We start from the raw sequence: 72089 nt of genomic DNA, 5'->3' as shown, positions 1-72089 counted from the left end.
ATTCCAAGAAAGTATGTGATCATATGAAAAGGAAGGAATTGAAAGCGTTCCTCCCAACTGTTCTGTTCGCCAGGTCCCAACAATTACAAAAATGCTAGCACCTAAAGATATAGAGAGATTATCCCAGAGCCTGCCCTTAGCCCGCACACATTTTTTTTTTTTTTTTTTTTTTTTTTAATTTAGAGGAGCCTTAATTAATAGTTGATGATCCTGAAAGTGTGTTAGATGACAATATAATTCTAGCCCACATAACAATTCTAGTCAAAGGTAAATGTCCTAAGAGGGAGGGCAATTGTCATTACTGTGTGTAATCTGAACACTGGTTTAAAGAGTGCAGGAAAAGCAAAAAAATGTTAGGAGAAATTAACAGCTTTAGCTACTCTGAAGCAGACCCTCCTCACTTTACCCAACTGTTGGAGCAGCTTGCTGAGGTGTTAACTATTAGGGCTGTGAGTGCTTAACTTACCCAGTAATGTACAACAAAGATGAAAGATTCTTTGTAAATAAAATGACAGGAAAGTGTCTCCTTCCATTGAGAGAATGCTAGTTAACTGCACACAGCCTTTAAAGTTATGCTACAGAACACTCCAATGATTCACCCATCCTCTATGATTTATGATTTACCATAACTGGTGTTTCATTGGAAGATAAAGATGTTGCACGATAAAGTTTGCAAATCACCTACAGGGAAAGACAAGGACACACAGACCAGTAAGGAGCCCAAGGAAGAACTGAATACAACAGTGGTGAAGATTTCAGTCCAGTGATGTTCACCAGAATTAAAACCGCTATATGATCACCAGAAGAAATCTAAAAACATCTATGCATGAATACTGCTGGTCTGCTGTTTCTTTGTTTTCTTGTGTTTCAAGTATGTGTATATGCCATGTCATCTAATATGCAGCACCCTGGTGTGAAGCATCACCTCAGACATCCATAATCAAGCTTCATGAGGACAAAGAGTTATCCGAGTGAATCTACTTGTGAGACTGACAACAGAAACAGACTTCACAGCTATTCATACGCCATGGACTTCAGGACTTCCACTCTTATGCTACATAATTTTACTGTGTCATCATGTAGTTTTGTACAACATGTTACCATAATTTAATTTGTGTTATGTTAGAGTTATTAAAACATTGGGCTCCAGTATAGTGCTAATGATGCTGATGCATACCAACAGCAACAAACAGGCACTCCTTTCAGGATTTAGACCACAGTTGGCAGACTACATTAAAAAATATAATATAAACTGGTCCATAGACCCAGTAAGTAGCATTATGAATTATGCAAGACATGGACAGGGAGTGTTGAAAGATAAAAAAGAAAAAGCAGATAAAGCCCAAACTTTCGTCGCACTCACCGCCCTCTCCCAAGGCATGACCTTGCTTGGTACAAACACATTCTACCAATCTAATCAGAGAGGAAGGGGGAGGAGAGGACGTGGTCAAGGTAGAGGTGGAAAGTTTTCAAGGCAGACAAAGCAGCTAAACAAGCTGCACAAGGAAGGTTAGATATATGTGAAATACACAAAGTAACATCATTAGAAACTCCACTAGACGTGTCAGTGATATCAGACATGCAAAAACAAGCACCCGCATCTGAGAAGCAGATGTGGCTAACAAAAGGAGCACAATTGTCAGATGACACATACAGACTTGAAGGCAAACTGTGGTGTAAGGAGGTGAATCAAAACCTGTAAATGCAATAAGACTGATCTGAGAAGGGATATTCAAAGGAACAAAAGGACTTCAAAAAGAGAGAAAACACCTCACCCCCGTGTTGTGTTTATGACACCCTCTTCACCTCTGCTCTTCCTGCTTCCCCTCCTTCTGCCCAAAAGACTTGGTTTAAAGTTCATTAAGAATAAGGCATTATATGTCATTTGTCTTATGAACCTATTGTTCTTCACTTTCATGTTTGGTCTCATTTGAAAGGTCTCAGTGAGATTGGTAAATTGGTCTCAATTTCACAATAATCACTTATATTATGGAGAAGATTAAGAACTTGATAGAACTGTGTTCTGTCCTCCTATTGGGTCTCTGAACGTGTTCCAGCCAGGTGTGACCATGGAGCACGGGAACCTAAACACCAAAAGGTTTTTCTAACTACATTTGGTATCTCTTTGTCTGGTCTGAGTATATAAGGAAAGTGACAAAACACCACAAGGCGCGATTCTGTAGCCAGATCGGCCCGTAGTGTGGTGTGTGTACTCATACACTACACTATGTACTTTTTAAAGACCAGGTATACTGACCTTTTAAGTTTGTTTTATTTTGTTTTGTGTTATTTTTGTACTGCTGATCAGTTGTGCAAATGTTTATCAATTATACCAATTTGGAACCTATTCTTGCCTGGCAAAATAAATGTTAATCTTGGTTAACTTATAATATTGTCTGAAATAACTTTTCTAATAGGTTAGTGACTTCTGAGGTTTTCCGCATTGTTGGTGTGCTAGGGTGAGTTAGATCAACGATCGATGGATGGAGCCGTCTTGAGATCTTGACTTATGGCCACCAAACTGGCTTAGCATGCTATTACTTAGGAAACGCATAAAAAATTACTCTTTTTGAGTCCATCGAGGAGATGGCTGCATTAAGGTAAGCAATCTACGGGGTAGCCTCTGACTAAGACCTGGACTAGCCCAGATGTGTCGTGAGTCTGTTCTGGCCAAACAACGAACGATAAGTCAAAACTAGGAAATATTATAGTTAATTAATGATCCAAATTTAATCACATCTAGAGGGATCAGCAGTTACCTTTTAATAAATATAAATAAAATCACGAAGGATTGGAGTCAGATAAATTTATGCATAAGGTCAGTACTATAATTGGAAACCCAAAAGATTAATAAATATTAGTGATTGTTAACGAGATGCAAAGAAAAGACCGAACACGCATTGACCTTCGAGCAGGGCTTCTGGATTCCGTTCTGCAGGAAAAGGGGGATCCTTACAGTGCCTTCCATGAAGTTTGTACAAAACAGCAGCATGTTTGACACACGGACAAGCACATGTGTCAACAGGAGGGATGGTGCATAGGGTAGAACAATACTTTTATGCACCAGGCTTTAATAACTACTCTAAAATTTTTTGTAAATCTTGCTTGATTTGCTGTAAACATAACTCGCAGTGCAACTGTAGACATAAGAGAGGTCAATTTCCTAAGCCAGACTACCCTTTTTAATTCATCCACATGGATTTTATTGAACTGCCGACAGTATAAATACTGTTTGGTGCTGGTAGATCCATTTTCCAAATGGGTTGAAATAGTGCCAAGTAAACATGCTGATGCACTAACGGTGGCTAAAGCTTTGTGTAAGATAATCATACCAGAACATGGAGTACCTCAGAGACTGTACAGTGATAATGGACCACATTTTGTGAATGATGTAGTCACTCAGATGTCCATTAATTTAGGCATAAAGCTTAAAAACCATTGTTCTTATCACCCACAGAGTGCATGATGTGTGTGAGAAACCACAAGAAACTACTCTTGCTGAATGGATGAGTAAGATGCTGAAAACTAAAGAAGTCGTGAGTGCGAATGATCTGCCAGATATACCTCTGTCTCCATAGGCCTCAAGAGTGAAACCAGGTGACAGCATCCTGATCAAAGTTATCAAGAGAAAGAACTGGTCGTCGCCAAGGTGGGAAGGACCATTCACCGTTATCCTGACCACACCCACTGCAGTTAACATCGCTGAGAGATCTACATGGATCCACCAAAGCTATTGCAAACTGCTGACACCTTGGGAGGACGCTGATTAGGGGTGGAATTCGGCCGGTATCAAAACCCTTGGCTGCTGAACAAATCAACTAATCCCTTACTCCCAGCTATAGCGCCCCCAATGGGAGCACGTGAGGGCTGGAGAGTTGCTCTAAACCTGACTGCTGCAGTGACGGTCACACTGGTGGCTATATGGGAGACCAATCAACTCCCAGGGAGACAGAGAGGGACTGAGAATCTGCTCAGCCGGCATCGGCATCTGGAAGAACTAAGAAAACTGTAGATGGCCAGTGCTATTTTAAAGAATCAGATCCCTTTGGAGAGCGTTGGGATGACACCTATACAACAGCTTTTAACCAAGTCATTCACTGCCTCACAAATGCTCCTGTGCTCACTTTTGCAGACCCCACCAAGCCATACGTACTACACGTGGATGCCAGCATGAATGGTCTAGGCACTGTCCTAAATCAGGGACATCCTGAAGGGCTCAGGCCAGTAGCCTTTGCAAGCAGGAAGTTGAGCGACTCAAAGGAACATTACCCAGTTCATCAGCTGGAGTTCTTGGCATTAAGTTCCATGACTACCTATATGGAGCTCAGTTCACAATAATGAGAGACAACAACCCACTTACATATGCGTTGTCCAGTGCCAAGCTGAATGCCACAGGTCAAATACCCAATTCAGGGGTAAGCTATCTGTCGGTTAGCTGTTGCTTCTAAGACTGAGGAGTCATCAAGACTGTCAGATCAACTGGATCTTCCTCATCAGAGTATTCCTGAGGCCTGTGTCTGTCTGACTACACTGAGTCCAATGGAACAGCTGACTAGTTCAGAGCTAAAGACTGCCGAAGAGGAGGATCTTATAATTGGTGACATCAAGCGAGTGTTAGAGTCAGGGAGAGTCCCAATCATTATGTTGCACTGCTACAGAGACAGCGAATTATCCAGAGTTCCTCTGGAAGGGAAAAGATGCAGCTTGTCCTTCCCGAAAAGCACTGGACTCAGGTACTGCGATCCTTGCGCGACGAATCGGGACATTTGGGAGTGGAGAAAAAAGCTGAGCTCCTAAAAGATTGTTTCTATTGGCCACGGATGTTTCAGCATGTTGAGCAGTATATCAAGAATTGTGGACGTTGCATCGTGAGAAAGACTTTGTCAAAGAAGGTTGCTCCATTGAACCACATAACCAGCAGCGGGCCACTTGAACTTGTGTGCATAGATTTTCTGTCACTTGAGCCTGACTCCAGAGGATTTGGTAACATTCTTGTGTTAATAGACCATTTCACCCTTTACGCACAAGCATTCACATGTAAAGATCAAAAAGCTCTGACTGTGGCCAAGACCCTATGTGACAAGTTCTTATAATAATAATAATAAATGAATAATTATGGTTTACCTTCTTGTATACATTCAGACCAAGGGCGGGATCCGGCAGGAGAAAAGCCAATGGAGTCAACACATCAATTGCTTGGTACATGCTTATAATTGTACTAAAACTGAAGCAACCGGTTACTCACCATACTATCTTCTTTTTCATAAGAGAGGCTTGTTTGACATGTTTTGGAACAGTCCCCGATGAAAAGGGAGTCAACAACCATAATCAGTATGTAAACAGGATGAAAGTGGACTTGCAAAGAGCCTATCTGTCATGACTTCAGTCTAATCAGTTTGTTTTTGTTTTTGTCTAACAGTTTGCCATGTGCTTGTGTTTCCCCGCCCCATTGTCATCATTCAAGAAGAATGAAACCTAGCTAAAGCAGGGGATCCAAATCTAGAAGGGGGAGCGAGTCGGAAAGGGAGTGCCCGAAGAGATCCAGAAGAGCCAGTCCGGTTACACCCCAGAAGAGAAATAAGGCCTATGGTCAAACTGAGCTATGACAGATTAGGCCAGCCCACTAGCCGTTCTCTAATTTCAGTTCACAGAGGGATGGCAATAACTGGTAGGAGTAATATAGGGTTGAGGAAAGAATTCTGTAATACAGTTTGATGTCACCCATTAGCTCAGTGTTCCTGGTGTGCTCATTACATGATTCCCTAATACCGAGAGTAGTAGTTCCAGATTAGAAAATAATCTCAGTGGGCATGTTTTAGATGGGGGAGAGTGTAACCCTATAAAAAAATCCTTTTGAGTGATAGGGTTAAAGTATGTATTTTATTCAGTTTGTTTTTATTTGTATTGTGAACTCTTTTCTAATTTGGTAATTGTATATCCCGTAGCATAAACCCGCCCCAAAATAGGTCAGAGTAATCCGATTGGGTAATAATAAGGAAAAGAGAAAAAAAAGAGAGTCATGAGTAGAAAGAACTTGTGAGAGATGAGATTATTTTTATTATTATTATTATTATCAATTATTTGCAACAGTGTGTTTTTTTTCTTTTTGTATTACTTGTTAAGATACAGCTAGCCCACAATATGGGTTCACGTCGAGTTTATCAGAGTTGTTAAAGAACGCTTACGGACATTACCGCCTTGGACATAGACCACTTACTTAGTGCATCATCTGTACTAAAGTGTGTGTGTTGACACGGTCGCTGTTGTTGTGTCCTGCTGTGAGACTTTTCTTTGTTGGATCTCGAGATCGCTGAACAAGGTTTTTTTTTCTTTATTCCTCTGGATAACGCACCCAGCTACCGGAAACGTTGGGTGTTCCTCCGTCATCGGGGGACGATCATCACTTAAGCAGGGGACCAGGAATATTCAGGGATCGCGATCCGGGAACAGGAAGAAGGGGTACTGTGTGTGAAGCATTGCCAGCATTGCCTTACCAAGCGTTACTACTACTCTGTTCTGATATTTTTGTGTATATTTTTGTTTTGATTCTCATTGCCTGGATTCTGCCTCTCTGTATTGTTCGCCTGATTGGACTGTTTACCTGTTGCCAACTCTCTGCCTGCCGATTGACTCTGCTATACTACTGACCCTGAACCTGTTCGCTGCTTGGATTGCCTGCCTGGTATTGACCTAACACATTTTTTTACTGCTGATGTCTTTTGCCTCTTCCTCTAATAAACGCCCGTGATTCTACTCAGTCTCCTGAGTCTGCATTACAGTAATATATTAAAGGTATTGAGAGAAAAAGTTAAGGTATAGGCCTACAGTATTGTTTTGAAAAAAAAATTGTGCTGCGGCTCCTTCCCCCCGCTAGGACTGCTGTCTCCTCATTGCCCCCAGTATGAGGAGCTCTTGGAGGCGGTTACTCGTGCTGTAGCCAAATTAAATATTGAATGCCCAGCTGAGGTTGATGAATGTTTTCTGCGTGCTCGTCTGCCAACCATTCTTGGCCCACCTCTTTAACTGACTGATAGGAAAGTTGTGGGGATGAAAGAGTGCAGTTATAGGAAGATGCCGCGGGTTGAGCAGATGCTTGCAAGCTATCTCTTGCCAGCAGCAGCATCGTCCTTAAAGGCTCCATCCCTTACTTCCAAGCCATTGCGAACTACATCAGTGCTGGTGGGCAGGGGGTACTCAGCAGCAGGTCAGGCTGGTGCATGTCTGCTCACTATGGTGGTGTTGCAGGTGTGCCAAGCAGACCTGCTGAAAGACCTGGATAAAGGCGAGCAGGTGAGCTCTGATGACAAGAAGCCCTGATGGTCATGCCACAGGGCTTCAGAGGGCAGCCCCTTTCGTAGATCAGCAGTGCACACCACATTACACGTATCTGTGTGCCTCCGATGTCCTCAAGGGAACACCCCACAAACCCTGCCAGTGTTACAGTATATATATAGTGTATATATATATATGTTGTGACGAGCGTATCAAGAACTGATCAGCGTCGTCCTGGCAACCAACGCCGTGCACCTGGCTGCACTCATCAGGAGGCGATCAGTCACAACTGCAGCACATCAAGCCTGGGTTATAAAGCTACATGTGGCAGAACTGCAGTTGAGCCTTGACTCCATGCTGAAAGGAACTAACGCTCTGTCTCTTTCACTCTCCCAGATAGCAGCGTGTGACCGATTGCCCCACAGAACGAACACACTCACACTCACACTTCTTGATGATTTCTTTAGGTGTGAGCTGGAGGTTTTCCTCTGGTTTTTCTTGAAGGTAGGAAAGTCCACAGCGAGATGGAAAAGTTATTTGAAGGTAATTACCAGAAGTTTGGACTCAAGAGTTGAGTCTGTAAAGTATTCGTCTCAAAGAAAGGAAGATTTTGAGCATCAAATAGTCGGTGTTAGGGACTTTCGATAGTTCCCTGACACACCCCTCGTTTGGGTGGAATTGCCAATCAGAGGCATGGATTTTGAGTGGGAGAAAGTTTCTTTGTTTGCTTTTATGGCCCATTGGCATCTTTATTGCCCATAAAGCTACTTTATTCCAAAGTAAAAATGGTATAATGCACTTCATGATTCTATAAGGTAAATCATCAGTTGAGGGATAACGAGAGGATCATTTTGATACCAAGAAAACCTTCTAGAACAGTGGTTTTCAACCTGTGGGCCGTGGCCCCTCCAGTGGGCCGCAACGGTATTGCAGGGGGGCCGCCAGTTATTATCAATAGAAATAATAATATTGCTAATGTACGTAAAAATGTGTAGTAATAATTAAATATCATAATTAATTAAATAACAAAAAATAATAATAAACTGTTACTATCGTTCACTATTCCAGGTCGTTGATTGGTTTAAAAACAACCCGCCGATTTAGGCTATGTAACATATTTTTGCTGCATACATGCCAAAACAGATGTAAACATGGATAAATGGTTGACAACGGGATCGCTGAAAAGGGAAAATACTTAATCTACAAGTAAGCAGGACACAGAAAAGACTCAAAATAAACCTAAAAGAAGAAAATATAGCAGCGAGTACCTAGCGCTAGGTTTCACATGTGTGGGAGCTCAGTTACTAACCCGACACAAATAACAGGTTCATTTAAATTTTTTTGCAGTGGGCCGAGGAAACATATGTGTTTGGTTGTGTGGGCTGTGAGTTAAAAAAGGTTGGGAACCACTGTTCTAGAAGATATCAAAGTAGAGATACATAGACATGAATATAGGCATTCAGGGTCTAACAAAAGCAAATAAAGAGTTGTAATAAGAGACACACATACAACAAAAAACAAATATGGGATATATTCTTGACTGTTTAATCAAGGCTTAAAATAAAGAAAATGTCCTTATGTGTGTGCGAGATGGGTATTGCAATGTAGTGCTCTAGTGAATGCATAGGTGAATGGCACAGAGGTTTGTCACTCTTCATTGGAACGTTTTTGGAGCTTTGATGTAGGAACTAGAGAGCCAATCTGTTTAGCATCTCTGTGATAATGGGGGAACCATGGGAAATTTTACACCCACAAAGATGTAGATATGAGGTCCAGGTCTGTAATTTATCTGCAAATGTTAAAAGGCTGAACGGGTCCTTTAAGACAATGTTCAAATGAGCATCTAGATCTTAACCAGATGCTACATGCACTATATTGCCAAACGTATTCGCTCACCCATCCTAATAATCGGAATCAGGAAATCCAATCACTTCCATGGCCACAGATGTATAAAAATCAAGCACCTAGGCATGCAGACTGTTTTTACAAACATTTGTGAAAGAATGGGTCGCTCCCAGGAGCATAGTGAATTCTAGTGTTGAACTGTGATAGGATCCCACCTGGACAACAAATCCAGTCATAAAATGTCCTCGCTCCTAAATATTCCACAGTCAGCTGTCAGTTGTATTATAATAACATGGAAGCATTTGGGAATAACAGCAACTCGGCCACGATATGGTACACCACGTAAACTGACGGAGCAGGGTCAGAGGATGCTAAGGTATATAGTGCAAAGAGATCGCCAACTTTCAGCAGAGTCAATCACTACAGACCTGCAGTATGCAGAGATCTTAATAGAATAGGTTTCCATAGCTGATCAGCTGCATCCAAGCCATACATCAAGTGCAATGCAAAGTGTCGGATGCAGTGGTTCTCTGGAGTGACTAATCGCGCTTCTCCATCTGGCAGTCTGGAGTCTGGGTTTGGAGGTTACCAGTACCTGTCTGTCTGCATTGTGCCAAGTGTAAAATTTGGTGGAGGGGGGATTATGGTGTGTGGTTGTTTTTCATGAGCTGGTGAAAGGAACTCTGAATGCTTCAGCATACCAAAGCATTTTGGACAATTCCATGCTCCCATCTTTGTGGGAAAACATCCACCCATTGGCCCCATCCAAAGGGTGGACCGATGTCATATTGAACCCTATGAATTAGTAATGGAATTTCACTTATATATATATATATATATATATATATATATATATATATATATATATATATATATATATATATATATATATATATATATTTATATATTTATTTTTACAGTGTGTACATTAACACATTAAGATGGTTGTCATAAATGGCTCCAAAAATGACTTTAAGTGTTTCTTTTTACCATTTTTACGATTGTGTTTTGTTATTCAGTACATTAATGTATTTAATTTATTAAAATAATATACAAATCTGCATAAATAATGCAACATACAACATTTGTTTTTTACATTTAAAATATTGAAAAAATATACATTTATATCATACATATTGCACAGGTAAAAAAACAAACAAACAAACTTCTCACCTGTTCTACACTGTCATCCAGTGTCAAACGTCTTTTTGCTGATGACCTTGTGAGTAACTCAGATAATGTCTTCAAAGCAGCATGCAAAGTATTGTGTTCCGGGGGCTCAAAGATATTCTCGAAGGCATAACACAAGGCTTACAAGGTCCCCCCTATCTGTGGCAGAGATGCAGGCAGATGGTTGAGATAATTACTTAAAGCCTGAGGAAGATAGCCATGCAGTCCGCCGCATGAAGAAACATTATAATAGATTGAAAATGTCTTCAGGCAGCCCACAGGGGCAGCACATGAACAAGAAATGCACAACAAAAGAGTCTGACTGTCACAGCATAAAGGACAAAGTGTTTTTTTGACACGGTGAACACCTAATACAGAGAGAAAGAAAAAAAATGACTGAAGTGCTTTATGACTATTATCATCAAGCAAATTACACCAAGAGTTATGGTGAGAAATTAATGCAATTTCTTATAGAAAACAACAAGTGCCAGAATGGAGGGGCGACTCACTGGAACTGTGCTTATGGCATGAATTCTTCTCTTCATGAAGGGAATAAAGTAGGGAGTCATAAGCACATTAAGGAGTTCCTCCAATTTAATTTGAGAACTCTGATATATCCTCACTGAGGCATGTTAAGTCACTGAACATTCAACTAATTTAAACTTCTACATCAACAACAGCTGTACAACGCTCTTTCAGAGGTTTCAGAAAAGAACACTGCAATGTGATTACTTCTCTCATCTCCAAGGGTCATTAAAAATTACAAGTTTCAATGACTATTAAAACCACTCAATAAAAGAAAAACTAAATTAAACTTTTTTTCTATTATTATTCAAATCCACAACTACCACAGCACATGCTAAATGTAACATAGAGCAATGGAGCAATTGATAATTTCTTTTTTATAATGTCTAAATTAAATGTTTAAGTCACCCAAAAATATATAATATTTACCATTTGAGTCAAACCATATCATGTCAACAAATAGAAAAGTCAGGCATTATTAATTTAATTTCATTATAATTTCAATTACTGTGCCTTTAGCCCCAACAGTTGCATGCTTTTTTAGCACCATACGGTTACGTATTTTGTCATTTATAAGCTGTTGCTTTGTCTTAAAACTGAAAATCATTAAAGGAAGACCTTTGTCTCAGAAAATATTAAAATTTAGCAATTTTCATTTGCTACTTAAATTTAATTTAACATAAAGATAAATTAAGTACAGAATCATTTAATTCATGTGGTCTACCCTAGTAAAAAATTTATGTAGCCTACAGTCTACTATATGGACTAGTACAGTGGTTTTCAACCTGTGGGCCGCGGCCCCCCAGTGGGTACGGTATTGCAGGGGGGCCGCCAGTTATTATCAATAGAAATAATAATATTGCTAATGTACGTAAAAATGTGTAGTAATAATTAAATATCATAATTAATTAAATAACAAAAAATAATAATAAACTGTTACTATGCGTTCACTATTCCAGGTCGTTGATTGGTTTAAAAACAACCCGCCGATTTAGGCTATGTAACATATTTTTGCTGCATACATGCCAAAACAGATGTAAACATGGATAAATGGTTGACAACGGGATCGCTGAAAAGGGAAAATACTTAATCTACAAGTAAGCAGGACACAGAAAAGACTCAAAATAAACCTAAAAGAAGAAAATATAGCAGCGAGTACCTAGCGCTAGGTTTCACATGTGTGGGAGCTCAGTTACTAACCCGACACAAATAACAGGTTCATTTAAATTTTTTTGCAGTGGGCCGCGGAAACATATGTGTTTGGTTGTGTGGGCTGTGAGTTAAAAAAGGTTGGGAACCACTGGACTAGTATCTATGAATATTATTTATCTCAGTGAGGACATAAATACATCTCCAGGACTGCTCTGAAACGTGCATTTTACTGTTTCACTTGAATAAAAAAGGACTTCGAAAATTACAGTCTCTTTTCTCCCTTTTCTGTCAAAGATACTAGAAAAGGCAATATCTTCACAACTATATTTGTTCTTAAAGAAAAATAGTATCTGCAAGGATTTCCGGAAAAAATCAGGATAAAATCAGGATATAGATAATACCATAGTCATGAGATTGCTCTCATGAAAGTTACAAATAACCTGCTTCTATTATCTGATCGTGGTTGTATCTTGTTATTAGTGCTGTAAGGGTCCCCCTTTTTTCCTGAAGAACAAAATTCAGAGGCCAATGCGTGTTCGGTCTTTTCTTTGCGTCTCGTTAAAAATCACTAATATTTATTAATCTTTTGTGTTTCCAATTATAGTACTGACCTTGTACATAATTTTATCTGACTCCAATCTGTCGTGATTTTAGTTAGATTTATTTAAATGTAACTGCTGATCCCTCTAGTTGTGATTAAATTTGGATCATTAATTAACTATAATATTTCCTAGTTTCTACTTATCGTTCGTTAGGAGTCTGGGTCGCTTAGAGACCTTGTTTGGCCAGAACAGACTCATGACACATCTGGGCTAGTCCAGGTCTTAGTCAGAGGCTACCCTGTAGATCGCTTACCTTAATGCAGCCATTTCCTCAATAGACTCAAAAAGAGTAATTTTTATGCGTTCCCTAAGTAATAGCATGCTAAGCCAGTTTGGTGGCCAGAAGTCAAGATCTCAAAAACGTGCCCCCGGCTCCATCCATCAATCGTTGATCTGACTCACCCTAGCACGCCAACAATGCGGAAAACCTCAGAAGTCACTAACCTACTAGGAAAGTTATTTCAGACAATATCATAAGTTAACCAAGATTAACATTTATTTTGCCAGGCAAGAACAGTTTCCAAATTGGTATAATTCATAAACACACAACTGATCAGCAGTACAAAAATAACACAAAACAAAATAAAACAAACTTAAAAGGTCAGTATACCTGGTCTTTAAAAAGTACATAGTGTAGTGTATGAGGACACACACCACACTACGGGCCGATCTGGCTACAGAATCGCGCCTTGTTGTGTTTTGTCACTTTCCTTATATACTCAGACCAGACAAAGAGATACCAAATGTAGTTATAAAAACCTTTTGGTGTTTAGGTTCCCGTACTCACACCTGGCTGGAACACATTCAGAGACCCCAAAGGAGGACACACCTCCTTCCCAACAGAACACAGTTCTACCAAGTTCTTAATCTTCTCCATAATATAAGTGATTGCTGTGAAATTGAGACCAATTTACCAATCGCACTGAGACCTTTCAAATGAGACCAAACATGAGAGTGAAGAAGGTTCATAAGACACATGGCATATAATGCCTTATTCCTAATGAACTTTAAACCGTCCTTTGGGCAGAAGGAGGGGAAGCAGGAAGAGCAGAGGTGAAGAGGGTGTCATAAACACAACAGGGTGGTGGTGTTGTTTACTTTCTTTTTGAAGTCCTTTTGTTCCTTTGGATATCCCTTCTCAGATCAGTCTTAATGCATATAAAGGTTTTGATTCACTTCCTTACAGTCCTTCCCTGGTCCCTTGGGCCAAACTCTGAGTGGTGCCTAAGGGACCATGAGGAGGTGAACTCAGTCTGATGTCTACAGCCAAAGTCTTGTTAGAGCAGGCTGCGCTGGTTGAGGGTGTGTGAGGGCAGAGTGGTCAGCTGAAAGAACAACATTAAAGCAAGCACTGTAGAAATAACATCAGCGATATGTACAGTCTCTTTAAGTATCGGCGTCCTGTGCCGCTGCAGTCTCTGGTCAGGTGTGTCCATCTGCCCCGGCTGTGGTGATATTCAGCCTGCAGGATTACTTGATGTACTAGGTCTGTTGCGTTGATCACACATGGGTTGAAAGAATCTTTCTATTCTGGAGAGGTGTCTTCTCCATCGCATTCATTTGACCTGCTGCAAAGCTTGCAGTCACCTTCCCCTAGAAGGTGTGTCTCGCAGAAATTTTCAGGTCTCCATAAATGAAGGAATTATTCCGCTGACGACTCTCCAATGAACGCAAAGCATCTAAACAACTCCTGAGTAATCAAGCAATAACCGAACACTGACATGGGTGATGTTGTGGGATGAAAAGGGGTTAAGCAAAAGTTAACAAAACAGCAACCATCAAGTGCGAGTGGTAAACCAGGTTTCCATTTCTCTGGATCAACTTATCTAATGTCTCACAGGTCTCATGTGGTTTCCAGATGATTTAATACCACTAAATGTTACAATTTAGATTTAGGTTATTGGTCTGAGTGAATAAAAGGGAAGTAACAAAATCAATATAACCAGTATATTTACCAGTGGTATGCAAAATTTAAAAAAAACAAATAATTAAATGTAGAAATACACAATTTCACAATTCTCATCATAAAACTGCCTATATCAATTGTTTCATTTTAAAGCATTAATGCAAACCTAAGAATTTAACTAGGTCAAAATTTACAGAAAGATTTCAAATCTTTCTCTGTGTATTTGACGTGCAGGCCAGTCACACTTGATAATAATGTAAATTTGATTGCTCACTTGTTTAAATGAATTTGTATAGTCATTAGACATGTGCCGCAAACTAGTGGGCCCCCTAGCTCACAACAATGCTAATGATCGGACATAAGTTTTTTGTCCTAGGACATTAGCAGCATTGCTAAATAGGTCTCAGTTCAGAGTCATTGTAGTATGACTGTGGCCATGCAAGTCTTATGCACCTTAAGACCATAAGATTGCACAAACGTTTTGAAATGAAAAAAAAATATGATATGATGTGTGAAATTATGTGTGATGTAATAAATTTGAATAATTTAGACCTGGAGGTTTTATGTTTATTATCAGGTAAATGTGTCATGCGATTACAGTGATGAAGGTGTGTATGTTTGTGTGAAAATGTGTGCATAGGAGATGGGTGATGTTTAGCCTACCATAATTTGTGTCGTGTAATTTAGATCCAGTGCTACACTGGGGGGGTCATGGAATTATTTACTGTAATTATTTAGTGTTATGAGGTGTGAATGACCCCTTGTAGTGTCTTCACACTCATCTTCTTGGTGTAAGTTGGTGTAGGTTTGACAAAGCATCCCTGTGGAATTCATCTCCCAGGGTTGACAACAGTCAATCTGAAAAAGAAACAGACAAGAGAGAAACTGCAAAATTTTGAGCCTTTTTACAAATTGCTTAAAGACTGGTGGGCCTTGGTTTTCCTGTAATGGTCACGGCCCAACAGTTATTGCTGGTGGTTACAATCTAGGATTGCATACCATCAGAAGCAAATTTGTTTTAGTTTACAAAGACATATCACTGACATATCACATGCTTTGAAACTACAAGGCTAAAATTAACAAAGTGTTAATGGTCAGATTTGTATAAATTTGACCACTTCTATCCCTGCATTCTGTAAAGACTTGTGACTTTCTGCCTGACTTTTACATTACACACAACTTTAATAATATATCCAGTAAAATTAGCTTTCTGATCAGATTTCATGTCTGCTGTCCTTCCCAGGAAGGAATGGTTTAGTTTGCTAGTACTTGCACCATTGTTTTTGTGGTGTTGTTGCAAGAAGGAAGACAAAACTTATACCTTCCCTTGTTACTGGGTGGCAGATCAATCAACTTCAACTTAAAGCATCATTTTAGTTGTTAAAGTTTGGAAACATTATTCTTTCTCATTGGAGATTCTTGCACTAATAGAAGATAGAGAAGTTCTTTCTCATTAGCTTTATAATTCCTTTCATTTTGCTTTCTTACCAATGTCTTTGTAACACCTAGCCAGCAGAGGGAGCCCTCACCCGAGTACTAGCTGTGCTCCCTCTACTTCTACACTTATTTCTTGTTTAGGGCTTTATATCCAGAGGCCCTCCATGCGCTCAATGTGAAGTATTGCCAGTTTCACTGCCTTACTAAGCGTTTTGTTACCATTGCTCTTCTGACTGCCAAGTTTATGATCTCTGCCTGTTTGCCTGTCTACCAATTCTAAGACCTGCCCTTCTGATTTGTTTGCCTGTTTGGATTCACTGCCTGGTAAAGACCCATTGCCTGTTTCTTGAACACCGTCTCTTGGATTCTCCCCTTAACCTGCCATCTTGTCCGACAGCCTGCCTGTGTATGACCTTCTGCCTGAATTACGTTTATGCCTGTTGCTCAATCCTCTAATAAACTTCTGCACATGGATTCTACGTTGGTATCCACCTCCTCATTACAGAATACTTCACCTCCTTCGAATCCAGCGGAAGTTTCGAGCTTGCAGGCGGAGTTTGCTTACCAGATTGAAATTCTCATGAATTATCAAGAGCAACTCCTGAAATTGCAATCAGTCTATGAGCACATGACACAGTTCATCCGCTAACTTCCTCCCAACCCATCCACAACGGTAAGCTTTGCCCTTCCGTGTAAGTTTGATGGCTCGGCTGAGCAGTGCCGAGGATTTGTTCACCAAGTTAAGTTGTATATGCGCCATCAAGAAAATAAGTTTGATGAATTCGCCATCGAGTTTAGAACGCTAGCTGCTCAAAGTGGATGGAATGATGTTGACTTAAAAGCCGTGTTTTTTCAAAGCCTGACCTGTGAGCTACAGACTGAACTGGTCTACAGAGGGGAGGATTTATCTTTCACAGATAAATCACAGAATCTTTCACAGATTGTCACTCTCACTATTAAGATAGATAACCTGATGAAATAAGCACCTAAATCTAAGACAAGTTGAGCCACAAGTTTTAAACCAAGCTCACCCACGCCAAGTAACCAAGTCTTTCCGAGGATGAACAACAGATGCTGGGACAACAATCTGTGTTTCTACTGTGGAACGGCAGGCCATCAAAGTCATGGATGTCCACTCAAAGTTTCAACCCTCAGGGTGAATATAGAAAACTTTTCATTGCTTTGCAATAAAAACCTCACATTACCAGTAATTCTCAAGTTTAACTCACTCTCCTTTGATCTCACAGCGTTAATTGATTCGGGAGCTGCCCTAAACCTTATTGATCGAAGTCTACTATCAAAATTCAATTCAGATCAAGGCTATCAACAATATGCTAATTGGGAAGGGCATTATGAGTCAAACTCAACCCCTGACGCTACAAGTTGGACTCCTCCATCATGAATCTCCCTTTATGTTGTTGACTCACCTAAACATGAGGTAATCCTCGGTTCCCATGGTTGCACATGACCCTAATATTTTGTGGCACCACAGAGAATTACTTAACTGGTCCCCCATTTGATCAATGCATCCCCAAGCAACCTGTGTTCTGTTGCACCACCAATGTTGAAAGTCCGGACAACCAGAAAATATCCATTCCCCCTTGGTATCATGACCTCAAGGAAGTGTTCAGTAAGACCCAAGCAACCAAGCTACCATCTCACCGACCAGGTGATTGTTCCTTCGACCTCCTACCTATTTGCATGCTCCCAAAAAGCAAAGTATATCCCCTATCCAGGACAGAGAGTAAGGCCATGGATGAATATATTTCTGAAGCCCTCAAATCAGGTTTCATCCGTCCCCCTACCTTATCTGCCGCTGTAGGTTTTTTTCTTTGTCAAGAAGAAAGATGGAAGTTTGCGTCCTTGTATTGACTACCGAGGTCTGAACAACCTCACTGTGAAATTTCTTTATCCTCTTCCACTCGTTCCCACAGCATTAGAACAGTTAAGAGAAGCCACAATTTACACTAAACTGGATTTGAGAAGTGCTTACAATCTTATTCGGATCAAGGGAGGTGACGAGTGGAAGACGGCTTTTCTCCCCACCAGGGGGCACTATGAGTATCTCGTTATGCCATATGGACTTGCTAATGCATCTGCCAGTCATTTATTAATGAACTGTTCAGAGATATAATCAATCAATTTGTTGTAGCTTACATTGACGACATCTTAATCTATTCCAAGTCTGAAACTAAACACATCACTCATGTCCGCACAGTCCTCTCATGTCTGCAACAAAACCAACTCTATGTCAAGGCAGAGAAGTGTAAATTGAATGTCAGAAAAACCTCATTCTTGGGATATCAAATTAGCCATCACGGAGTTAAGATGGATGAACCAAAGGTCCAAGCAGTGACAGAATGGCCTCAACCTACAAGTGTCAAAGAATTACAGAGGTTTTTGGGATTCACACATTTTTACAGATGGTTTATCTGAAACTTCAGCCAGGTTGAGTCACCCCTGACATCTTTACTCAAGGGCAAACCAGCAAAACTCAAAAGGATGGTAGAAGCAAACCAAGTCTTCCAATCACTGAAGGAAAGATTCATGTCCGCCCCAATTTTGAAACACCCTGACCCTGAACAAGATCTTCAGAGACAGGCAAGCTCCATCTATGTGCATTTTCCCATAAACTCACGTCATCGGAACGTAATTACGATGTTAGGAACAAGGAATTGCTCTCCATGAAGGCCGCAATAGAGGAGTGGCATTACTGGCTGGAAGGTGCTGTCCATCCCTTCCAAGTAATCACAGACCATAAGAACCTAGAATATATTAAGAGTGCTAAAAGACTGAATTCATGCCAAGCTCAATGGTCCCTGTTTTTCACCTGGTTCCAGTTCACTGTCACCTTCCAGCCAGGGAGTAAGAACAGCAAGGCAGATGCACTCTCCAGACTTCATGACCTCCCCACTGAAAGCTCTGATCCAGAACCCATCCTTCCATCATCAGTCATCCTGGCTCCAGTATCTTGGGACATAATGGAGGAAATTCAACAAGCCCAACAACATGAACCGTCACCCCTGCAATGTCCACAAACAAACAGGACGTCAAATCTATGACAAAGACTCATGCAATGGGTGCATACATCTATCAGCGCTGGAAATCCAGGTATATCCCGAAGCACTGCCCTCATTCAAAATTCCTTCTGGTGGCCTGAAACGGCAAAAGAAATTACCAACTATGTCAAGTCTTGTCAAGTGTGTGCCCAATCCAAAACTCCAATATATACTATACTATACACCTATACTGCAAAGGTATCTTTAAAAAAGGCAATCCATGACACTTCTTCTCTATCTCCTTATTAATGTGTGGAAAAGTATAGCTGTTGAGAATGGTAACCTTGAGGGGTGAGAAAAGATATAAAAGGCAGGCACTCCTCAGCAAACTGTGGGTTTCTGTATGACTGTCTGACCTTGCAAGAATAAAATCCTTAAAGACCATTTATTGAGTTTGTCTCTTACCTTTGAGAGCTGTTTAAATTTGTCATGGCAACTTTAAAATATGTACTTTGTCTTTTATTATGCATAATTCAGTTTGATACTTATGACTTACCTTAATAATCTGATTTGTAACATTAATGGGCTAAATGACCTTCACAAATTTACTGGTTTGCTGGACTTTTTGAGAAGAAGAAAAATTTATAGTGTTGGTTCAAGGATCCAATTTGAAAGAGGAGGATATACACAGGTGTAATAGTTTTTTTTTAAATAGTTTTTATGAAGTGGTATCTCACTTATCTTTGGATATTAAAACTAAGGGTATCTTAATTCTAGTGTGGAGAACTTTAAATATTACTATTTTAGATAAAGGTTGTGATACAGATGGTAGAATAGCACGTAAAAACAATAGTAGAGAACAGGAATATTGTATTTCTTTTATGTCCCTTGTACTCCTGTCCCTACTTTTTTCTTTGTTTTGTCAACCTGTCTCTTGAAATTTCAGATTTTTTTAAATTGTATTGGGTGCAAATACAAACTCTGTAATGTTGCATATACTAGATATATCTGGACCAAAGGAACCACATTCTCAAACTGTTCTGACAAACTTTGGCAATGCATAACCTCATTAGTGGATACCTGGTGTTTCTTTAAATCTTAAATTTCTTTTCTGCTATTTAGAAATCCTATTTGTGCATTGATTATATTTTAATTTCTGCTTCTTTATCTTCAGCTGTTCGTGATGCTTATATCTGTTCCTTATCTCTGTTGGATCATGATGGAAATAAATGCAGATGTAAAGGCAGGACTCTGGCAGGCATTAAAGATCCAAGTTAAAGATCCAAAGCAGGCAGGGTACAAATAGCGGCAAACAATTACATCCAAGAGTGAAAGAGAATCCTAATCCAGTAACAAGGTCAGGGCAGGCAGCAAAACTTTCACAAATCACAGGTAACAATCCAAGGTCAAAATCCAAGAGGACAATCCAAAGTAACAAATAAAAGAGAAAACCAGGCTGTGGAAATGGTGAGAACAATGGCAATGAACATCAAAAAAGATAAGAAAAATTGCAAAACAATACTTTGCATCTTCTGTTTGGCACGGCCCATCTTAAATAGCCCTAAACAGGAAAACACAGCAGAAGAAGCATGGTGATGACAATATTGCAACCCGACTCAGGCATGACAGGCACTATTCCTTTCCAGAAATTGTTTTAAGATAACAGTGTTATGTGAAGTTAATGATGTTTGGCTTAAATCACTGCATACATCATCATGCCTGGGTTATTTCAGTTAACTGAGCATTATTTTCATGAGTCATAAGCATAATACAACAAATTACATTTCATTAAGAATAATCAAATGCATAAATACATAAAAAGTGCCTTCAAAACATGAGGCATAGAATGTTTCAGACCACTTTGGCTAAGGAATGGCAAACAACCCTGATGAGTACCTCTATGTATAAAGAATGGGTTAGAGCGATCAGAGCATGTGAGGACAGTGGCTGCTGGATTGGTGTACAGAACTTTTATCATCTTTATAAAAATCGATCCACCCATAAATGGTTCCTTTCTAGCTGGTTGAAAGCTTTCACTGCATCTAGAAATAATACTGTGCCAGAAGAGGATGACATATCCATTGATTTAATATGCTAAAACCTACACAGGTTATCCAAAGCTGAGCAAGATTTAATAAATCCTTTTTGGTCATGATGAACCAGGCTATTCATAAATTTCTCTAGATTATAAGATAATACTAGCACATAATTTAACAACAGTCCCTATCAAAGAAAGTGGCCAGTAGCTAGAACTGGAAGTTGGATCTTTATATTTTTTACCAGGAGAGAAATAACAGCTATATTAAAAGATAGGTGAAATGAGCCTTAAGTAACTGACAAATGTATCATATCTAACATAAGGGGGCCCTAAGTCCGACCAAAACGTAGTAATCAATTCGATTGGAATCTCATATATCCCTGAGGATTTCGCCTTGTTCATACAAACCCAATTCCAAAAAAGTTGGGACACTGTACAAATTGAAAAAAAACCCACAATGCAATGATGTGGAAGTTTTAAATTTCAAAACTTTATTCAGAATACAACATAGATAACATATCAAATGTTTAAACTGAGAAAATGTATAATTTTAAGGGAAAAATAAGTTAATTTGAAATTTCATGGCATCAACACATCTCAAAAAAATTGGGTCAAGACCATGTTTACCACTGTGTGGAATCCCCTTTTTTGTTTTATAACTGTCTGCAAATGTCTGGGGACTGAGGAGACAAGTAGATCAAGTTTAGGAATAAGAATGTTGTCCCATTCTTGTCTAATACAGGCTTCTAGTTGCTCGGCTGTCTTCTTTGTTCTTCTCAGTACCCGGATCCTTCTTCTACGCAGCCATGATGTTGTAATTGATGCAGTATGTGGTCTTCCCTGAAAGAGACAACATCTGGATGGGAACATATGTTGTTCTAGAACTTGGATATACCTTTCAGCATTGATATGCCTTTCCAGATGTGCTAGCTGCCCATGCCACCTGCACTCATGCAACCCCATACCATCAGAGATGATAACAACTTAACAACTGTCCTTGTTCTTTTTAGTCCGGATGACATGGCGTCCCAGTTATCCAAAAAGAACTTCAAATTTCGATTTGTCTGACCACAGAACAGTTTGCGCTTCTGGATAGCTGCACTAGCTGGCAATGGCGAATGTGCTTAACAGTGGTGGATTGTGTTTAACGACAATGTTTTCTGGAAGTTTTCCTGAGCCCATATTGTGATTTCCATTAGAGTAGCATTCCTGTATGTGATGCAGTGCCATTTAAGGGCCCGAAGATCATGGGCATCCAGTATGGTTTTCTGGCCTTGACCCTTATGCACAGAGATTTGAACACACTCTCTCCCCGTAAACTCTTTCTGTCTGATCTTTCTATCTGATTCCTCCTCCTTGACGTGATTTTCTTTTTATCTCCCCCTAGTGTTCTGTAGTATATATGATCTATCCATCATTTTACATGTTAGAAGGGTTCAGTCGGTCAGTGGTGTGTGCGCTACTCGGAGTTGTGGGGTGAAGGAGTTTGCTCTACACTTTTGATACTTGATGAAAAGAAGTTTTTTTCTGTGTCCAAAAGTATTCCTTATATGTTCATAATTTCCTTTATCTTATATAAGTACATATCTTTTGGCATGGATACAACATATGTCATCTTTTGTTTATTTGGTGAGAGAGGTAAAAATCCCCTTTTGAAAACACCTATATAAATCATTGTATTCTGGAATAAACTTAGTAGAGTAAGGAAATATACGTCTCTGTGTGTCTTCTTGCTCCCTGGCCGTTACACCCTATGAGATTGAGAATTCGTCTAGAGGTATTGTACGAGAACAGCAGGACCTTAAACTTTGTTAATTATTTATCTTCTTCTCCTGCTCCTTCCTATCCTTTTCTTGTTAAAAAAAAAAAAAAAAAAAAAAAAAAAAAGACTTGTGTCTGCGTTAGGTAAGACAAGACCCCACTCAAGAGCACTTATGCACTACTGCCCTTTTGCTGATATTAATTTGCTTCTATATGCCTACCTCATTTGTACATCGCTTTGGATAAAGGCGTCTGCTAAATGACTAAATGTAAATGTAAATGTAAATTTAACACACATGATTATGCATATTGTAACTCTGCACCTCTTTGCTTCTCTTTTGCTTATAACATTTCTATTAATGGGAGTTCTGATCATCCCCCTTAGAAGTCCTGAGTGACTTTACAAGTCTCTTTGTTATAAGCAAAAGAGTGTGCTTTTGTGATGAAAAATGGGAGAGGTCTCCCGCTGGGACCTGGAGATTTTTGTGATGTCCACTCACGCATGTAAATTACATTTACATTCATGCTGAGAGGGGTCACACCTCAGCATCTCTGATTATTGCAGATCCCAGATCAGTTGACTAAGTTGTGTTTTCGTGCTTTCCGGCCCTGTGTTTATCCAACTGAGGGAAGTCTATGTAAATCATGTTGTGTTTAACGTATGGGTGTGTGCACATCAGAAGACCATCAGACATTTTTTCGACATAGCTGTTGGGTTCTCCTCTTTTGATTGGATCGTCATCATAGCCATAGAAGTGCTCTCCAGATAGCAAGGCACCGCAATGGGTGATCAATCAGTTTTTATGGCTTGGGAACACTTCTAGGAAGAGTCAAGGGACACAAGGGATTCCTCTGAGAAGTGGTTCCTCTTGTAGATTGTTTGTTTGTTCACCGAGGTCCTACACCATCTAGAGGCACAAGATGGCAGAGAGATCAAAGACAATCTGCTGTATTGCCAGACCAGCAGAGGGAGCTCTCAATTCTGATCTGTCTGTCTTCTCTCCCTCTGCTTCTTCTACAGTGTATTCCTGTTTGGCGGCCATTTAAACTGGGCAAACAAAAGATGCAAAGTATTGTTTTGCACTCCGTAGTGCACTCTACCAAGCATTTTCTGTTGCCATTGTCATTGTTCTTGCCATTGCCATAGCCTTTATAAGGGTCCCCCTTTTCCTGCAGAACGGAATCCAGAGGCCCTGGTCGAAGGTCAATGCGTGTTCGGTCTTTTCTTTGCATCTCGTTAAAAATCACTAATATTTATTAATCTTTTGGGTTTCCAATTATAGTACTGACTTTATACATAATTTTATCTGACTCCAATCTTTCGTGATTTTATTTATATTTATTAAAATGTAACTGCTAATCCCTCTAGTTGTGATTAAATTTGGAACATTAATTAACTATAATATTTCCTAGTTTCGACTTATCGTTCGTTAGGAGTCTGGGTCGCTTAGAGACCTTGTTTGGTCAGAACTCACGACACATTTGGGCTAGTCCAGGTCTTAGTCAGAGGCTACCCCATAGATCGCTTACCTTAATGCAGCCATCTCCTCGATAGACTCAAAAAGAGTAATTTTTAATGCGTTCCCTAAGTAATAGCATGCTAAGCCAGTTTGGTGGCCTTGTATGATGCAAGTTTTAAGTTGAAGGCCATCGATCTCGCTATACAAGAAGAAAACCGCGCTGCTGCTCGGTAAGCTTAGCGTCAATGAGTCTATGGTGAGACGCTGGAGGAGGCAGCGGAAAGAGCAAAACTTTTTTAAATAGAGCGGATGCGGCTTATATGCAGGTGCGCTTTATAGTCCAGAATTTACAGTAGTATGTAAACCAAAACTTTATTTTTGATACGATTAGTTGTGATTAATCGTTTGACAGGATTAACACCAATTTTACTATATCAAATTAATGACATTCATTATTTACTTATAATAATTTATCTATGACAAATATTGCATGTAAGTATTAGAATTTAATAAAACTACAATGATTATTTCCATTAGTGTTCCATTAGTTCACTAAAATGTGCCAAAAAGACTGCAATTGGCATACAAAATGCCATGAACCCAACAGATATGGTCTCTAAGCCATGAATTATTACGTGGTTTTCTATTGTGATTAAAGTGTTTTAATCACACCCCCCCATGGAAAACCATGGTCTTACAGAGAAAACACAGGTGTCAGTCTACCGTACCTGAGGCTATGTCTACAACAAGAAACCAGTGAAGCACAGAAAACTGTGGGAGTGACTTCTGAAAGAGTAGCATTACCCTGTTACAAGTCTGTGTGAGTGTGTGTTAATCAAACATCTCCTCTCAGCATTGAGAATTTATGCAAGGCATCCTAGAGCAATTTGAGCCATTTTAATAACAAAATAGCAAGCCTAGTTTGCAAGTAAGCATGGGTTCTTTTTTGGCATCAGTGCTAATGATGGTTTATTTCAAATAAGGTGCAGTAAAAATAGTCACCAAAAAAGGCCACAAATCAGTATGCATTTAATTTATTTAATGTTTTCTTTGTTATACCTTAATGTTTAAAGTGTTACAGGGTAGAAACTGTGTGCTTTTGTGCAAGTACCTTTTTAACACATCGACTGATTCCACCCTCCAGCCTGAATACATGTAACTTTCCTGTCTATTGCACTGACATGCCTGAAGCAGTGAGGAGCCGAGAAGGTGAGTCATGTCTCATTATTCTCAAGAATGCAAATTCAAAGCTGCCATGGCAGACAATATATTATAACCTCTATTCATCAGCCTTTCAAAAGAGCTGCCACACATCTCAAGTTATTTTTCATCAAGTGCTATCTAAAAATTGATAATTGTGTATAATTAGATGCAAGTAGAGACGTTTTTCAAAATGTTCCTGTCTGCCTGGTAGTGAGGGATATGTACCACTGTACCACTGCTAATCTGTTAATAAACACTTGCTGTACTTGTAATACTGTATCTGTTTAAACTTCTTAGAGGGGGTGATTTCATATGATTAATTCAATGGCAATATTTTATTCTTTTGGCTCCAAACAAGAGACTCTATATCATTGTTAATGTTGTTTTCTTTTAAAGTTAATTTTCTGACAAGATTGGCAGCAGTGGTTGCAGAGCTACTGACAAGGGGTGTGTAGAAGGAGTGGTGCGTGAATTTTGAAATGCAAGTCCTCTCTGCATGTCAGAGTGAATATATTTGTCCCTGCTGTCTAGTTTGGTCAGTTTTTCTTTTCTTTTTTTTTTGGTTAAGCTATCCTGAGTTTTCTAGTTTTTTTAGTTCTTTTTAGTTTTTTTTACAGTGCTTTTTTTTATTTGGAATACTTTTTGGGGTGATTTTGTGTATTTGGTTTTGGGTTTTTTTTTTTGGACATTTCTGCATCTTTCTTATTTTCATTGCTTGGTCCTCTACAGTGGTGGGATGAGACAGTTGGAAGCACAGATTTTCCTAAAATTTACAGATTCAATTTTTTTCTACTATGTTATCCTTACATTATATGCAATGAGGAAGGAGAGGGGGCCCAAAGTCTGCTCCAGGACAGCAAACAGAATAAAGGTTCTAGGATGAGGAATGAGCAGAACTGAAGACTGATGAAGCAGATCCTGAAAGCAGAGAGTTTACTGACCTGACCGGTCTGTTTCTGACCCATATGGCTATAAAAGATGGAAGCCTGGGAAGCTTACCAGATTCAAGAGTCAAGAGCCCAGCAAGAGCAGCACTTTAAAGCTCTTCAGTATCATTTTCATCTATTGCAGTTGGAGGTGCAGGCTCACAATACTTCCACCCCTGTTCTACCTCTAGCAGCTGTAGACCCTTTAGAAAGTCCTAGCTGACTATGGTTACCTCAAGTCACCCATTATTTTAGTCTCCTAAAAAGAGTTCAGTTGATTATAGCAACTGTAAGGAGCTAAATCAAAAACCTGTAATGCAATAAGACTAATCTGAGAAGGGATATATAAAGAAACAAATGGAGTAAACAACACCCCTGTAAGGGTCCCCCTTTTCCTGCAGAACAGAATCCAGAGGCCCTGGTCGAAGGTCAATGCGTTTTCGGTCTTTTCTTTGTGTCTCGTTAGAAATTACAAATATTTATTAATCTTTTGGGTTTCCAATTATAGTACTGACCTTATACATAATTTTATCTGACTCCAATCTTTCGTAATTTTAGTTAGATTTATTTAAATGTAACTGCTGATCCCTCTAGTTGTGAATTTGGATCATTAATTAACTATAATATTTACTAGTTTCGACTTATCGTTCGTTAGGAGTCTGGGTTGCTTAGAGACCTTGTTTGGCCAGAACAGACTCACGACACATTTGGGCTAGTCCAGCTCGTAGTCAGAGGCTACCCCATAGATCGCTTACCTTAATGCAGCCATTTCCTCAATAGACTCAAAAAGAGTAATTTTTTATGCGTTCCCTAATTAATAGCATGCTAAGCCAGTTTGGTGGCCAGAAGTCAAGATCTCAAAATCGTACCCCTGGCTCCATTCATTGATTGTTAATCTGACTCACCCTACCACGCCAACAATGCGGAAAACCTCAGAAGTCACTAACCTACTAGAAAAGTTATTTCAGACAATATTATAAGTTAACCAAGATTAACATTTATTTTGCCAGGCAAGAATAGGTTCCAAATTGGTATAATTCATAGACATTTGCACAACTGATCAGCAGTACAAAAATAACACAAAACAAAATAAAACAGACTTAAAAGGTCTTTAAAAAGTACATAGTGTAGTGTATGAAGACATACACCACACTACGGGCCGATCTGGCTACAGAATCGCGCCTTCTTGTGTTTTGTCACTTTCCTTATATACTCAGACCAGACAAAGAGATACCAAATGTAGTTATAAAAACCTTTTGGTGTTTAGGTTCCCGCGCTCCAGTGTCACACCTGGCTGGAACACGTTCAGAGACCCAAAAGGAGGACACACCCCCTTTTCCACAGAACACAGTTCTACCAAATTCTTAATCTTAAATCAAACATGAGAATAAAGAATAGGTTCACAAGACACATGATATATAATGCCTTATTCCTAATGAACTTTAAACCAACTCTTTTTGGGCAGAAGGAGGGGAAGCAGGAAGCACAGAGGTCAGAAGGGTGTCTTAAAAGCAACAGGGGGGTGGTGTTGTTTACTCTCCTTTTGAAGTCCTTTTGTTCCTTTGGATATCCCTTCTCAGATTAGTCTTATTGCATTTACAGGTTTTGATTCACCTCCTTACACCCCTGTTTTTGGTCATCTCTCCCTGTTGCTTTACGACACCCTCTTCACCTCTGCTCTTCCTGCTGCCCCTCCTTCTGCCCAAAAGACTTGGCTTAAAGTTCATTAGGAATAAGGCATTATATGTCATGTGTCTTGTGAACCTATTGCTCTTCACTTTCATTTGAAAGGTTGGTAAATTGGTCTCAATTCCACAGTAATCACTTATATTATGGAAAAGATTAAGAGCTTGGTAGAACTGTTCTGTGGAAAAGGGGTGTGTCCTCCTTTTGGGTCTCTAAAAGTGTTTCAGCCAGGTGTGAGCCTGAAGCATGGGAACCTAAACACCAAAAGTTTTTTGCAACTAAATTTGGGATCTCTTTGTCTGGTTTGAGTATATAAGGAAAGTGACAAAACACAACAAGGCATGATTCTGTAGTCATATCGGCCCATAGTGTGGTGTGTGTCTCCATACACCACACTATGTACTTTCTAAAGACCAGGTATAATGACCTTTTATGTTTGTTTTATTTTGTTTTATTTTTGTACTGCTGACCAGTTGTGCAAATGTTTATGAATTTAACCAATTTGGAAACTATTCTTGCCTGGCAAAATAAACGATAATCTTGATTAACTTATAATATTGTCTGAAATCATTATTCTAGTAGGTTAGTTACTTCTGAGGTTTTCTACATTCTTGGCGTGCTAGGGTGAGTCAGATCAATGACCAATGGATGGAGCCGAGGGCACGTTTTTGAGATCTTGATTTCTGGCCACCAAACTGGCTTAGCATGCTATTACTTAGAGTACACAACGCAGGTCAATCAGTTTAGGAGCCTAAAATTGAGATTTTTACATTTAACATAATTATTTAGACATTTATCCAAGGCAACTTACTGTAAGCAGGTGAATCAAAACCTGTATATGCATTAAAACTGATCTGAGAAGGGATATCCAAAGGAACAAAAGGACTTCAAAAAGAGAGTAAACACCCCCCCCCTGTTGTGTTTATGACACCCTCTTCACCTCTGCTCTTCCTGCTTCCCCTCCTTCTGCCCAAAAAGACTTGGTTTAAAGTTCATTAGGAACAAGGAATTATAGATCATGTGTCTTATGAACCTATTGTTCTTCACTTTCATGTTCTCATTTGAAAGTTCTCAGTGCGATTGGTAAATTGGTCTCAATTTGACAGTAATCACTTATATTATGGAGAAGATTAAGAACTTGGTAGAACTGTGTTCTGTTGCGGAGGAGGTGTGTCCTCCTTTGGGGTCTCTGAATGTGTTCCAGCCAGGTGTGAGTACGGGAACCTAAACACCAAAAGGTTTTTATAACTACATTTGGTATCTCTTTGTCTGGTCTGAGTATATAAGGAAAGTGACAAAACACAACAAGGCGCGATTCTGTAGCCAGATCGGCCCGTAGTGTGGTGTGTGTCCTCATACACTACACTATGTACTTTTTAAAGACCAGGTATACTGACCTTTTAAGTTTGTTTTATTTTGTTTTGTGTTATTTTTGTACTGCTGATCAGTTGTGCAAATGTTTATCAATTACACCAATTTGGAAACTGTTCTTGCCTGGCAAAATAAATGTTAATCTTGGTAACTTATAATATTGTCTGAAATAACTTTTCTAGTAGGTTAGTGACTTCTGAGGTTTTCCGCATTGTTGGCGTGTTAGCGTGAGTCAGATCCATGATCGATGGATGGAGCCGTCTTGAGATCTTGACTTCTGGCCACCAAACTGGCTTAGAATGCTATTACCTAGGAAACACATAAAAAATTACTCTTTTTGAGTCTATCGAGGAGATGGCTGCATTAAGGTAAGCGATCTATGGGGTAGCCTCTGACTAAGACCTGGACTAGCCCAGATGTGTCGTGAATCTGTTCTGGCCAAACAAGGTCTCTAAGCGACACAGACTCCTAACGAACGATAAGTCAAAACTAGGAAATATTATAGTTAATTAATGATCCAAATTTAATCACCACTAGAGGGATCAGCAGTTACATTTAAGTAAATATAACTAAAATCACGAAGGATTGGAGTCAGATAAATCTATGTATAAGGTCAGTACTATAATTGGAAAGTCAAAAGATTAATAAATATTAGTGATTTTTAACGAGACGCAAAGAAAAGACCGAACACGCATTGACCTTCAACCAGGGCCTCTGGATTCCGTTCTGCAGGAAAAGGGGGACCCTTACATTACAAATAAGGAGAACAATAGAAGCAATCATGCCATTAAGAGGGCAACAGAACAAGTGATGTGAGAAGTTTCAGTTAGTTTAGCACAGTACACACAACAATTATATATTTACTGTTTAAAAAAAAACTTGAAAAGAATAGCATAGGTAGGGGTAGGCTAAAAAACAATCAATAGTAACAGTGTCACGGTTGTAGTGTGGAAAGAAGCTAAGAACAATTAAAGTATTTAATAATCTACAGAGATGCCAAGGCAGAGACTGGGACTCAAAGGCTTGAGGCAGAGTCGATGGATCATCCAGCCAAAATGCCAATGGAGACCTGTGGTGAATTCAGCACACAGATGGTGGGCTGAGGGTGAAAAGCGGGGCTAACTGGAGCTAGCAGTGGAGGGGACATGAATGGGTGGGAGGGCTCTCTTTTGGACTTAACACTTAAGGGTGCCTTAGAGGCGCAGGCACTGGAATATCAGGAACCCCTTCTGGGCTCGACGAGACTAGAGGAGATAAAGGAGAGAGGAAAGGGACGACTGAACTTCAGTGAGCTGTCAAAGTCTATTAGGTCAGTTTTTTCCCTCTTGTACCCCCATATGCAATACCTGCTCAGCCATGGTGCAGTGTGCGGAGCTCAACTCCGCACTCTTGCTGTCCTTGGCTTTCTCCACTGTGACGCACTCTGTTGCCAGCTCAAGCACCTGGTGTGACGTCATCAGCGCAGACTTCACTGCAAACCTCAGCTCTGTCGGTCACAGGGGGCCCTGAACCTTTGTCAGTGGTGGGCTCGGGCATGTGGTTGACACAGCTGGGAGATGGTGGGCTGGGCACTGGATCTACAGTGTCCACTCTACGAAGGTGACGAATTCCATGTCACCATGATGACCATGTTCGGACGACAGCAAGTCCAATATGTTAGATATATTGGTATTTATAGTACAAAAATTTGAAAGACATTCCAGCATGCTCCAGCCTGCACATCTGCTGCTACCACGTAGCCACAATGAGAAGAAAACCTGTCTAGTCTCATTACTTTTATTTCTTTTCTCTAGTTTCTTTTCTTTCTGTGAGAGTTCATGTAAGTTACATTTGCCTGCCGTCTCTAAGTCTCTGAATATACTGCGTCAAACTTCAACCGGACCAAGTCTCTGCATCTCCGCTTCTCCAGCCCATGCCCAATCATCGGCCGCCGAAGACTTCAAGAACCACTGAACATCTAGCCAATCAGCAACCTCTGGAAACCTTTTTTTGTTGGAAACCACAACCACAACCACAAAGGAAATACAAACCTCCAGATTCAGACTGAACTAGTGAATGTAATATAAGTCTTAAACTCACTGAAGAACTCAATGCAAGCGATTGATGGTAGATCAGGTCTATGCAATTGCAAATAATGCTGTAAACTTGGGATTTCACATTTTCATTCTCTTGAACTCATTCTTGCCTCATTTTCTCTTTTCCTGCAACTCTTATGAATGTGTAAACAAGTGTGTTTATGTGTTAGTTTGTGTATTAGATTTATTCAAAGAAGCCATGTTTATAATGAAAAGAGAAGTATCTTGTGTTTTGTGCTCACAAGTTAATGCCTCAATATCGAGCGCAGAGTTGATAGAGTTGCAGTTATATTCTCTATGAAATCTTAAATAATTCTTGTCTGAGTTAATTTGTTCCTCCAAAAATACTCCCAGCTGATGTGGCCAAGTTCCTTGAAGTGTCCTGCCTGACCACAGTATAAACTAGTTGGTGTCTGATTCTCATTTCTCAGAAGTTTGCTTCTAGTGTGCATGGGCTCTCGTTTGTTCAAAGGCAGTGTACTCAGGGCTGGTGAAAGTCTGGGAAGTCTTTGGGAGTGCACCAGGGGCCTCTCTTTCAGATGTTTTCAAAAACCTGCAAAATTCTGACAATAAAAAGTATATGTCTGCTCATACCCTGACGTGATACTAAGCACTTTTTCATGTCAAAGACCATGGGCACTGGCATGGATTTAAGCATACTGTGACGAGTCAGCTGCCTCTTCCCTTGATTGTCACCATCACCCCATCCTTTCTTCACCACCCATTCACCAGACTTCCGACGTTGTGAGTGTGTGTGAGAGGAGGGGTGAAGGATTGAACGGGTCTGGCGGCATGTGACTAGGCACACCTGAAATGAATCGAGCCTCATCACCACCACTTTTAAATGCTGAGCGCACCTCTTGAGAGACCGGTCTCTTCCCCCGTTCATGGACGCTGGTGTCCTAGGGGGTCCAGAAAGGGTGCTCTGAGGGAATCTCAAATCTCTATTCTATCAACTAAATATGGATTTGCTCTTTCACTGGTAAAAGCCATCTCAGGAGATGGCATTCTACATCATTGCAGAGGGTTCAGTAACATACTGGTTCTTAGGATTTGTTACAAAGGTTTGTAATGGCATACTGTGATAACTGAAGACGTCTGCAGAAATAAAAACATAGGGATTGTAGAAAGACATTGTGGCATTGCCAGAGGTGCTGGACAATTTATTTAAAGCTGCAAGAGTGTGATGATGTGGAAACAATAATTGCATTTCACTGCTTGCTATGTTCACTGTACACAACAATTTGTACACATTATAATTTTATATGAATGTATGAAATAGTATTTGCTCTACAGCATGTATACATACACAAGCTAAAACTATCCTGCAACTTTGTGGTGGACAAACTGATGGTCTTGCTCACATTGAACAACTTTAGGATGTGATGACCTCCCCAAATTAATAATAATATTAATTAAATTAGATGTTTACATAATTTTGCCCAACCCCCAATATTTCTAACATCTCAATAGATTCTTGAATGAATGCAGCTCAAGACAAAAGAAAATTGTGCCCGATTTCAAATTGTAATCACGAAAATCTCCAGATCGAGCAGGAGCAGGACCATGTTTCCAGTCTGGCCTATGCACGCAATGCACATGTCAAACCTACTGGAACCATAGGGCTGAATCCAAAAAGTGTATCTTCAAAAAATTCTGAACAAGTTACAGGAGGTCCTCCAGAGACAAGTAATAAAATTATTTTAATTTATATTATTTTAATGTAATATAATTCATATTATAACAAGCTTACAATATATTGCAATGGCCAAGCATGGTGATTCAGCACTTATATTATGCTTTAAGTTAGAGTTGATTGATCTGCCACCCAGTAACAAAGGAAGGTATATGTTTTGTCTTGCTTCTTGCAACAAAACCACAAACACAGTGTTGTAAGTATTGGCAAACTTAACCATTCCTGCCTGGGAAGGACAGCAGACATGAAATCTGATCAAAAAGCTAATTTTACTGAATATGTTATTAAAGTTGTGTGTAATGTAAAAGTCAGACAGAAAGTCACACGTCTCTACAGACTGCAGAGATGGGAATTGTCAAATTTATCTGACCATTAACACTGTGTCAATTTTAGCCTTGTAGTTTCAAAACATGATCATGACCGTGATATGTCTTTGTAAGCTAAAACAAATTTGCTTCTGGTGGTATACAATCCTAGACTGTAACCACCAGCAATAACTGTTTGGCCCTGGCCATTACAGGGAAATTAAGACCCACCAGTCTTCAAGCAATTTGTAAAAAGGCTCAAAATTTTGCAGTTTCTCTCTGTCCGTTTCTTTTTTAGATTGACTGTTGCCAACCCTGGGAAATAAATTCCACAGGGATGTCTGGTCAAACCTACACCAACTTAGACCAAGGAGATGGGTGTGGAGACACTACAAGGGGTCATTCACACCTCATAATTTGAATAAATAACTCCATGACCCCCCAGTGTAGCACTGGATCTAAATTACGCAACACAAATTATGGTAGGCTAAACATCACCCATCTCCTACACACAAACCTTCACACAAACATACACACCTTCATCTTTGCAACCGCACAACACATTTACCTGGTATTAAGCATAAAAGCCTCCAGGTCTAAATCATTCACATTCATCACACATAATTCCATACATAGAGGCTCAATTAAATCATTTTTAATTTCATTTCAAACATTTGTACAATCTTATGGTCTTATGAACTTACTGTATGTGAATATAAGGTGCATAGGACTTGCATGGCCACAGTCACACAACAGTAACTCAGCAATGCAGCTGTTCTCCTAGGACAACACTTATGTCTGGTCATTGGCATTGTTGCAAGCTAGGGGGCCCACTAGTTTAATGACTAATGTCTAATGACTATACAAATTCATTTAAACAAGTGAACAATAAACTTTACATTATTATCAAGTGTCGCTGGCCTGCACGTCAAATGCACAGAGAAAGATTGAAGAAACTGAATTACAGATTTTAAATCTTTCTGTTCATTCTGACCTATTTAAATTCATAGGTTTGCATTAATGCTTTAAAATGAAAAAATGGATGTAGGCAATTCTATGATGAGAAATAAGAAATTGTGTATTTCTATGTTTAATTATGTGTTTTATTTGAATTTTACAGACCACCGGTAAATATACTGGTTATATTGATTTTGTTTCTTCCCTTTTATTCACTCAGACCAAGAACCTAAATCCAAATTGTAACATTTAGTGGTAGTAAATAATCTGGAAACCACATGAGACCTGTCCATTAAACAAGCTTATTCAGAGAAATGGAGACCCTGTTTACCACTCGCACCTTAGAGATGGAAGCTGCTTTGTGAACTTTTGTTAACCCCTTTTTATCCCACAACATCACCCATGTCAGTGTTCAGTTATTGCTTGACTACTCAGGAGTTGTTTAGGTGCCTTCATTGGAGAATCATCAGTGAAATGATTCCTTCATTTATGGAGATCTGCAAAATCTCTGCAAGACACACATTGTATGGGAAGGTGACTGAAAGTTTTGCAGCGGGTCAAGTGAATGTACTGGAGAGGACACTCTCCACAACAGAAGGATGCTTTCAACTCACGTTTTATCAACTCAACGGAACTGGTACATCAAGTAATTCTGCAGGCTGAAAATCACCACAGCCAGTGCAGGTGGACACACATCTGACCACAGACTGCTGCGGCACAGAACAACGATGCTAAAAGAGACTGTATATATTACTGATGTGATTTTTGCAGTGTTTGTTTTAATGTTGTTCTTTCAGGTGACCACTCTGCCCTCATGCGCCCTCAAGATATTGACTGTAGACATCTGACTGAGGTAATCTCCTTATGGTCCCTTAGGCACCACTCAGAGTTTGGCCCAAGGGACCAGGGAAGGACTGTAAGAAGCGAAACCAAAAACCTGCCATGCAATAAAACTAATCTGAGAAGGCATATCCAAAGGAACAAAAGGTTTTAAAATAGAGAGCAAACAACACCCTTTCTCTCTGTTGTTTTACAACACCTTCTTCACCTCTGCTCTTCCTGCTGTAAGGGTCCCCCTTTTCCTGCAGAACGGAATCCAGAGGCCCTGGTTGAAGGTCAATGTGTGTACGGTCTTCTATGCGTCTCGTTAAAAATCACTAATATTTATTAATCTTTTGTGTTTCCAATTATAGTACTGACCTTTTACATAATTTTATCTGACTCCAATCTTTCGTGATTTTATTTATATTTATTAAAATGTAACTGCTGATCCCTCTAGTTGTGATTAAATTTGGATCATTAATGAACTATAATATTTCCTAGTTTCGACTTATCGTTTGTTAGGAGTCTGGGTCGCTTAGAGACCTTGTTTGGCCAGAACAGACTCACAACACATCTGGGCTAGTCCAGGTCTTAATCAGAGGCTACCCCGTAGATCGCTTACCTTAATGCAGCCATCTCCTCGATAGGCTAGTAATTTATTATGCGTTCCCTAAGTAATGGCATGCTAAGCCAGTTTGGTGGCCAGAAAAACGTGCCCCCGGCTCCATCAATCGATCGTTGATCTGACTCACCCTAGCACGCCAACAATGTGGAAAACCTCAGAAGTCACTAACCTACTAGAAAAGTTATTTCAGACAATATCATAAGTTAACCAAGATTAACATTTATTTTGCCAGGCAAGAATAGGTTCCAAATTGGTATAATTTATAGACATTTGCACAACTTATCAGCAGTACAAAAATAACACAAAACAAAATAAAACACACTTAAAAGGTCAGCATACCTGATCTTTAAAAAGTACATAGTGTGTTGTATGAGGACACACACCACACTACAGGCCGATCTGGCTACAGAATCGCACCTTGTTGTGTTTTGTCACTTTTCTTATATACTCAGACCAGACAAAGAGATCCCAAATGTAATTGTAAAAACCTTTTGGTGTTTAGGTTCCCGTGCTCCAGGGTGTTGTTTACTCTCCTTTTGAAGTCCTTTTGTTCCTTTGAATATAGGTTTTGATTCACCTCCTAACACTGCCTACCCGTCTTCTGCCCAAAAGACTTGGTTTAAAGTTCATTAAGAATAGGGCATTATATACCATGTGTCTTGTAAACCTCACTTTCATGTTTGGTCTCGTTTGAAAGGACTCAGTACAATTGGTAAATTGATCTCGATTTCACAGAAATCACTTATATTATGAAAAATATTAAAAACTTTGTAGAACTATGTTCTGTGGAGGGTCTCTGAAAATGTTCCAGCCAGGTGTGACCCTGGAGCATGGCCACTAAACTGGGCTAGCATGCTATTACTTAGGGAACACATAAAAAAATACTCTTTTTGAGTCTATTGAGGAAATGACTACATTAAAGTAAGCATTCTACAGGGTAGCCGCTAAGACCTGGACTAGCCGAGATGTGTCGTGAGTCTGTTCTGGCCAAACAGGTCTCTAAGCGACCCAGAATTCTAACAAACAATAAATGAAAACTAGGAAGTATTACACTTAATTAATGATCCAAATTTAATCACAACTAGAGGGATCAGCAGTTACATTTAAATATAACTAAAATCACGAAAAATTGGAGTCAGATAAAATTATGTAAGGTGTCAGAAATAAAATTGGAAAAGCAAAACATTATTAAATATAAGATTTTTCAAAAGCGCTAGGCCCTCTGGATTGTTCTTCAGCAAAGGGGGGACCCTTACAATTTAAATGTAATCAAAGCACATTAAAATAAAACACCTACATATATATTGAGATTTAAGCTTTTGTTTTTCATTTTCATGTTAAAGTTTGTCATTTTGTTGTTATATTTTAGCAAGTCTACATCAAGTTTTATTTCAGTTAATGTTCATTATAATTTCATATAATTTACATTTTATAAAGTTTTAGATTTAATAACCGTTTTCACAGCTGTTGTATGTTAAAAAACAAAAAAAGATTCACTCCATAAAATCCATAATTTTTATTTATGCAAGGGAAAAAAGGCAGGATGAAGACAATCAATGCTAAGCCAAATTACATGCTTCAAATCTCAGACAAGATCTGTAAAATGGTACATGCACATTTCTCCCCATTCTCCATATTAATGTTTTTATTCTTTTTCCTTTTTCTTTTCATGCGCACAATGTTTTTGTTAAAAGGGATACAGTACCATGGCTACAGTATTTGTGGGGACTCAAGAAACAATCATAGCAAGGGTATGAAAACCCATACAAAAATACTTTTTTTTTTAATCAATCACAGTGAAAAGCTCTACAACGGATGTAAATGAGTCAGCCAGTGATGTGGATCTACTCTAACTGCAATTAAATTTTCTATCCAACTTTTATTAAAAACAAAATAAAACTTTTATCTTAACATACTGTATTATGTTTTTTTTTTTTTATTTACACTTGGTGCACGGTCTAATCACAATGTAAATCAGGTATCAGTGTATAAACTTTACAAATTGAGATCTGATACACAAAACTGAAAACACACCACCAAAGAGGAGCAGTGTACACAATTATGAATTAAAGAAGTAGTGCTATGCACAATGTTATATTCAAGTTATCTCTGGATTCACAGTTAAATCTTCACCCAAAACCATTTAAACCTATTATATACCGACTATTTTTTGATACAACAAAGAAACAGGAAATGAGATAAAGCTTCACCCCAGAGACTCATTATTAAAATAAAAGTGACCTCATGAACTGACACTGAACTTTTATTTTTTCATTTAAACATTCTTTAAATGTGTCACAAAATACATAGCTAATGACCTGTACAACCCAAAGGCACACTTCATTTCTTTATAACTTGTAACAGGTTTTAAATTCACTCATATTAAATTGATTGATGTTGGATCAGTCACCTAGTGTCAAAGAAAATCTTTATTTCTACACAACTTTGTAGTACCAAAGACAATAAGCGTGTTATAGACAGGACCAGGGAATGATTTATTATTGTCTGTTCTCCTCCCAAGGTGAAAGTCTTTTCACCAATGCCTTGTGGTCAGTTTTAATGCTTGCCAGTAGACCGCCCTTGTTTCCCTCTGTCCCAGAGTAATTAATCTGCTCTCCTTTGAGAGTTGTCATTTCACCACCAAGAGACCTCAAGATGGCATCACCTGCACAGATATCCCATTTTTTGATGTACGTCACATGGATGTAAATATCAGCTGTCTCTTGTTCTTCATCAGTGGGGTCTAGAAGAGCTAGTACCTTATAACCTTTGGAGGAAAAAAAAAAAAAAAAAGATTTCAGTTGTATTTCCCTGCAAAATATTTATAATATTATTTGAGTAATATACTATTTGAGTTACACCAAGTTAGGTTGAAGTATATTAACTATGTAAATGTAAAACATTTAAACAAGTCATATGAAATAATAATTGACAAACTATTTTAAAGTTCACCGTTTGCAACAAGCATGTACAATTAATTTAAATGTCTTAAAATAGCACTTAATAGTGTATAACTACCAACCAACCAAGAAATACATGAAATGTTCTGTAGCATATATATTAATATCAGAAAAAAAGTATGGCGATTCATTGTTATTTATATTGCAACAACAAAAATACTGTTCACATGAGTACACTCCAAAGAGTCAAATGTTTGGGGTTTACTTTTGAAGTCTCATACTCTGCAAGGTTGTGATGATGTATTCAAAAATGCAGTAAAACGGCAATAATATGAAATATTTTTACAATTGTAAATAAATGTTTATATTTGCAGTATATTTCAAAATGTAACATGTTCATGTTGATGGCAAAGCTGAATTTTCAGAAACCGTTACTTCAGTCTTCAGTGTCACACGATCCTTAAAAAAATAAATTAATAAAAAATATTATATGCTGATTTGCAACAAAAAAGCAATTCTTATTTCCAATCGTAAAAAAAAACAGTTGATTGATCTGTATTTTTGTGAAAAGAATTGGTAAATTTAATTTCAAATATGTTATACACATTTTTTTTTTTCCAAAGACTGCTATGTATGCAATAAGTACAAGAGGCTGTGCTGTATCCTGAATCAATCATGGCTGAAGGGTGTTGTTAGTGATTTATTTACGTTTATTGTTGTTGTTGTTGTTTTATTTTTTGTAAATGTCTTTACTGTCTCTTTAGTTCAATCTTACGGACCTCAAACATTTGAATAACAGTGTACAGTTTTTCTCAACTGCTTTGGCAAAAAAAAAAAAAAAAAAAAGTCAGATTTTTGTTATATGTCACTGGTCAAAAAGTTTGTGCCATCTACATTCCACCAGCAAAATCCCCTTACCATGATGAGGAATATCTAAACAAGAGAGATCAGTTGTTTCCAGGCCCTGGGACACATGCTGCTGTGTGGAGACTTTAACGCAAGAACTGGATCTGAACATGATAAAATAGATCCAAAGGGCAATCAACCTGTCTTTGGCCAAGTCTCACAAAAAACCTCTCTGCAAGAAACAACCTGGACCAAACTATAAATAAAAACGGTACAGAACTAGTGCACCTCTGCCGAGCTTCAGGCCTGTACATACTTAATGGCAGGAGGTTTACGTGTTGTTCAGGTCTTGGAGCTAGTGTAGTTCACTAAGCCATCACTAACATGGAGCCCTCCTCCTTCAGTGCATTCACTGTCATACAAAAAACTCTTTCTGACCATAACACAAACATACCCTAAACCTATAAAATGTACCAAATTCAACCAGGATACAGATAGGCTTAAGACAGCACAAACAAATTTATCCAAGCCCTCAATTGTAAAGAAATATAAAATCTAATCACTGCACTTATTAACAAAACATTTGAAACAATTAAGGACAGTGTTAATTTGCCATAAATTAAATAAATTTTATATATAAAAAAGCAACTTGTAAATCTGAGTAAAATATATCAAAAGATGAAAAATGGTTTGACTCAGACTATAAAACAAACAACTTTAAAATTATTATAAAAAAAAATATGTATGTATATACTGTATGTATTATTAAAATAGTTATTAAATTTAAAACATAAAGAGCCAAACAACGCTGACATAAGAACTGAACACTATTTAAAAATAAAATGATATGAAGACACAATAAGAGCAAAAAAGATACACCATCTGACCAAAAGTTTAGATGAAATAGAGCATTCAATAAATCATAATCGGGGATATGTGGAATAATCTGAGTACAACAATGCCACAAGACCTGCCAATACAAAATGAAAAAATTTTGGACAAAGCATTTCGAAAATATATATACAGAAATACCTGCAAAACAACTTGTTTATTCTGATCAGATCAAAGAAAGTCTCAAAACTTATGAAAACACAATTAAATCCCACTTGACTTGACAACACTTGAAAGTTTATGAAGAAACTCAAAAGCCAAAAATGTAAAAAATCTTGTGATCCTGACAACATTCTTGGTGAGATGCTGAAATCCAGCACACCTGAGCTTCAGACAGCTGTGCTCAAATTATAAAACTGTACTTAGTTTAGGCTGTTTTTCTGACATCTGGAGCCAAGGAGTTATCACCCTGATTCAGAAAAGCGGAGACAAATTGGACCCTAATAATTTCAGAGGCATTTGTGTGAACAGTAATCTGGGGAACTTCCTTAACGAACAGTGTCCTAAATCCTAGTGAGATTGGCCTTCTTCTTTATTACAGAACTACTGACCACATTTTCACCTACATGAATAATAAATAATAAATAAACACATAAAACACATTTAAAAAAATATTTAAATGCTTTGTTGATTTTAAAAAAGCATTTGATTCTATTTGGCACAACGGATATGTAACAAACTGTTACAAAGTGGTGTAGGGGGTAAAGTTATTAAATCAGTGTATTTAAACAACAAATGTGCAAAATTAATTGGCAATAAACATACAGATTTCTTCATCCAGAACAGTATGGCAGGGCTGTAGTCCGAGTCCAACACTCTTCAACATGTACATTAATGAACTAGCGGTGCAGCTGGAACAGTCTACAGTTCCTGGACTCTCTCTACAAGACAAAAACATCAAGCTTTTGTTATATGCAGATGATCTAGTGCTGCTGTCATCCACTCCACAGACACCTAGAAACTACAACTTTATCAAACTATAAAAACAAAGTATAAACCAGAAAAATATCTCCAGAGTGTCAGAGACAAATCCTGACCAAGTAGACAGTGATCACAGTCTAGCCATTGAAAGCAGCAGACACAAAAAGAGCTGGTTATCCAGAGAGCAAAGAGTGTGTTTTCACTTTGAAACAGGAGAGATTGAGACACACTTTCTCCTTCACTGCCACACATTCAAATCAAGGAGACCTATGCATAAAAAAAATTCACAAACATCATAAAGAACTTTATGCTACAGCAATGGCTAAAGAGGAACAAATGAATATGATACTAGAGAAGGAACAGACAGCAGCATTGGCTGCAAGATGTGTAAATGTGCCACAGCCTAAAAGACAGCAAGTGAATGAGTGTAATATGTCTGACCTCAGTGTGTCTCTTTCTGTCCACTACAGTGACTCTCAGTCTGTGTGTGTTTATACACGGTGGTAGGAAATGTACACATGTTCAAATTTCTAGCACTTTCACTATGTTCTTCCGTCAACTTAGACGAGCTGATACATACCTCTCGCCCACCTCAGTTTGTGCACTTAATTGATCTAGTGTGCTTGAGCCACTATGTTAGCATTTAGTCTTGCTCCATTCATTCCTTAGGATCCAAACAGGGATGGATTTAGAAGCCTCCAAACACGTTTTCCCTATTTAAAGCCGATTACATGGTGACACAAAATAAAATGTGGCAATTTTTTTAAACAGATGAAAAAAAAAAAAAAAAAAAAAAAAAAAAACTATAAAGTATGGTGAAAGAGCACTTTGCAGCACTTCAACCTTGGAGCAGTAATATCATCACTTTTGAAAACTCACGTTGGTTTTATTGATGGAAGAAGGAAGAGGGAGAGGGGTGTTTTCAGGAGTATTTCACAAAAAAAAAAAAATTTTTATATTTATATATATATATATATATATATATATATATATATATATATATATATATATATATATATACACACACACACACACACACACACACACACACACACACACACACAAAACCCCAAATTAGAAAAAGTTGGGACAGTATGAAAAATGCAATTAAAAAATCAAAAGTAGTGATTTTAAAATTTACTTTGACTTATATTTCATTGCAGACAACAGGAACACAAATTATTTAATGTTTTGTCTGGTAAACTTAATTTAATTTGGAAATATACATTCTTTCCTGTCATTCGGACCTGTAACACATTCTAAAAAAGGTTAGGACCGGAGCAATTTAGGGCTAGTAATCAGGTAAATTGGTTGAATAATGATGTGATTTGAATTGATCTCAACAAGTGTTTGTAATTATGATTTGGTACAAAAGCAGCACCCAAGAAAGGTCTAGTCCTTTAGGATCAAAGATAGACCGAGGATCACCAGTTTGCCAACAAATACGTGAGAAAATTATTGAAACCTTAAAAAAAATGTTCCTCAAAGAAAGATCATCATTCATCTATAAGCGACATCACCACATGGGCTCAGAACTACTTTGGCATACCTTTGTCAAGTACCACAATATGTAGTTACATCCACAAATGCCAGTTAAAACTGCACTGTGCCAAAAGGAAGCCCATTGTTAAGTGTCCAGAAGTGCTGTCGACTTCTTTGTCCTCGGAGGCATCTAGGATGGACCACCACACAATGGAAATGTGTACTGGGGTCAGATGAATCAGTATTTCAGGTATTATTTGGGAGAAATGGACACTGGACCAAAGAAGAAAAGGATCATCTAGACTGTTACCAGCAACAAGTCTATAAGTCAGGGTCTGTCATGGTATGGGGTGGTGTTAGAGTTCTTGGCAAAGGTAACTTGCCCTTCTGTGATGGCACCATTATTGCTGAAAAACACATAGAGATTTTGGAGCACAATATGCTGCCTTCAAAAAGACATCTTTTCCAGGGACATTCTACACACAAAGTTCTGGCTACGGAGGAAGAGGATATAGGTACTTGACTGGCCTGCCTGTAGTCCCAACCTGTCTCCAATAGAGAATGTGTAAAACAATAATAAAAATCATGAGGAACACATTAAATAATGTGCTGTTGTATTGTTTCCTATAAAAAATAAGTCAAAGTAAATTTAGAAATTACTATTTTTTTTTAAATTTCAGTTTTCCACACTGTCCCACCTTTTTCTGATTTAGCGTTGTATATACAGTATTTATATATTAGGGCTGGTAACCGATAAATTCTACTACACCTTTATTTTATTAATATAGCTCTTTTCTCAGGAGCTCTGTCAAAAACAGGTTGATTTTGGCCTGTCTAATTACTACTCATGAGCCTCTCTTGGCAGTGATGCACGACCAGGCCAATCAAATGTATCAGCGTCACAATTATGTCACAGAGCTAACTGGCTCTTTCAAAACACTGCAGATTCGGCTACAAAAGGTGCTTGAAATATCATCTTCTTGTGGTGTTGGGTGCCAGAATTAATGTTATAGAACCTCAAATTAGATAATATATGATCGTGATATATGATTAGATCAAATATGATCGTATCCCCAATGTTACTGCTTGACAAAAAACGCAGACAGCTGTGGTAAAACACTATAAAATGAGTGGACTGGACAGAAACGACAGTCAAAAATGCTTGAGTTTGCACACTTATCAGAAAAGGTTCAATAAAGTATTGATGTTTGTTATTATGGGCATGTCTCATGTCTTATTAAGTTTAAGTAAGTGTTATTGAATCTCAAGACTATGTCTTTTGTGAAATGTCTGTGTGCATGTGTGTAAAACAACAAACTGACGATTTATATATAATGAAGTGTTATATATCATTAGCTGCACTAGTGTCTAGTTGTAACATTGGCTGGAATAATAATGTAGCTGTAAAATTTGTTGCCTGATAAAACTGAAATGTATACAGTCAGGTCCATAAATATTGGGACATCAACATGATTCTAACATTTTTGGCTCTATACACCACCACAATGGATTTCAAATGAAACAAGATGCGCTTTAACGGCAGACTGTCTGCTTTAATTTAAGGGTATTTACACTTTGCATATGTGCCTCCCACTTGTTAAGGGACCAAAAGTAATGGGACAGAATAATGATCATTTATATCTAGATCGACACTGTGAGTTTATCTTTGCTATTCATGTGAGATGCGATTCACCTCATAGTAATAATCCTGTTAGATTGCCCATCCTTTTGAGTGTACAGTTCGGCTGATCTGGTATCATCTGTTAAATTCTCTGGGCGGGCAAAGCAGAGAAAGGAGAGGTAACCTTTCCCCATATGACGACATAAATTTCAGTGAGTACATATTTATAAAAAAAAAAAAACACACATTACAACCATTCCATGTCTGCTTTTTATGGAATTTTCAGATAGATTTTTATAAGTAAACAAATAATTTTGCATGTGATGGCTCACATAATGAAAGAACATGTAGAAGCTGAAGAGTGAAGAGTTTCTCTAATTTCCATTTCATAGAGAATGAACTCAGTTTTGATGAACAGGCCATGTGCATTTAGTTAGTTGTAGACAATTGCACTCATTTTAAATTTGCTTAAATAAGAAATTAAAATCTCATGTGCAAAACTAACATTATTTGACAAAAACGTGATTGTGAGAGAAAACTGCTTTATATATATATATATATATATATATATATATATATATATATATATATATATATATATATATATAAAAACATAAACATACATAATATTATTACATACACGCACACACACACATTAACGATTAACAGAATGCAGTACCTGCACCCCCTGCTGGTAGAACTTCTGTATTGTTGCCAAAGGCCACCTGAACAAAGCTCTTCACCTTGCCTGAGTGTGAGCGTGAAACAATCACCTTAGGAAAGTTTGTGTTGTAGGAAGCACGTGGTGCCACATTGGATCCCTCTCCAACAAAACCCCATGCTGAGGATGAGAACACATGTTTGAGAATCACAGTGTGAATTCAATAAAAGCACATTACAGCACAAGTAAAATGACCATTATTCCCTTTATAGATAATAGTGAACTATATAATTATAATTGTACTTAAAGACACAAGAAATACTGGTAACTGGCTAATCTCATATCATTAATGCACTTAATCATTACACATCGGCAATGTTAATCATTAAACACCTTGCAATTCCTGTCAAATAATTACATATTTTTTACATTTAATTTACAAAACGTGCAGAAAATTAATTATACTTAATACTTAATTTTTATTCATCTGAACGTCATGACACAAAATGCTATCTGGATCTAACACCTCATAATCTAATAACTGCACATAAACCACACAATGTAATGAGTATTAAATTATTATTGACAACATGTACACAATGTAATTATGAAGTAAATTTCTTAAAGTATAATAAATTATTACATTACAAGAAATGTATTACATTATAAACTGACCAAAATATTATTGAGATTCTTACTCATTCTTGCTGAGATTCATTTAAGCATTTATACAGAATAAAAGCTAAACTATATCTAAACTTTAGTGATGGGACATTGTTCCTCTTAGCAGCATGAAAAAAAAAAAAAACTGAGCCTGTAACTCATCTCAGTTCATCAGCTGAGTAGACATATTTTGATTATTACCTTTATTAATATAGCACTTAATATAACAATACATATTGTTCCAAAGCACTGAACAGTATCAAATTGGAAAACAGAGTGTCAGTAATGTATAATGACCAGCGTTGGGCATGTTAGTGTAAAGTAATTAGCTACTAGTTACTTCTCATGAATAGTAACGGAGTTACATTACTATGAAGTAACTAATTAAAAGTAACCATTGCATTACTCAAAAAAAAAAAAAAAAAAGTGCAATTTTCCAATAACTTTGATGCTTCCAATATTAAATGTTAATCAAATGGACACTAAATTGAATAAATTGTTAGTATTAACTTACATTAAAAAAGATTAATAAATTACTTAAATATATTTTTGAGTTTTAGTTGTGTTAATGCATTAACTAATGTCAACCAGAGACCTTGTTGTGAATTGCTGCAAGCACTTTTTATGATCTTGTTATGAAAATTATTTTAAATGATCTATACGCATTTTGTGAAATTATTATATAAAACTTTATTACCACTAAAATATATATTAACTTATTTTATGCATATGTTTTATTCTAACTAACTGAACTGAGCAGTACAGAGTCAAAGTGTAAATTAGACAGTTGTCCAGAGTTTGGCGATTGTAGCTAAAACTAACTGACACATTTCTGAGTTGGTGGCATTATAACTTTAACAGTCACATCTACGCTATCAGCATCATACATAAAAAAAAAAACCCATAAAGTCCATTGAAAAATCCCTTTGAAATTTAGCATCCCTATTGTCTTGAGATCATGTTCACCATTTTGGTGGCCATATTTTTTTTTAAGTCCCCAGAGGAAAATATCAAATTCCACAGCATGCACTTTTTTAAACAACCCTGAATAGCCAACTTCCTGTTGAGTGGAGCCAGAAAGTGAAATGCTATCAGGTGTTCCACACAATGAAATCTATGTGTGTACAGAGTTTCATATGAATAAGCGCAAGTATGTTTGAGCTAAACTGCAAGATTTGTGTTTTTTTCCAGGGGGCACTATACAGCCCTTGTGCGACGCTATTTGTGTGACACAAGGGTCTTCAGAATCTTTCATTTTGGACTTCAAATTGAATTTGAATTCTCAAACAGAGATATTTTCTGCTCCTTTGCACACAATTCAGTTGGAGTCTGAACTTGTACATGGAGGAGTTGAGAATTGCGTTAAGACCCTTAGTTACCAATGGAAAGTGTAGATATGATTTTGGGAAATAATTTGGCCAGAAACCAGGTGTGGCATGCTATTGTACCTCCTGTTGTGAAAACTATTCCAACTGTCTGCAGAAGCAGATAAAAGTGCACAAGATTACTCGAATGTCTTCGTTTCCTGTGCTGTAACTCAAGCAAGGAGTATCAAAAAAATGTTTAACTCAGAATGAGGAATTAGGAAAAACCCTTTGACCCATTAGTCAATTTGTCTTTTCTGCCTTTGTCGATTGATTGTCGAAAGATGTTGAGTTGGGGATCAGTATTTGCGATTGTTCAGTCTAATAACGAGATTGATCGAGCTTCCAGTTATTTCCTAAAAGGCGCCATTTTGATTTGTAAGTGGATACCTTGTAGAGATCGTGCTTTGGGTGAACCAACATTTCAGATCGTTATTCCAGAGAAATTGCATGATTTGGCAGTGGGTCCACTGAATCAGGCTAAAGTAGGTTCTACGTACATATTAACAGCAATATTTTAGACAACTCACTACCCTGCTGCTTATCCTTTTGTGAAAACATTTGTGAAAGTGTGTCTATTATCCTGAGAGCCAGGAAGCTCTCAAACGATTTCATCAAACGTTAAAGCAGTTATTGAGAGCATACTGCAACAAACTCAATAAGGATTGGTAAGAGGGACTTCCCATGATTAATGTTAGCAGCGTGTAAGGTGGTACAGGAGAGTTTGTGTTTTAGCCCTAACGATTTAGTGTTTGGTCACAAAATGAGAGGTCCACTGACACTTCTGATGAATGATGCTACTGAAGATGAAATGGCAGTAAATCTCTAAATCGGTTTGATTGTGTAACTTATTATTACTGTTATTGTTATTATCGTTGGTTTTTTAAGAGGGGAGGTGTTACGGTGTTTCTATATCTCTCCACTAGGTGTTGTTCCGGTTTTCCTCTTTCTTCAAAGTGAGAGCTTTGTACAGGTGTGGATTGTTACCTCTGACTGGAGTTTGGGGTTTAAAAGACAGAGGTTCAGAGCGCAAAGGGGCTGTGGCCGTTCATCATCTTCTCCAGTCCTGGATTGTTTTCTTTTCTTAATTTATACTCGTTTCTTTTGTATCACTTTGATATCTTGATTAAATGTTTATTTGTTGCGTTTAGTTTAGAGTGTGGCCTTCCCTTCCTTGTTTTAGCAAAGGAAAACCAGTCTCCTTTTGGCTTATGTCGAAATCCTCCATTTTTCTTTCAAATCCTTTGTTTTTTCCTAATTCGTGACCAGAATTTTTTTTGTTATTTCCGTGCATTTCACCACCAGGACTGCATCCACAGAGGAAGTGAAGAAAAAGTGTTTATTACATTTCAAATATAGATTTATCTTATAAAAAATATTTGCATGAATTTGACTTGTAGGACTCAAAGTTACAGCACCACTAAATGGAAGCAGGAAGTGCTTTACTTTTTAAAATGCTTTGAATGCACCATCTAATATTTTAACCCCGATTTGCTTAAAAACTTAATCAGAATAATGTCAAAACTGAGTCGATGCTACAAAGAGGTCCTAAATATGTAATATATATGTGTATATATATTATGTGTGTGTATATATATATATATATATATATATATATAACCTTTTCTCAGTCACAATCATAAACGCAAATGTTTGGAGTTTGCTAAGCGGTACTGGGGCTTCAACTGGGACCGTGTTCTTTGGTCAGATGAGACCAAGATAGAGCTTTTTGGCAACAAACACTCTAAGTGGGTATGGTGGAACACAAAAGATGAGTATGCAGAAAAGCACCTCATGCCCACTGTGAAGTATGGGGGAGGATTGGTGATGCTGTGGGGCTGTTTCTCTTCCAGAGGCCCTTGGAACCTTGTTAGGGTGCATGGCATCATGAATGCTTTGAAATACCAGGACATTTTAAATCAAAATCTGGTGGCCTCTGTCCGAAAGCTGAAGATGGGTCGTCACTGGGTCTTTCAGCAAGATAATGACCAAAAAAAGGGGGCCAAATCTACACAGAAATGGTTCACCACACACAGAATCAAGCTCCTCCCATGGCCATCTCAGTCCCCCGACCTCAACCCCATTGAAAACCTGGGGAGTGAGCTGAAGAGGAGAGTGCAGAGGAGAGGAGTCAGGTCATTGGATGACTTAGAGACATTGTGCAAAGAGGAATGGTCGAAGATCTCTCTTTCTGTGTTCTCTAATCTTGTGAAACATTATAGGAGAAGATTAGGTGCTGTTTTGTTGACAAAAGGGGGTTGTACAAAGTATTAAACATCAGGGGTGCTAATAATTGTGGCACCCATGATTTGATGCAAAAGAATTATTTCTTAATGTGGGATTTTTTTTCCACTGAATAAATGCACTTGAATTAAAGGTTGGAATTTCCTCTTTTTTCCATTGTGGTCCTATGTTATTTAGAACAAAACTGAATTTTAGAAGCTAAAGAACACATTTTAACCAGGGGTGCCAATAATTATGGAGGGCACTGTATATATACACACATATATATATACACACACACACACACACACACACACGTGTATATATATATATATATATATATATATATATATATATATATATATATATATATATTATTAGGCAAATGAGTATTTTGACCACATCATCCTCTTTATGCCTGTTGTCTTACTCCAAGCTGTATAGGCTCGAAAGCCTACTACCAATTAAGCATATTAGGTGATGTGCATCTCAGTAATGAGAAGGGGTGTGGTCTAATGACATCAACACCCTATATCAGGTGTGCATAATTATTAGGAAACTTCCTTTCCTTTGGCAAAATGCCACTTGCCACTTGCCACCAGTTTTGCCATATTTCAGAGCTGCAAGATCACTGGAGTGCCCAAAAGCACAACGTGTGCAATACTCAGAGACATGGCCAAGGTAAGAAAGGCTGAAAAACGACCACCACTGAACAAGACACACAAGCTGAAACATCAAGACTGGGCCAAGAAATATCTCAAGACTGATTTTTCTAAGGTTTTATGGACTGATGAAATGAGAGTGAATCTTGATGGGCCAGATATGGGCCCGTGGCTGGATCGGTAAAGGGCAGAGAGCTCCAGTCCGACTCAGACGCCAGCAAGGTGGAGGTGGAGTACTGGTTTGGGCTGGTATCATCAAAGATGAGCTTGTGGGGCCTTTTCGGGTTGAGGATGGAGTCAAGCTCAACTCCCAGTCCTACTGCCAGTTTCTGGAAGACACCTTCTTCAAGCAGTGGTACAGGAAGAAGTCTGCATCCTTCAAGAAAAACATGATTTTCATGCAGGACAATGCTCCATCACATAGTACCAAGTACTCCACAGCATGGCTGGCAAGAAAGGGTCTAAAAGAAGAAAAACTAATGACTTGGCCTCCTTGTTCACCTGATCTGAACCCCATAGAGAACCTGTGGTCCATCATGAAATGTGAGATTTACAAGGAGGGAAAACAGCACATCTCTCTGAACAGTGTCTGGGAGGCTGTGGTTGCTGCTGCACGCAATGTTGATGGTGAACAGATCAAAACACTGACAGAATCCATGGATGGCAGGCTTTTGAGTGTCCTTGCAAAGAAAGGTGGCTATATTGGTCACTGATTTGTTTTGGTTTTATTTTTAAATGTCAGAAATGTATATTTGTGAATGTTGAGATGTTACATTGGTTTCACTGGTGAAAATAAATAATTGAAATGGGTATATATTTGTTTTTTGTTAAGTTGACTAATACTTATGCACAGTAATAGCCACCTGCACACACAGATATCCTCCTAAATTGGCTAAAACTAAAAACAAACTAAAAACTACTTCCAAAAATATTCAGCTTTGATATTGAGTTTTTTGGTTTCATTGAGAACATGGTTGTTGTTCAATAATAAAATTAATCCTCAAAAATACCACTTGCCTAATAATTCTGCACTCCCTGTATATATATATATATATATATATTAAAGTGGGATACAGTAAGCTTAGGAAAAGATTTGGTGGTATGGCTAGGTTTAAGGGTGGGTTAAGGTGTAAGGTAGGGGTCAAAAGTGTAATTATAAATAACAATGTAATTCTAAGAACAAAAGTTGCTACACCACTTGCTAATCTTGTTTTGCATATATCTGTAAACCTTGAAATTACACACCTGTGTACCCAGTGAAGGGTTTGTGAATCACACCTATAACAGGATCCCCATCCACAGCCACACACACCATAGTGGTGACATACTTCTGGAGATTTTCTGTTGACAGAACAAACAGGATTTATAACCTGGTACAGCACCTCGGCATTGAAAAAACATAAAACTGTTCCTGCTACTATGACAGCAGAAATAATATTACAAAATATTTTTTTCAAGATAATATTTCTTCCTGCTTTTTTCCTTAAATACTTGTAGTAAAAATGGGAACTATTTTATATTACAAAAGAGTTGAACCAGACCTGTGTATTCCTGAGTGGCATCCAATGGATCAATCCAAACTGTGATCCTTTCTGCAGGAACCTCCTTCACCCCTGAGATCTTTCCCAGAATTTCTTCAGGGATAATGCGTGTCCAAACAGTAGCCTCACCCTCAGCATCAGCATGTTCTTCTGAGTTCACCTGCAAACAAAGCATTTATTTTTTTCAAGAGCAATTTTTGAAGGGGACACAAATAATACAGCCAAAATTTTAGCTATAGGTGTACACAGCAGGAGACCATGTTTCAAAAGTTCATCACGCGGTAATATTATAACTGAAGTATTATAAATTATTAACAAATACTGAATTATTTTGCATTCTCCACATTATATTTTAGGTTTTGTCTGGGACTGACAATATCTTTTATTTAAATATTCATCCCAGCAATGCCCACTGATCTGCCACTTAACATTATACTGAGTAAACCCCAACACATTCCTGAATCTACAATATTAGCCTAATATCAGTTTAAACACAGGCTTATCACCGTGTTAGTTAGGGTATTACACAAGCTAAACTTAGTAACCTTGTAACTGCTCGTAGAAAAATCCTTTTTTTTTTTTTTTTTTTTGTTATGACTAATTTATTAATGATCCAGCATCATCTGTATTAATAAGAAATAACCACTTCATCCAGTGACTAAAGTGAATAAAATAGCCTTAGAGCCTAAAGGCCCCGATATACAACACGAAAAAATCGAAATGAACAAAATCAGGTCAAAAAGTTGTTGATTTTGTTTTAACAGTTCAAATCAGCTCACTTTGTGGGGAGTTCGTTTTAGCTACTAAACATCTTTGAACTACCAATCGTGTTCTGAAACTGAACTGAAACTTTGACGCAGGTTTTTTTAATCCTGGTTGGTGTTTTCTCAATCAGCTGAGGTCAGGCAAGGGAGCAACATTAAGTCATGGCTGAGCTGCCACAGATATATCCACACCTCTATGATCGCTCGCGGAGAGACTTTAAAAGTGAAGCGAAAGCAATTAATTTCTGCAAAGTAATTATAACGAAGCTTGTGTCAATGACTCGGGTTATGCATATGCATATACAAGAAGATACAAGTTTTCCAAAGACATGAAAAGAATAAAGGTGGGGTGAAAAAAACTAAAATTTGGAAGCAGTTCCTCTGGTCAGAGGTGTCAGAGACTATGTTAGATTTCAAAGGATTACTCATCCCCAAAATGAAAATTTTAATTAATCACTTATCCTTTATGTTGTTCCAAACCCATAAAAGCTTTGTCCTCAGAACGCAATTTAACATATTTTGGACAAAAACTGGTAGGCTTGTAACTGTCCCTTTAACTGCCAAGTAAATTCCACTGTCAAGTTGCAGAAAAATATGAAAGACAACATCAGAATCATGCATCTGCCATCATTGGTTCAACTGTAATGTTGTGAAGCTAAAAGAATACCTATTGTATCGAAGTCAATAACGGCTTTATTTAACACCCGCACCATACGCCATTTGGGAGAATATAAACACAAGGATGCTCTGCAGAAGAACGTATGCAGTTTGCGTCGGATACTCTTCCAAATGACAGTATGGTGATGATATGGTGCTAAATTGTTCAATATAGTTGTTCATGTGATTTCCTTTTCATACAAAAAAGTATTCTCGTAGCTTCAGAACGTTATGGTTGAACCACTGATAGCAGATATTCTTTTGTGACCTTCACAGTGGTAATTACTCGGCAGTCAATGCGACAGTCACAAACATACCAGTTCTTTTTTTCTCTACTGATTTTGTACAGTTGGCCAGTGACAAACTTTGCTTTACTATTTTCATGGTAGGTTTATTATAACACCGAAAAAACAAAATAAAAAAACACATTTTAAAAAAGTTATAAACTGATTTGCATTTACTGATTTGTCAAATAAGTATTTGATCCTCTATCAATCAGCAAGATTTCTGGATTCCAGGTGTCTTTTATAGAGGTCACGAGGTGAGATTAGGAACACTATCTTAAAAGGGATTTCTCCTAATCTCAGTTTGTTACCAGTAGAAAGATCTCACCTCGTGGAGTTTCAATGAACATGAGAAAATTGAGGAATCAGCCCATAACTACATGGGAGGATCTTTTCAGTGATCTCAAAGCAGCTGGGACAATAGTCATCCAGAAAACATCTGGCAACACACTACACCATAAAGGACTGAAATCCTGCAGTGGCCGCAAGGTCCCACTGCTCAAGAAAGTCCATCTGAAGTTTGCTAACATCTGAATAATTTAAAGGAGAACTGGGTGACAGTGCTGTGGTCAGAGAAAACCAAAACCGAGCTTTGGGGTGTTTTTTATGCTAAGGGGACAGGACAACTGCAGTGCATTAAAGAGAATATGAATGGAGCCATGCACCATCTGGGCCAGGGTATTGATGTCAGGGTGTGGTTTAGCGTAAAGGAGCACTCGACAAGAATAAATAACTTAAACAGATTTAATCCTCTTCAAACAGACAAAATAATAACAAACAGGTAGGCAGGCAGACAGGCAGAACATAAACCACAAGTATAAACCTAGAGGATCGGACCAACATGAACTCAAACACACAGGACTTAAATATACAAGGTAAATGACTAAATTAACAAGAAACAGCTGAAGACAATGATACAATTAACAGGAATGGAAGGTAGAGCACTCAAAGCACATGACAAGACAAAAACGACAACAAAAGAGTCCAAAGACGTGACATATCGCCCCCTTCCCGGAAGGTGTGTCCTCACACCGAAAAAACAACTCAGACGGGAGCTTGGGAGGAGGTTCCAGTGGAGGATGGGCCCCCAGGAGGGGATAAGCAGTAGGAGTCCAGGGAGGTGCAGACGGAGGGAGGAGTCAGGGAGGAGACAGGAAAAGTCTGGAGCAGGAGGAGATCCAGAGCACAGCCATGATGGAGCCATTGTGGAGACGACGGAGGGAAGAGCCATGGAGGAGGAGAGGCCATCGACTCCATGGGGCCGACCGACGGTGGTGGAGCAGGTGGTGGAGGAAACTGAGGCGGAGGGGGAGAGCCGAAGAGCCAGGGTGACGCTGATGCGGAGACGGGGGACGAGAAGGACGTGGCGGAGCCAGAGCGACAGAGGACTGAGTTGGAGCCGGAGAGAAGGAGAGGAGGAGCCTGACAGAGCCGGAGGGATGAAGGGACAAGGAGAGGAATCCCGAGGCGACGGATGGTCGACGACAGACCAAGGTGGAGACAGAGGAACGATAGAGCTATACTATATATATACACTATTCTGTATATGCATGACGCACAAAACGCACAAAAACATTATAAAGCACCATAACGTTTTCATGCACTATATTTCAAGTGTTCTAAAGCTGTTCCATAGCTCAATGTGAAGTACTGATGAATATTTAAGTCATTAAATTCAAGTTCACATAAACTCTTCTCTCAGCTGCAGCTGTCTGTGCTCCATTAAGCATTCAAAGCTTTGTATGTGCATAAACAGTCTGTGTCGTATACTTTCGTATTATAATACTTTTCTGCACAACAAAGAATTACTAAGTCTTTCTTGTTCTGTTTTATCTACATGTTGCTGCCTTTATTACTGTGCCATACATTTAAAAGAAATGTCTTTTCATTTTATACTGTATACTTATTTATAAATGTAGCCTATAATTTTTTTCATTAATGTATTTCAGAACAATACAAAGAGCATTGTGTAACATTTTGCCAGATTTAGTCCTCCACTTTTATTTGTACATGAAAATGTCTCACTAGATTTCATAAAATAATTTTTGCACCCATGATTTTTCTAGAGTACCTTTTGCTGCAGAATTAACCACTTAATTAGTTTATGACAGTATTTTATATATTTTATAGATTCTGATTATATTTTTTTCATTTGTTATTTTTTATTAAAATTAAGTTTATATGTAGTCTATATGTAGTAGATTGTGTTTACATAAAAGAGTGATGATCAGGTCAACACAGAAGTAAAGAATTTCTACACCAATTTATAAAGCTGAGCTGGTTTTAGATTGATCAGAATCGCCAGATACTGTCACACGTGGACTCCTTTGTTGTTGTTTTTGTCTTGTGCCATGAGTTCGGTGTGACCTAATTTCAGTTTATTGTCTAATTGCCTTCAGCTTTGTCTCGATCATTAAGTATTTACTTTGTGTATTTAAGTCCAGTTTGTTTGAGTTCAGTTTGTCTGATCGTCGTTGTTTATATGTGTGGTTATTTTCTGTCTGCCTGCAACTACATTGTTTATTTTGTGTTTGGAAGATTGAAAGACTGATTTTGTTGTTATATTCTCATCTAGCGCTGCTTCTCTCACGCAAACCACACAGACAGAGTGATCGGACCTGTAAAAAAGTAAATAGCGGCATTTTCCCCTTTTGTTTTTTATTTTTGCCATGATTTCCCTGTAGACTGACCCTAATTTCCTCAATTCCTATACGACGGCTATACGAAGGACTTCCTCACCCTCACGAACTCGGACAGCTTCCTGTGCTCAATTCACTTCTGCGGACTCAACACCACTTCACAAGCGAAGCTGTCCGGGGTCGGCCCTCGAGAGAGCCTGGCCACTTATATCAAGTGGGTGTTGTGCCGTGCAATTCGTCGGTGACCGTTCTGCTTGAGGACAACGACATCAGCCCCACTTTGTATCCAGAGCCCAGCCTATCACTTCACCATGACACGGAGCCACAGCCTGTGCCCACCGCTGACGAGCCATTGCCAGAGAGAGCGACAGAGCCGTGGGGTGCCTTTGTCAGACCAGGTACATGAGCTGGAAAGAGAGCACGCCACGGTGGAGAATGCCTGTTACACTTCTTTCTAGTTTGAGCACCTTTTCCATGTTTTTCCCATCACCAGCTATGGCTGAACATGGTAGGTTGTTGTGTCTTTGTGACCTTTTTTCCATATTTATTTTATTAGGAATGCTGCACACATTTAGAAAAGGTCTTAAATTTGGGGACAGAAAGACAATAATTGCTATATGGATTAATATGAAGATTACATTTAAAATGGCTACAATTTCACTGAATACCTGAATGCTGCAGGCTTTGTGTCTAGCCATTACTGGGAATACCACTATATTTCTATAGTTTGAAAGTGAAACCTGAAGGCAGAGTACGAATTGAAGGAATAAGTCCTTCTGCTGGTTTTTAAATATGAACCAGTGGATCGACAAAAAGTTAATGCATTTTAAAAATCCAAACAATTAAGATACTAGATATAATTATTAATTATAATTGTTTAAATATAGTAATTAATGCTTTTGGTCTCTTTTCTTAAAAATTGTTTAAAGGCTAAATTTTTAAATTTAGATCTTAAAAAAGGTCTTTAAAGTTCTTAAATTTGTTGTTTAAAATCCAACATATATATAGTGGGTACGGAAAGTATTCAGACTTTATTTGAGTCCAGCTGTGTTTGATTATGCTGATTGGATTAGGAAAGCCACACACCTGTCTATATAAGACCTTACAGCTCACAGTGCATGTCAGAGCAAATGAGAGCATTGTGCCAAGGCACAGATCTGGTCAAGGTTACAAATTTTTTTTTGCTGCACTTAAGGTTCATTAGAGCGCAGTAGCCTCCATAATCCTTAAATGGAAGATGTTTGGGACGACTAGAACCCTTCCTAGAGCTGGCCATCCAGCCAAACTGAGCTATCAGGGGAGAAGAGTCTTGGTGAGAGAGGTAAAGAAGAACCCAAAAATCACTGTGGCTGATCTCCAGAAATGCATTCAGGAGATGGCTTTGTGGCACAGTGGAGGTTGCTATAAAAAATACCTGAAGAACTCCAAGATGGTGAGAAATAAAATTCTCTGGTCTGATGAGACCAAGATAGAACGTTTTGGCTTTAATTCTATGCGGTATATGTGGAGAAAACCAGGCACTGCTGCAGGGACAATAGAGGGAAAGATGAAGTACAGGGATGTCCTGGATGAAAACCTTCTCCAGAGTGCTCAGGACCTCAGATTGGGCTGAAGGTTCACCTTTCAACAAGACAATGACCTTAAACACACAGCTAAAATAATGAAGGTGTGGCTCCACAACAACTCTGTGACTGTTCTCGAATGGCCCAGCCAGAGCCCTGACTTAAACCTAATTGAGCATCTATGGCGTGTTGTGTGTACATTAATAAGGAAACTTTTAAACTGATTTTAGCTAATGGCTGCAATGTAAAAATCAAATGGGGATTCTGAATACTATATATACTGTGTGTGTGTGTGTGTGTGTGTGTGTGTGTGTATATATATATTTATTTATTTCCTTCAATAAAAAGGAAACTGAATAAGACAATGTAAAAAGTGTAAAGACGTGAATTAGTAATGTGACTTTAGATGTTGTTTAATGTATTCACATGTAATCGTGCCTTGGGTCTTTTAAGTGTGACATGAAACATCTCCTCAAATCAGCTCTTTCTGTGTCTGTAAAGGTGTGGGCTATTTATTATGGGAGGCCCTGACTTTTGTTTAACCTGGGATATAATGTCATCTCTGAAGACAGAAGTTAGTTAAGGTTCGGAAGAGGTTACTGGACAAATGTAATCGTATTTAATTTTGTATATAATATTAGTTGATGTGCTCAGATTATTTTTATTTATTAAACAACAGATAAAAAGATGTTTTTATAATACTGACTAAACATCCATATGGATAATTGCTATGCCATTTACACTATTCTATGTCATGTGTGCTGGGTGATCATCATATTGAATTGGAGGATAGAATAATGTCAGGGCAATGTTAGAATAATGCTAAAGTAATGTTTGAGAACATTCCCCTAATGTTCTTCTAACGTTATTTTAAATGTTATTCTAACTTTAGGAAAATTTTAGGGGAACATTAGAAACATTCTATTTCTGTGAAGAAAACTTCCCTGGCTAACCACAATGGAACCTTAAAAAAAATAACCTTCTGGGAACCAAGAATAGTTATTAGGGTACTGGGCATATGCATACTTCTATTTTCTATTTATTTTCTGAGCAAACAATATAGCATAAAAACCTATAAAATTCATTAACCCGCAGCATCAGCATCATGATCAGCATCCAAAGACACGTATCAGGCATAAAATGTACTTAAATTAAGCTGATTATCCTGTTGAGTAACAAAACAATAATATTCTGGAAGTTTTGGTGACGCCACAAAATTATTCACACAGAAATCGGAAACCGGAAGTTTTCATGCATTTCCTATACCTATTTTCACACTCAGGAATTTAATTAAGGTCTGATTGTAGTTTCTAATGATAGAAAATAAGTTTCTGATTCGACTGATATGAGATTCAGCAAGTGTAAACTCAAGAGATGATTGAAATCAGTATTCAGGAAGCAAACTATCTTATAACTATAGTTTTTTCCTCACAAAATAATAAAATGGAGTATAAAAAATTATTCATTTTAGAATTTATGATGTTAAAAAATTATATTAGAAAATTGTGTCTTGAGCCCACTGTCCACTATAACCTATTATTTACAGCAATACATTTTCATCATTTTTATGGCTATCACATTTTCCTTATCACATATATCTCTTGCCTAGATGCATCGTCTCAGGTGACGTGACTTTGCCCCATTCAGTTCACCCAACCACTAAACCCACGACACGCTTTAAAATCAAATGGACTTTGTCGCTGTTGGACATTGTTACTTCACACTTCACTTTTATCATTTTAATGTCATATAGTAGTATTTGTTTTATTTCTGTATTGACTATTTTATAGGAGAAATTTGGACACTTTGACGTCCTCTGAGCTCAAAGTAAGGGTTTATAAATTATCATTAAAAGTCAATTTCTCTACAAACAAAATTAATGCCATTTTAACTTTTGGAACCCCGTTGCACTAAACTAAGTTTTGCGCGTGCCTTTATTATTTATACTTAAATGTACATTACCCGTGCATGCCTATATTCACTAAAGTCAGTGTGTTTCAAGGCGATGGAACATTAAACGTTTACATTATTAAAATTACTAACCGCAGAATATGGTTACCATGGTAAAGCATACCCCATCCTCAAGCTCAGATCGCATGTACCTGTATGTAAGGGTAGGTGTTTTTGATCAAGTAGAACATCTTGCGGTGGGAGTTCAGATCACCCAGCGTGAGCTTTTCACTGGCCCCTTCTTTTGTTTTGCCTTTTGACTTCTCTTCTAGTGTGTTATCCTCTCGGATCCTCTTCACCTCCCGTCCGCCCTGCACCGCTGCCTCCATGGACAGAGCGAGCAGGTCTCTTAGATCCACAGTTCTTTTCTGTCTGAATAAGGCGATTCTACTGGATAAAACTCCCGCGTATAGGTGATAGATCACACCTACTCCCAGCAGGCAGAAAACGGCTATGCCGAGCGGGGACAGCCGAATGCCCATTGGAGCCATCACAAAGGCTGACGTGCGAGCAAAGCTGATGAATATGAGAACGGGTCAACAGCTAAGCTAGACGTGTTCCTCTTTGGTGATCATTTGCACGTAATTTCAACGCAAGTAAAACGCAAACGATTATTAAAACGTGCAAGCTAAATGAACGTAACTTATTTCCTTCACCGATCAAATCCAAATTAGTTCAATCGAAAGCTTTTCTGATTGATTTGTAGTATTTTTCCTAGTCTTAGTATTAATATCTACTTTCTCACAGTGACAGATCCATGGCTTTGACAGTGAGTAATACCGTATGCATTCCACGTCCACAGTTGTATGAGGCAAGGCCGAACTAACACTGTTTTTCTTCCAGGTCAAGAAGAAACAGAAAACCGTTTGAGCAGAGAGCGCCCTCTACTGCTTCAGCATCACAACATTCTGTTGAGATTTGCCCTGCATCTCAGTGTAAATGCGGAACCAGATTTCGACGTGTTCCTGCATCAACATCTTTGTTCACCCTGAAACAGCATTGTGATTAATCAGTCAGATTTAAACAATTTATAGTTTCTGTGAAGTTTATGCTTAAGATCAGTCTTTGGTGCTTGTACATCAGTGTCATTCATCTATCAATTCATTTGAATTTAGGCATTACTCATGGGTAAGGTTAAGTTTAGGTGTATAGTTATGGTCAAAATGTAATTTTGAATTAAAATGTTGGTTAACTGTTAACTGGTTAACAGGTTAACTGTCAGGCTAAGTCTTAGTTCATGCTTAACCAGAATACCATCAATACTTACCTGCTGGCAATTTGATTCAATTTTTTTTTATTTAACCACTATTAATAAATAAATAAGGAAATGTACTTTACTAATAAATGTAAGAAATTATAAAGGTACAAAAATATTAAGAAATGTAAAGAAAATATATGTTTAGTTGGTGAGTTTGGCTGATGAGTTTGGTAATTAATTAATTAAAAGTGTATAAATGGGAAGCTGAACTCTGTCCTGTCATTGATAAGGTGGTGGAATGAGGGAGCTGTTATCAAACTGTGTGCCTTTCTTTAAAAAGACTCCTCATATGTTCATCCTTGGTCACAGAGCAATTTGTATCATTAAACATGCCTTTTATGAAATAGATGTTTAAGTTCAAATAACTATAATAATATTTCTTGACTGTTAATGTTTCACAGGACACATTTTAAACCAAACAAAGAAATTTCCTAGATTTTCCAAATGTTATCGGTGTACTAGACTGCAGCCATGTGAATGTTAAGTGTCCGTCAGACTTTGTAAATAGTAAATCAGTACACAGCATCAATGTACAGGTACACTGAGATGAAATTGAAGGCTATATTCTAGCATTGATTGTTCTGCACTAAAGTGGGCACCAGTGTTCGGTTCATTGCAATTAATAATATCAACTAAAATGCAAATAGTATCTTTGTTTTTAAAAATGTATTTAATTACCACTTGTAGCACACTTGAGTAGGCTTGTATAAAAGATGGTTCCTGGATATTTTCCTTGTATGATACTCCAGCAAGGCCTCTAGCATTATGAAGGACCCCACCCACCCCTTTAACAACCTCTTTCAGTTCCTGCCATCACAGAGAAGATGTCAGAGTATCAAAGCTCGCTCTGTCAGGCTACTCAACAGCTTTTTTTCCCCAGGCTATAAGAGCTCTTAACTGTCCTCCCCTGCAACCATGAACACCCCCACCCCAATCATTTAATAGCTGTTGACAATTTTCCTTTGTGCAATTCTGAGTGTACTACTACAACCTGTAGTAACACGCGCATCCCACTATATGCACACTAGACACTTTGTGTAAACACTCTCTACTACAAAGACACAATGAGGTAATATATGTTTACTGAGCACTGCACTGCAAAATCATTTTGCACTATGTGCTGGTCCCCATTTTTTTATCTTACAATTTTATGTACAAATATATCTTCTGCAGACATTAACAAATAGTTCTATGTGTAACCAGTATGTAGGACCATGGTCCTGCGAGACACGACATCTCGTTTCACTATATGTCCACACACATAGCAGAATGGCAATAAAGCTTGACTTGACTTGAATCATAGAGGAGCAGGCACAGGAGGACCACGCCTCCAGATCCCGTCCAGTTCCGGGTAGGTGTTAGTGCAGAACTACAAGGCCCTGACTTCCATATGGCCCGTCGGCGGGATTGGTTGAGTCGCAAAAGGCGGCAAGTCACTTGTGACTTCGGACAGAATTTAAAAACTAACATAACACACTTGGGGCAGACACGACTTAAATATACACAGATACAATCAGAAGGAACAGAATCAGGTGCAGGCACATGTGGGGAAGAATTAACTCATCAAACTAAACAAGAAATGAAACAAGACCAAATAAGTAAACACAGGAAGACAGAAAAAGAAACCAAAACACAGATTGTGTGACAACAATAACTGTACTTTACCAAAGGTTTTTTTTATGTTCCAAAAGCAGTAGTACTCTCATAGTACTTACTACAGGTTGCCAATATCACCTTTACAGTGTACAATTATTTTTGTTAAATATTACAGTAATTCACCAAACTTTTTAGTTTTCCAAAGGTTCAAGTTAAAGGCTAGTAAGTATAACTTACCATAAGTTAAAGTTTGTGATTATCACCCATACTGTAAATAATTATTCTTGGAAAACAATTATTGTACTTTACCAAAACTTTTTTTTTCATGTTCCAAAGGTTGTAATATATTCCTTGTGGCCAGACTGACTTACTACAAGTGAAATACATACAGTAAATAATTATTCTAAGAAAACAATTACTGTAATTCACAAAAAGGTTTTTTTCATGTTCCATTGGCTAGAGTACATTTTAGTAACAAGACTGACTATTACTGTACTTTACCAAAAGCTTTTTTTCATGTGTTCCAGCTTGTCCTGTCTCATATCGTGAGGTTATGTTCATGAGTTTGAATGTGGATTCATTTTTGACTACCAGGCTCCTTCATACCCCTTCACCCCAGCAACGCATGACAACAAATTTCTTTGATTGATTGAGAAACCATATGCTAAAGATGTTTTTATTTTATTATAAGAATTTAATCACATTTGCCACCCTTTTTAAGTATTTTGAGTCTAAAATCACACATCTATATTCACAAAGTTTAGGCAACCATTCAAAATTCGCTATCGTAACACATTACAAATATTTAACTGGACTTTTTTCCCCAGTAGTCACACATTGAGCAATAATCTAATGTTGGGATACAGTCCAATACTGCATGGTTTATTTTGTAAGATTGTTATTCACGTCGGCGCTAATGATGTTCGACTTCGCCAGTCGGAGATCACTAAAAATAATATTAAAGAGGTGTGTGAATTTGCAAGCACGATGTCGGACAATGTAATATGCTCTCGTCCTCTCCCTGCTTACCGGGGGGATGAGATTTACAGCAGACTGCTGGGTCTCAATGGCTGGATGTCTAAGTGGTGCCCGCAGAACAAAATAGGCTTTATAGACAATTGGATGAGTTTCTGGGGCAGACCTGACCTGTTGAAAAGAGATGGTCTTCATCCCTCCTGGGGTGGTGCCGCTCTTCTATTTAGAAATATGGCATTACATGGTCTTACAGCTCCAACATGACCAACTAGTGCCCAGGTCAGGAAGCAGACAGACTGGCTAAACCGACCGTCTGCTAGCTGCCTCACGTCACAGAAGGCAGTTAATTCTCAACACATAGAGACTCTTTCACCTACATATCACACTATAGAGACTGTGTCTTTTCCCCCGAATTAGAATATGCAGAGAACGTCCAAACCAAATTAAATGCAATAATTTAATTAATGTCCAACAAATTAAAACTACCTATAATTCAAATAAGCAAACGATAAAACTTGGCTTGCTGAATATTAGATCACTTTCCACAAAAGCACTTTATATATATGATTTGATCAAAGATCAAAACCTAGATTTGCTTTGTTTGACAGAAACCTGGCTAAAACCAGATGAATATATTACTCTAAATGAATCTACCCTCCAAAATTATTGCTATAAAAATGAGCCACGTTTAAAAGGTAAAGGGGGAGGTGTTGCTACAATTTATAACAACATTCTTAGTACTTCTCAAAGGGCAGGCTTTAAGTATAACTCATTTGAAGTTTTGGTGCTGCATATAACATCTACAGAATCATGTGCTCGTGATAAATCCTCTGTCATGTTTGTACTGGCTACTGTATACAGGCCACCAGGACACAGCACAGATTTCATTAAAGAATTTGCTGACTTTCTAACTGAGTTAGTACTGGCCGCAGATAAAGTCTTAATTGTTGGTGATTTTAATATCCATGTTGATAATGAAAAAGACGCATTAGGATCAGCTTTCTTAGACATTCTGAACTCTGTTGGGGTTAGACAACACGTCTCTGGACCTACTCATTGTCAAAATCATACTCTAGATCTAATACTGTCACATGGAATGGATGTTAAAATGGTTGAAGTTCTGCAGCAAAGTGATGACATTTCAGATCACTATCTAGTCTTGTGTGAACTCTGTATAGTTAAACCTGTAAACTCTGCACCTTATTACAAGTATGGTAGAACCATCACTTCCACCACAAAAGAAAGCTTTCTATGTAATCTTCCTGACTCATCTCAATTGCTTAGCACATCCAATACGACGCAAAAACTTGATGATATAACAGAGACTATGCACTCTCTTTTTTCTAGCACTTTAGGTACAGTTGCTCCTTTGCACTTAAAAAAGATGAGAGAAAACAATCTGACTCCATGGTATAATGACAACACACGCACCCTAAAGCGAGCAGCCCGGAAAATGGAGCGCATGTGGAGAAAAACTAAATTAGAAGTATTTCGTACTGCCTGGCGGGAGAGTATCCTGTCATACAGAAAAGCATTAAAAATTTCTAGATCTGATTATTTTTCATCCCTTTTAGAAGAAAACAAACACAACCTCCGGTATTTTTTCAGTACAGTCACTAAATTAACAAAAGATAAAACAGGTGCTAATATTCCCCAAGAGTATAGCAGCAATGACTTCATGAATTTCTTTACTTCTAAGATTGATACCATCAGAGATAAAATTGTAACTATGCAGCTGTCAACTACAGTTTCACATCAGATAGTGAGCTTTAGATCCCCTGAGGAAAAATTACACTCTTTCTCTACTATAGGAGAAGAAGACTTGTACAAACTTGTTAAATCATCTAAACCAGCAACATGTATGTTAGATTCCATCTAAACTATTAAAAGATTTGCTTCCAGAAGTCATAGATCCTATTTTGAACATTATTAATTCATCATTGTCATTACGATATGTTCCCAAAACCTTCAAACTGGCTATAGTTAAGCCTCTCATTAAGAAACCACATCTTGATCCCAAAGACTTAGTAAATTACAGACCAATCTTTAATCTCCCTTTTCTGTCAAAGATACTACAAAAGGTAGTATCCTCACAACTATATTCCTTTTTAGAAAGAAATGGTGTCTGCGAGGATCTCCAATCAGGTTTTAGACCGTACCATAGTACTGAGACTGCTCTTATTAGAGTTACTAATGACCTGCTTCTATCATCGGATCGTGGTTTTATCTCATTATTAGTGCTATTAGATCTTAGCGCAGCTTTCGATACTATCGATCACAACATTCTCTTGGATAGACTAGAAAACTATGTTGGCATTAGAGGAAGCACCTTAGCATGGTTTAAGTCATATCTATCTGACCGCTATCAGTTTGTAGCACTAAATGAGGAGGTATCATATCACTCAAAAGTGAAATATGGAGTTCCTCAAGGCTCAGTGCTTGGGCCTTTACTTTTCAACTTGTACATGTTACCTCTAGGAGATATTATCAGGAGACATGGTGTTAGCTTTCACTGCTATGCTGATGATACTCAGCTCTATATTTCAGTGCAGCCTGGTGATACACACCAAATTGAGAATCTAACAGAATGCATAGTCGATATTAAAAACTGGATGATGAGTAACTTCTTAATGCTAAATTCTGAAAAAAAGAGGTGCTAATAATTGGACCTAAAAACCCCACATATAATAATCTACAACACAGTCTAACACTTGATGGCTACTCTGTTAACTCTTCATCATCAGTTAGGAACCTAGGTGTGCTGCTTGACAGCAATCTTTCCTTGGAAAACCATATTTCTAGCATCTGTAAAACTGCGTTTTTCCATCTTAAAAATATATCTAAATTACGATCTATGCTTTCAACCTCTAATGCAGAAATATTAATTCATGCGTTCATGACCTTGAGGTTAGATTATTGTAATGCTTTATTGGGTGGTTGTTCTGCACGCTTGATAAACAAACTTCAGCTAGTCCAAAACGCAGCAGCTACAGTCCTTACTAGAACTAGGAAGTATGATCATATTAGCCCGGTTCTGTCAACACTGCACTGGCTCCCTATCAAACATCGGATAGATTTTAAAATCTTATTAATTACCTATAAAGCCATGAATGGTTTAGCTCCTCAATACTTGAGCGAGCTCTTATCATAGTCCTGCACGTCCGCTGCGTTCTCAAAACTCTGGTCATTTGATAATACCTAGAATATCAAAATCAACTGCGGGCGGCAGATCATTTTCCTATCTAGCACCTAAACTCTGGAACAATCTCCCTAACTCTGTTCGGGAAGCAGACACACTCTGCCAGTTTAAATCTAGATTAAAGACACATCTTTTTAACTTAGCCTACACATAACAACCCAACATACTTTTTATTATTCAAATCCGTTAAAGGATTTTTAGACTGCATTACTTAGATTTGCTGGAACCGGGGACACTACTCCTAAAATACGATGTACTTGTGACATTGTAAAAAGAATGGCATCTACGCTAATATCAGTCCTGTCTCTTTCTCAATCTGTTCTCACAGTTTGTATCCAGACTAGATGGTGGATCAGCACCCAGAGATTATGTTCATCAGTGACCAGAACAGCTAGATGCGCCCCATGGACAGATCACCAGATCCTGATGCACACACTCACTAAGTCGTTTACACTATCCGACACAGCTGTGTTTAAAATTGAACTGGAAGTTAAGTGCTGGGCGAACTGACCCCAACTGAGTCTGGTTTCTCCCAAGGTTTTTTTTTCTCCATTCTGTATGGATGGGGTTTTGTTTCCTTGCCGCTGTCGCCTCTGGCTTGCTTTGTTGGGGACACTTAACTTCTAGTGATTATCGTTGAATTGATTACAGATACGGTCTCTGCATTTAATAACAAATTGGTCACTCTCGTCATTATACATCTCTGTCATTGTACTCTTCTACCTTATACTGTACAGTGCTTTGATGCAACCTGTGTTGTTAAAAGTGCTATATAAATAAAAATGATTGACTGATTGATTGATAGAAATTTGCAAATCCCAAGAACCTCTGTAACTGATTAATGGAAGAAGGCACGGGCCAGTTGTGAACTGCCTTCCACTTTGTTGGGATCCGCTTGAACACAGGTAGACGTGATGATATAACCCAGGAAGTGCATGGAAGATTTATGGAACTCACATTTCTCTGCTTTCAGGTATAGCTGATGAACACGGAGGCTTTGCAGGACTTGGGTGACATGATGCCATGATTCAGACTGACTGGGCGAGCAAATGAGGACGACATCGAAGTAGATGAGTACAAATCAGTTGAGCATGTCCCTGAAGATCTCATTCATAAAAATTCTGAAAGATGGAAGGTGAGTCTGAGAGCCCATACAGCATGACCCAGCTGGAGTTATGAAGGCCGTCCTCCATACGTCTCCTTTGCGAATCCGAAAGAGATTATAAGCACTTATCAAATCCAATTTGCTGAACACTTGTGCCCAGAGCCAAAGGTAAGGGGTAAGCAAATTTGACAGACTGGTCATTCAGTGCTCAAAAATCAATGCACATTCTCAGCCCTCCATCCTTTTTGGTGACAAAGAAGAAACTAGATGCAGCAGGTAAAGTGGATGGATCGAATGAACCCTTGTCTTAAAGCCTTCTTCATGTACTACTCCTTGGCCTCTCTCTCCAGGACAAGGGCATAAACTGGACCCTTGGGCAGCTTGGCACCAGGCAGCAGGTTGATGCCACAATCCAATGGCGCAATCCCTTTGGAAACACGTGACAGACAAACTCAACATGAACAGAAGAATTCTCAATAATATAAATCAAAGTTCTTTCCTTCAAGGATGATCGTGAACTCAGAGAAGTCCTTCAAGCAAGCAGACAAGGGCAAGAACAGGCGGTATGCAACCTTAAGACAGCTGCTAAAGGAATGGAGTGAGCTTGTTTTATACAGAGGCAGGTGAGTGACTACATGTGCGGGAGATCAGTACTTTGGTGATTTTTATCGTGAACAAGTGGCGGTATCGGCTGACGTGGGAAGTGACAGCGTGACAATTAAATTTTTTTTTTTTTTTATTACTGTAATATATGTAACACACATGTAACTTTTTTTTTTTTTGAACAACCACAACAACACACACACACAAAAAAAAGTAATACACATACAAATAATTTCTTATTACAGCCCAACTTATTATACAGAAAATAGAGGGGGAAAAAAAGAAGAAAAGAAAAATAAAAAAGAAGAAAGAAAAATAAAAAGGGGGATAATTTCTAATAAAATAAGAAAAGTAAATAAAAAAAAAAAGAAAAGAAAAAAAAAGGGGGTAAATAAAGATACTGTATCTATAATGCAGGTATGGTCTCAATGAAAGAAAGCAGAGGATTCCACATTTTATAGAATGAATTGACAGAGTCACTGATAGAGTATTTGATTTTTTCCAAATGTAAGAAAGACATCAAATCTTTCAACCAAGAGAGGTTGGGAGGGGGGCATGAGGATTTCCAGTGTAACAGTATACGTCTTTTGGCTATTAATGAGGCAAAGGCTATAATATCGGCATGGTGCTTCTTATATAAGCCATTCACAGGAGATATACCAAAAATTGCTGTTATTGGACAAGGTATCACAGAAACACTAAGAGCTTTTGACATTGTATCAAAAAAAGAGGACCAGTAAGAATTCAGACTAGGACAAGTGTAAAATGTATGAGTATGGTCTGCTGGGGACAACAGGCATCTATTGCATCTATCATCTTCTGATAAACAGAGTTTTTTTAATTTTGCTTTAGTGAAATGGATTCTGTGAACAACTTTAAACTGAATGAGATTTAAGCGAGCACAGATACAGACAGAGTTAATTTTGGCTAAAACAGTGTCCCACAGCTCCTCGTCAATTTCCTGTTCTAACTCCATCTCCCAGGTTTGTTTAAGTGTAGAAAGAGGAAGAAGATGTGAGGGCTGAAGCAGGTCATAAATGGAGGAAATGCGGTTCAGAAATTTTGGTAGCAAGAATATTTCTTCAATTAAAGTATTCTTTGGCTGCTGGGGGAAAGTATCCAAATGTTTTTTGGCAAAATCACGCATTTGAAAATAACGAAATAAGTTTGATTTAGAGATTTTATAATTACTCAACAAATCGTTAAATGACCCAAATGTGTGATCAAAGAACAGATCCCGGAACTGTATTAAACCCTTTTCATTTAGCTGTGTGAAAGTAGAATCCAAACTAGAAGGGACAAAAAGATGATTACCACAGATAGTCGCCAAAGTGGACAATGCTTTTAATTTTAAATGATTTCGGAACTGTTTCCAGATTTTTAGTGAAGAGAGTACAATCGGGTTTGTGGTGAATTTAGTGGGGCATCGTAGATTGGGGTCAAAAACCAATGCGGGTAATGAGGATGATACGCAGGAATTGGCTTCCGTCCTACACCAAGTGATGTCTGGGGATTTACACCAAAAATATATTTTTTGGATATTAGCTGCCCAATAATAAAAAAGAAAATCCTGTTTGGCTCTTTGAAGTGTTAACTTCGAAACACGTGGGGGTTTACCAGTTCAAATATATGAGGATATGATGGCATCAAATGACTTAAAAAAGGATTTGGGGAGAAAAATAGGAAGCGTCTGAAACAGAAAAAGCATACGTGGAAGGATACTCATTTTAATTGACTCGATCCTGCCTACTAACGATAGCGGAAGATTATTCCACTGTTGAAGATCTGCTTTAATACGGTCTATTAATTTAGTAAAATTTTCTTTTTGCAAAAATTTGAAAGATTTTGAGATTTGAATCCCTAAATAATGAAAACCAGTAAAAGACATGCGAAACGGAAGTAACGTCGGGGAGATTTGTTTTGCCAACGCGTTAATTGGAAAACATTCGCTCTTAGCAAAGTTCAGCCTATACCCGGAAATAGAGCCAAACTCATTTAACAAATGCATTATGTTATTCATACAGTTAAGAGGATCTGAGATGTATAACAAAAGGTCATCAGCATATAATGATACCCGATGTTCCTGTTCGCCTCTACTAATACCTGAAAACACTGAAGATGATTTCAAAGCTATAGAGAGAGGCTCAATAGCCAAAGCAAAGAGGAGAGGTGAGAGTGGACATCCTTGACGGGTACCCTGAGAGAGAAAAAAATAAGTAGACATTTCAGAGTTTGTTTTCACACATGCTGAGGGATTGGAGTACAATAAACGGATCCATGATATGAATTTAGATCCAAATCCGAAATTTTGTAGAACTGTGAATAAGTAATCCCACTCCACTCGGTCAAAAGCTTTCTCTGCATCCAGCGAAATGACCATTTCTGGCTTTGATGACCTGGATGGAGTAAAGACTACATTCAGCAGCCGGCGTATATTGGACGATAACTGGAGGCCTATTATAAAACCAGTTTGGTCATCTGATATAATGGATGAAAGATGACACTCTAAACGTTTGGCCAAAACCTTAGCTAATAGTTTGACGTCATTATTAATTAAGCTAATTGGTCTGTAACTGCCACAAAATTTAGGGTCTTTGTCTTTCTTTAATATTAATGAAATCAAAGCTTGGCTTAGGGATGGTGACAAGAATCCTTGGTCCAAAGAGTGATTGTACAATTCTAATAGAATGGGGGATAGCTGATTAGAAAACTTTTTGAAAAATTCAGTTGGGAAGTGTCATGGAATTTTCAACTCAAAATTATGTGAAGACTGAAAAATAAAGAGTCCAGCAAATTTGTCTTTGTCTTGCTTTTATTTCTCCGCGCAGAGAATGATCTGGTTTACACACAGTGGAGTCTGTGAGCAAAGAGATAACAGTGAGCTCACAGGTTAGAGGTTTTATAGGCAAAAGTATACATTCCAAGGTCGCTCAAATCCACCTCGAACCAATTGAAATAGTTCAAAGTCACGTCACCCATCTCGTGCTTACTGTGTCTGGTTTTTCTCTAGTTTATCTCCCGTACCTAGCACAGATAGGACATCCCGTACCCATCTGAGGTTGTTTAACATGGGTTTAACCTCTGTCACGCACACAGTGTATGTTTTCCATACCTCTAACATTCCAGGTCACTAATTGCGCATTTGTGTTCGTGCCTAGTACCGTGATGTTACGAATATATGTATATGTTGCTCAATCTATCTTTAAGTGAAGTTAGTTTAATAGTGAAGTTAATTTAATTCAGTGTTACAAGTAAACAATAAACATTAAATGTAATCAATTAGAATAATTTCCATTACACTCCTCCCTTTTGATCATTCTTGATCACCTGTCAAATTAGAATATAATAAAATAAAATCCCTTAACGATAACATCAAGTGTGTAAATTCACATGGATTCAGAACACACCATCACACAATAAGGGTTTGAAAAACATAATAAACATTTTTAACATGTGATTAACTGGAGATTACATAAACTCAATCTGAGGAAATCATCTCTTGACTTTATAAAAAACGTTAATTAAAATGTAGAATTTCCCTTTTAAATGGTGTTATCTTGTGAAATTATCTACTCGAGACCCCTTTAATCATTAGTTTACTCTTCATCATCACTTGAATCATCATAATCATCACAATCAACAATATTCAACACCTTTCTGGATTTATCCTCTACCTTACTCCCCCAGTGATTAAACGTTATCATTTGGTGGGTGACCGAAGCTCTCATAGTCGAATTCACTGCTCTTTTTACCATGCTCATCACACAAGGCCATATACATAGTAACAGGACAAACACAAATAGTGCTGAAATGGCAAGCAAACCAATATACTCAGCTTTTTGCCATAATCCCTTGAACCAATTCCATCCCCACACATCATCATCAGCAC

At 38.1% G+C, this 72089-nt stretch overlaps 1 protein-coding gene across 5 annotated transcripts; it reads right to left on the bottom strand.

Annotated features, from left to right (window-relative positions):
- Positions 1-37334: 37334 nt before the first annotated feature.
- On the bottom strand, positions 37335-60740 carry bpnt2 (3'(2'), 5'-bisphosphate nucleotidase 2). 5 transcript variants are annotated; one of them, XM_043260277.1, is made up of 7 exons: positions 59617-60740; positions 51609-51768; positions 51313-51408; positions 45174-45335; positions 44567-44678; positions 41236-41351; positions 37335-38600 (listed from the first exon to the last, which is right to left on the bottom strand). In XM_043260277.1, the coding sequence occupies exons 1-7, from the start codon at positions 59953-59955 to the stop codon at positions 38332-38334; spliced, it is 1254 nt and encodes a 417-aa protein (XP_043116212.1). In that variant the 5' UTR covers positions 59956-60740; the 3' UTR covers positions 37335-38331. The 5 variants fall into 5 exon arrangements, with proteins under 5 accessions (XP_043116212.1, XP_043116223.1, XP_043116231.1 ...); XM_043260288.1 differs by having other exon boundaries at positions 44567-44645; positions 59617-60730; XM_043260303.1 differs by lacking the exon at positions 41236-41351 and having other exon boundaries at positions 38461-38600; positions 59617-60733.
- Between the last annotated feature and the right edge of the window lie 11349 nt (positions 60741-72089).

This window comes from Puntigrus tetrazona, chromosome 2 (genome assembly GCF_018831695.1).
Source record: "Puntigrus tetrazona isolate hp1 chromosome 2, ASM1883169v1, whole genome shotgun sequence".
NCBI lineage: Eukaryota > Metazoa > Chordata > Actinopteri > Cypriniformes > Cyprinidae > Puntigrus > Puntigrus tetrazona.
The sequence above is the reverse complement of the archived record's forward strand: the minus strand, read 5'-3'. Positions and strand labels throughout refer to the sequence as shown.

Coding starts and splice junctions, on each gene's coding strand:
- bpnt2 (XM_043260277.1), bottom strand. CDS start 59,955: ATGGCTCCAATGGGCATTCGGCTGTCCCCGCTCGGCATAGCCGTTTTC. Junction 51,409..51,608: donor TGCCACTCAGGAATACACAG/GTCTGGTTCAAC, acceptor TTCTGTCAACAG/AAAATCTCCAGAAGTATGTC. Junction 38,601..41,235: donor TGTTCTGGATGAAGAAATCT/GTATGTTTATTG, acceptor TTTCCTCCAAAG/GTTATAAGGTACTAGCTCTT.